The sequence below is a fragment of the Lactuca sativa genome, chromosome 7 (assembly GCF_002870075.4).
Source record: "Lactuca sativa cultivar Salinas chromosome 7, Lsat_Salinas_v11, whole genome shotgun sequence".
In the NCBI taxonomy this organism is placed as follows: domain Eukaryota; kingdom Viridiplantae; phylum Streptophyta; class Magnoliopsida; order Asterales; family Asteraceae; genus Lactuca; species Lactuca sativa.
Genome location: NC_056629.2, coordinates 41,208,526 through 41,280,614, shown reverse-complemented (window position 1 = coordinate 41,280,614; position 72,089 = coordinate 41,208,526). Strand labels below are relative to the sequence as shown.

Here is a 72,089-nt window from a genome sequence, read left to right as displayed (position 1 = left end):
AGTCACAAATTCTCAATTCCTTACACACCGTAGCAAAATGGAGTAGTAGAGCGAAGAAACCGAACTCTGGTGGAAGCAACCATGTAACGACCCAATTTTCACGTCCAAAAATTTCGTTATAAAACATTACTTAGAAAACATTAATAATTAAAGCATTTTCTGATTAAACCATTTCACATCGAAAACCAAATTGAAATCCACAACATTTAAACAACCAGAATATCAGAGTGTCAATCCCAGAATAAACTCATAACTGCGGAAACAAGAGTGTGTGTGATGAGTCGCTACCGCGCCTGCTCCTTCCCCTTGGCTGAAGAGGTACCTGAAACAACAACTGAAAAACGTAAGCACAAAGCTTAGTGAGTTCCCCCACTGTACCACATACCATAATAATCACGTAACATACATATATTGTCAGGCATATCTGGGTGCCCGACCTACCCCTTCGGTCCTCTCGACCGGATATTGTCTAGCATACCTGGGTGCTGGCCTCCCCCTTCGGTCCTCTCGACTGGATACTGCCTAGCATATCTGGGTGTTGGCCTCCCCTTCGGTCCTCTCGACCGGGTACTGGAGACTACTTCTCCCCTCTACTACTACCACATAACATGTACCACAATATCATAATCTATCTAGCATGACTGGGTATAACTACCCCTTCGGCCCTATCGAACGGTTATCTTGGGGACTATCTCCCCTACTGCCACTAACACATAGCATCATATCATACTAGCACATAAACATAGCACAGGTAGTAGTAACCCTAGATGAATATCACGGAGACAATCATCCACATATAACTCCTACTGGTGGGCCGGCATTGTGGCCATAGACCCACCGCTACTGGAAGGTAACTCACCTCGAAGTAGCTGCTGATCTGGTCGGGAACTGACTGCCTACTGCTGCTTCGGAAATCCTCCGGCTGCAATTCCCACAACATACTCAATCAATCACTGCTAACTGTCCTTTGGGTAAAATGACCATTTTACCCCTGATCATGTCATAAGTCAAAGTCAGAGTCAACTTTCAATTGACCCGACTCGCCGAGTCCCTAACCAATCGATTGTCCTGGAGCCCGTCCCTACTCGTCGAGTTAGGCGTTGAACCGACGATTTCTCCTTCTAAACTGAGGTTCAAGTCCTTCATCCTACTCGCCGAGTTGTATGAACAACTCGCCGAGTTCATCTTCATCCGTTGAACACTTATGCTGCAACTCGCCGAGTTGTATGAACAACTCGTCGAGTCTGTTCTTTATCTAAGGAGATTGCCTTGAACTCGTCGAGTCAGGGCAATGACTCGCCGAGTTCCTTCATGGATGAGTTCGGCTTCCAACTCACTGAGTCACACCCCGTGACTCACTACTCACACTCGACACAACGAAAAGGGGACAACTCGGAGACTCGCGAGCAGACTCGCCGAGTCGTCGCCATGCAATCACTATATACGCGATTTTGCTCGATTCCAGTCCATGCCATTCACAGATTTGGGTTCCTAGAGCATGAATAACACGTAAAGTTTCCAACTTTACATGTAGATACTCACCAATGAGGGATTTAGGGCTCAAAATGCCTCAAAAGGGTAGATCTAGGGTCTTCATGCAATATGGGTCCATAAAGGCAACGGATCTGAGCTCCTGGAGCTCAACCATGCCTAGATCTAAAGGCCAATCAACTTATTACGAATTATATTGCACATACAAGCTTGGGGAAGGGCTCAAGAAAGACTTAATGGAGTAATAAGCATAGAAATAGAGGGAAAACAGATTATACCTCAAAGGAATCACTGAGAGAACACTAAGATGCTTGGATTCCTTCCCTTCCTCTTGATCTACTCCACTTCCTTCTCAAATCCTTCAAGAACACACAAAAATGCTTCAAACTCTCAAGGAAATAAGCTTTGAACGAGGGTTGGGGGCTCTGAGGGTGAATGGGGGCTGGCTTGGGGAGGACATGAGGCTTAAATAGGGTGCAAACCCCTGAAACTTAGGGTTTCATCCAACAGCGGTGACTCGCCGAGTCGCCAACTTAAACATGTCCCGGGTCCCGACTCTACTCGGCGAGTCGGACCTATGACTCGCCGAGTCCAAGGCTAAAAAAAAGAGAATACTCAAATAAGATTTACGTACCAGGAACCAGGTGCTACAAGCCAGATCTATGCTTAACTTTGCAAATCTTCCTCCTTGCTTCTGGGCCGAAGTAGTGGCCACAACACACTTTGTGCAAAACTGAAGCATTGTGTGCAAGCGTCTCAACAAAACTCCATATGAGGGCCTTAACAATCACAAACCAAATGTCTGATTCTTCCACATCTTTAGGTGTAGATGTTTTGTGAGCAGCAACAAAGATCATCTTAACAAGTTTGCACCGAAGTCTGATGAAGGCATCTTTCTTGGATAATCAACAAACAAGGTAGCCTATACAGTTCTCATTAGACGCACAAGACTAATAGTTGAAAGCTTCGACGTCAAATTCGATGACTATTACGTCCCCAACACTGCTCCATCAATCGAAACCAAAGCAATCCTAGAAAGTCATATTCCTGCTTCTTCGGATCCATTAAACTTAGTTGAAGTAAACTATGATGATCTATTTGACCCCGTAGATACTGCTAAGTTATCCGAAGTTCTTGTGTCCCCAGAACCTCAACAGCAGCATGCTGAAGTCTCTGGTCCTGCTCTATCAAATGAATGATCACTCAATACTTCCACCTCACTGGTTGAGGGGGAAAATTCATCTTCGGATCAGGTGACAACGATCGAGGTTCCAGTACTTGAAGATGTAGCTCCTGTTTCTCTCCGTAGAGGATCTCAGCCCTCAAATGTCTCTTTGGACTAAGATGATGAAAATATAGAGAACATTGACATAAGAACTGACCCAAGGGTTATCATGTTGGATTAATGTCTAAGTCCATAACTATAATTGGTAAGACTTGACCCGACCCGGCATGGTCCATTTGGGTTGCATGGCATCATGCATTTGGATAGACTATAATGAGAGAAATAAGACACTTATGGTTATTAATATATTATAAATTCTAGTATATTAATAATAAGAATAATAAGATTATTTAATTAGTATTGATCAAGAATTAATATAGGATTAATTAAGTGATCAAAAGAAGACTAATTAAATATATGGGTTGATTGTGTAAATCATCCATACTTGTATAGTGGGCTAATGCTCCATGGATAATCAAGTTGGGCTAAAATCCATAGGATGGTCCATGGATGCTCCATGGTGTATTTGAACCCATGGATCCAAGGAAATGGAAATTCATGACAATTAGGGTTTACCCTAATTGTAACGCTATATAAAGATCTTATTCTTGACAAAAATCGGACACAAGAGTGTGTAAAAAGAAGGGCTAGCCGATTTTCATGAAGTGTAGAATTCTCTCAAGTTATTCCAAGTGTATTTTGGTGTTGTGTGAACCATTTGAGGTGTCACACTTGGGGCACTAGGCACTCAAGATTCATGAAGACATTCTACAATCAAAGAGGTATGTATTATATCTTGTTATATTCAATGTTTTGTATGCTAGATTAGGATAATACCTTGGATGTTCATATTTGCATGTATAATAGAGAAAACATAGATCCAAGGTATTTAGGGTTGCATGTACACTTAGGAGTGTTAGAATGCTCAAAAGCCAACAGTGGTATCAGAGCCTAGGCTTGTTTTCTTGTTATACTTGCAAAACTGCTTAAAAAATCGAAATTGTTGCTGTCTGATCATCAGACTCGGCGAGTCCATCAGGAGACTCGACGAGTCCATGCCTAAAAAGTGATCAAATCGATCCAACTCGCCGAGTTGGTTCATGCACTCGACGAGTTGGACCCCCAGACAGCATAAATTCGACTTTTTGGCTGGAATTGGACTAGGAACATTACCCTAAGATGTTTTTGAACTTATAAACTTGTTTTTGATGTGGTAATGTTCATGATAATCCAATTTCAAAGATAATTGTCAATAGATTCATGTTTTGTATTAGTTTAAGGTTTAGACTAATTACATGAAAAAGTTTGATTTGAATTATCTTGTTCTTATGAGTTGGTTAGATTAATAGAAAAGTTGAGTGAAATAGTTGTTTTTCAATCCAAATTAATCTAAGAGTTGATTCTAAAATGTGTTTTTGTAACTTGTCCTCAAGTTATATGAAAAGTCATATTTAAGTTTCATAAAACTCATAATAGTTGGCAAAGGTTATAAAAATGAAGAGTCTAGTTCTAATTAAATGGGTTTATGACTTCATAACTTGTCCTCAAGTTATGGAGGACCAAGAGTCTCTTTATTAAATAATAAATAAATAAAAAAAAGTGTAACCTTAATTAATTCCATAAATTATAAAATAAAGAAAAGTTAATTCTTTTATTAGTTTAAAGTCTTCCATAACATGTCCTCAAGTTATGGAACTTGAAGAGTTTTTGGATTAAAACTACTTTAAACACATAAGTTATGGAATTAATTAGTTTTGAATAGTTTCAAAACTTGCCCTCAAGTTTTGGAATTTGTAAAGTTTTCTCTTATGAATACTTTAATTCCAAGTTAGCCCTTAGAATTTTAAGAGTTAAAATTCAACCCTTATACTTTATAATATTATAAGTTAATAATATATATATATATATATATATATATATATATATATATATATATATATATATATATATATATGTATAAGAGTAAAGTCAGTCTTACCGCTAGTACGCCTCATTCACGAAGCCGGTCTATAAGGTGGGTATAAGGTTGTTGCCTATAAAATGGAAACTTAATGGGTGTCCACTCTCACCCACCGCTTGCTTGACTGGTGGAGGGTCGTTAGCCGAACGGTTTTGACAGGACTATAATTCTCCCTTCATTAAAAGTATTAATGATAAATACTAAGTAACTAAACTCTTAATAATACCCAATCTTAGTTACTTAGGAAAATGTGAATAAGGTGCTAATCCATGAAATTACACTTTGCACTTTGTTTAAGTCGGTTAGTGGAGCGTGTGTGGTTAACCGGCACACTAACTCGTATTTAACAAGGTAGGCAAAGGGTAACTTAATGTTTATCATAGTATCAGTGGAGCGTGTGTGGTTAACCGGCACATCGATTGAGGGGTAAACACTTAAGGGTACCAAGTAATTTGCATGGTTACTTCACACCTTGTTTTGTGATCCTCGGCATCCCAGTCACAAAACCTGAAGGGCACACTCGAGATTGAAACATGCCATTGAACAGTTCAATGAATCTCAAAGATCTAGGAGTTTCAAAACCAATTAAAACCTAATAATACATTTCGTTTATCTTGGTGGAAATTGGTGAATCGTCATTCACCTACCTTCAAATATTTTATAGCTTGGATTACGGCATACCTCTTCTAAGTTATAAAATAGTTTGTTGGGTCCTAGCCTTAATATTTCATATTGGGTGTCATATTAAGGACTTAAGATCAACTATCTTGAATATCTCCCAAAAGATGTCTGGTTTAGACATTTATGATCTTCCCAAATCTCTTGAAACAAGCTTTCCTAATGAAGATGATGTCCCATGGATATCATACTTCTTCACCTCTTCAAATTATTCTCCCCAACCCACAAGTTCATGAAAAGTTTAAGGTCACTCAAGCCTAATTGGCAAGGCAAGGTCTAGGTATGGTCACGTCTTGGAGATGTAGTCACATATTAACAAGCCGGGAGAGTTGGGTGTCAAAGTCTTGAGAAAGTTGGTGGTTCAATCACTTTCTAAGTCACATAGTGAGTTCCTTTGGGACACCTATGAAACAGACTATGACAAGACCCTTAATGATCTTATCTATTTGTTAAGATCAACTTCCTTAAAACTTCATGGACATTGACAATAGTGACACAGGAAATCCAAGAAAGCATTCTCTTCCCAATGGAAAGGGATCGGCCATAGTCAACTCGGTTGACCAAGTGGTAAAGAGAAAAGCTAAGTCTGTGATAGTCCCGTGTACCATTATCAAAGGGTCCATATTGCCAAAGAAAGGGGCATTGGTTGCGAAGCTGCCAAATTTACCTAAGGATGTTAAAGTCAATAAGTTTGACTCTACTTCAGGTAAAGTCCACTATCTAACTCTGTTAAGTATCTATTATGAGATTCTTGATACATGATGTGACTGGGTCACATGTTGATGTTTTAAGAATCAAAGAAAAGTGAAGAAACTTAAAGAAAGAATATGCTGAATCTGATGGCGTAGATGGATTTCTATCGCATAGTTTGAAGATCGGATTCTTGAGCTACTTCTTAGGAGTTATGAGATACTGCTTAGGAATAGATAACAATAAGTTTTCATATGGATTGTAAGGATAAGTTTTTCCGCAAAGTTTTAAAATAAAAGAAAATTTTTGATTTTATTTATTTTAAAATATCCTTACAATGGCATTTGAGGAAAAATTGTTGCTTATAAGATTCCATTAATAGCAAGAGTGGAAATATGAAATTGATTCTTTCATTTGTGGTAATGTCTAAATTTACCAAATAAGGAAAGATTCTCATCACCCAAGTTTCAATTGGACCGGAACTTGGAATCATGCAAGTTGTATAGCATGATGAATGAGAACTTTCAAGTATTGGAAAAATTAAGACTAATTACTCGGTCACATGGATGTGTGATTCAAGTAAAGGACTAAGGGATCGAGTACACATTCTTGTGCACTGATTAAGTCCACCACAAAAGGTTGATAAGACTATTCGTCATGGTTTACTAAAGCTCAGTAAATATGATTATACTTACAAGCTTAAGTGTAACTCTGAGACATTGGAAAAGGTTCCAATGTATGGCAGAGCGAATAGGAAGAATCAAATTAGGCAGAAGGATAAAAGTTTCTCAAATCTGAAAAGATGGGAGAGTACTTTAGTATCAGTTTTTGTGATCATCTTAATGATTAAGAAACCATATCACAATTAGTTCTCTAAGGAAATCTTAGTGCATTCTTATGACTAAGAAGAGGAACTTGAATTGTTGATGTGGTTAAATCAAGAAGATGAGTCATACTTCGTTCCAATACAAGTCTTAGAGTCATACTCCAAGATTATAACTTGAGTGACATGTCTTAAAGAAGGTTTAAAACACTTGTCAAATGTAAGAGTAAAAGTTTTCTACTCTTGTACATTTGAAACTGGTAAGTTGTGATGTTTTGGATAAAACAAAGACCAACTTAGGCCAATTTTGTGAAGTGTTTGTCTTGATTAGAATCCACACTATCTCTTGAATAACTGACAAGAAAGTCTTATATGTCAAGAGGACAATGGGAGTCTTAAAGGTCTTGAAAGTCTCAAGAACTAATCAAGAATAAAACCTGAAGTTCTTCACTAGCACACGACTTGAGTTTTATAACCTATCGTGTTGACATAGTCTATGCCCATTCCAGTTAAAGTTGACTTTGCATATGAGTTCTTAGAGTTCTCAATGTGTTGCACAACAACTTGGAAGCAATGGCAGGCCCTTGAGCTGCCAGGTGGCAAGAAGTTAAGATTGAGTTCAATCCATATGAGTTTGGATTTGTCATTATCCCTGTCTTGTGACTATGGTTTTGACAATTCACATGGATAAGAACACATACACCAGTAAATCTAAGTGTCATAGGGTCTCACTTTCACTAAGTATATTTTAGCTAGATAGAAATTGTGATATTTGCATTCTCAAAGTCGTTAGTGGAGCGTGTGTGGTTTACCGGCACACTAACCTGGACTTGTGAGAAGTGGCAAAAAGGTCTAACCATTATGATTACGACATCCCTCTTCATAATTGTTTAGACACACAAGTGTGCTATCTAAGGGAAGGTGTATGATTTTGATAAAGTTTTATCAAAACAATCTAGTATCAGAAATCTGAACTTTGGTAAGAAAGTCAATGAAGTATTGATTTCTAGAAGTCTAGCTGATTTCTGAGTACATGTCAAAGCTAGTGGGAGCATAAGTGTTATGCTAATAATCATCATGTTAGTGGGAGCATGATAATTATTATAAGTATTGCAAGTTAGCAATGTTAATTATAGAAAACAAAAGTTTCAATTGGGAAAGAGTTGTTTTGCTATAACTAAGGGAGAGGAAATTATACTTCATGTCAAATCTATAAGCTTAGATCGTGAGGTTTTAATCATTTAGTCAAGGAAATATATATGAATTTCATGTTGGAATGGATCAACATAAGGAAATTCTGTATATGGGTCCATTATTTGCGTTCTAAAATTCGATTATGATTACGACATCCCTTTTCATAATCTGAATTATGAGAACTTGGCAAATAGAAGTGGAAATATTATAGCAAAAGACCGGTTTAGTCTTTATGTGAGACATCATGAATGGAGTCCCATATGCTTCGGATATAGGATCGATTACATGTGCTATATTCATCCTTTCTAAAATTTTCCAAATGCCTGGGGCATTAAGAAGGGAAAAGGTTTAGAATTGGATATGACTAAAAGGATTAAACAATTGTCGAGGACAATCTAAGGTTTACCAAAGATTGGTTGCTCAAGGACAGTTGGAAGTATAGTGATAATTCTGGAAGGACCATATTGACATAATCTGTAAGGAGGCAACTCTTGTTTAGAAGTGATAGTCAAAATGGAATCTGGAAATGTTTCAAAGTTAGAATTTTCAATCTGTGTAAGATTAAGGAAACTTAATGCAAGAAGGATGTTTCCAAGGAGTTGATCTCCTTTGGAATGCTCTGTAATGTTTGGTGTCAAGTCTTTATGATTTTGTGCATAATCATTACAAGAGGATCAATGCATATAAGTTTAGAATCCAATAGATTTCAGTCAATGACATGAATTTGGAATTCTTGTATTTGCAGTAAGGATTTGGGAGTGTGAAAAGAGAATCATTGAAGTTATGTTCAATGGATCTAGTTCACAAAGTAAAGATCATAGGCAAACATAGTATGCATACTTGGTGTATGGCATGACTAGTGTTTAGAAAACATAGTGTACATGCTTGGAGTATGGGACAACTATTGTTTTAAATTCGAGAATAAAGTGGATAGCTGAAACAGTATACAATGAATAATGTGTAATCATATGGTGATAAATAAAAGGTGTTTTCTTTATGTTCATAGGTTTTGATACCATATTGGATTCAATTATTATTGTGTTTCACTTTGCATGTTTTGACTTCCCGAATAAACTGGGTTATTCTTCCGGAATGACTAAGTTATTCAAACCATCCACAGTCGGTCATATGTTGGAAGTAGATATGAATTAAGACTGTCATGGGTTGGCTTGTAGAGGTCTAAGGTGTTGGACAAAGGGCTACAACACTCATGAGTGCTCATAAGTTCTGAGTATTGGATTCAACCCGCGCTCATTGGAATCACTTCATGGATTTTATCACGAGTGATCATGAGACGATAATATCTTATATTCTTCAAATCTAGAGATATGAGTTGTTACTATGAGTTGATAGTACATTGATTGCACGAAAACGCATTTGGTAACTCGGTGCTATAAAACGTGCCTTTGTGTATGATTCAACAAGTAGTAGAACAAGCCATATGAGTCGAAGTTTATCCATTCCTTTTACCTTCGGGATAAAAGCGATATCTGTGGGCCCCTCGATGATTTGATGATGACAAATGGAAGTGCTCGGCCGGGCCAGGACTGATTTGATTTGTTCAATTAGTCAGTCGTCATAAATCGGAAATCGGGAAACAACAAATGGATAGAGAGAATGGTTATAATCCATGTCTCAGTCCATATGATATCTAGAATGGAGGAATATATGATCCCTTATCTAATGGACAAGTCACTGACAAAGGTCAGAGTTCATCTACAAGGTCAGAGTTCGACAGAAGCTTTTGAGAGCTACGATTTCCAGTCGGTTCCTGAAGTCATACGCAATAATAGTTTTAGACTTATCCAAGTGGGAGACTGTTGGATTAATGTCTAAGTCCATAACTATAATTGTTAAGACTTGACCCGACCCGGCATGGTCCATTTGGGTTGCATGGCATCATGCATTTGGATAGACTATAATGAGAGAAATAAGACACTTATGGTTATTAATATATTATATGTTCTAGTATATTAATAATAAGAATAATAAGATTATTTAATTATTATTGATCAAGAATTAATCTAGGATTAATTAAGTGATCAAAAGAAGACTAATTAAATATATGGGTTGATTGTGTAAATCATCCATACTTGTATAGTGGGCTAATGCTCCATGGATAATCAAGTTGGGCTAAAATCCATAGGATGGTCCATGGATGCTCCATGGTGTATTTGAACCCATGGATCCAAGGAAATGGAAAGTCATGACAATTAGGGTTTACCCTAATTGTAACGCTATATAAAGATCTTATTCTTGACAAAAGTCGGACACAAGAGTGTGTAAAAAGAAGGGCTAGCCGATTTTCATGAAGTGTAGAATTCTCTCAAGTTATTCCAAGTGTATTTTGGTGTTGTGTGAACCATTTGAGGTGTCACACTTGGGGCACTAGGCACTCAAGCTTCATGAAGACATTCTACAATCAAAGAGGTATGTATTCTATCTTGTTATATTCAATTTTTTGTATGCTAGATTAGGATAATACCTTGGATGTTCATATTTGCATGTATAATAGAGAAAACATAGATCCAAGGTATTTAGGGTTGCATGTACACTTAGGAGTGTTAGAATGCTCAAAACCCAACATATCACACTCTCATCAACAATCCAGGGGGAACCATCTCAGGTTCAAGAGGAACTCTAATCCGCAATCCAGGGGGAACCTCTTTTTATTGCTCAAGAATATGTTGATCAAGCTCCAACAGTCCAAGATAATTCTGCGGACTGTTCTCAAGTCCAGGGAGAACTGCAGTCTCCAACCGCAGAGTCTTCTGATATTGAACACATTCCTTCTACCACAACCGCTGACCATCTGCAACCCCGTCTACACATATGGACAAAGGACCACCCACCGGATCAAATCATCAGAAACCCATCAGCAGGCATCCAAACTCGATCTTCAAAATATTTATCTGATCACTGTCACTATGTAGCGTTTATGTCGTCGGTCGAGCCCCGGACGATCAAATAAGCTTTAATAGAGCCCGACTGGATAGCAGCAATGGAAGAAGAGCTGGCAGAATTTGAAAGAAACAAGGTGTGGCAACTCATTCCAAAGCTACAAGGTCATACTATTGTTGGTACTAGATGGGTGTACAAGAATAAGTTGGATGAATCCGGTGCGGTTATCAGGAACAAGGCAAGACTAATTTCCAAGGCGTATAATCAGCTTAAAGGTGTTGATTATCATGAAACATACACCCCTATATCCAGAATGGAGGCCATACGCATTTTCTTAGCGTATGCAGCTCACAAAAACATCAGAGTACATAAAATGGATGTAAAGAGTGCCTTCCTAAATGGTGAATTAAAAGAGGAGGTTTACCTTCAACAACCTCCGGGCTTCGAATTTCATGAACTCCCGGATCGCAGCTACAAGCTTGAGAAAGCAGTTTATGGTCTATAGCAAGAACCAAAGGCGTGGTATGAGACTCTATCATAGTTTCTTGTCACTTCTGGATATAAAAGAGGAGTGATTGATCTCACTTTATTTAGAAAAGCAAACGGTAATCACCTTATGCTTGTACAAATATGTATGGATGATATCATCGTCGGATCTACAGATCAAGGGATGGTGGATGAATTTGCAAGGCTCAAGACCAACAAATTTCAAATGAGCACGGACAAAGAGATTAACTTATTTCTAGGACTTCAAATAAAACAGGTCCCTCAAGGGATATTCATCCATCAAAAGAAATACACCTCGGAATTGCTGAAGAAATACTCAATGGACAACTGTTCCTCAGCTAAGGTTCCTATGACCTTTGGATATAAGATATTTGTTGATCCTTCCGGAGAATTAGTAGACCACAAAAGTTATAGAGGAATAATTGGCTCGTTGATGTACATCACTGCAAGTAGACCAAATATTGTCTTTGCAACAGGCGTATGCGCAAGGTACCAGGCTGATCCGAGAGTAACACATCTGACCGCAACTAAGCAAATTCTCAGATACTTAAAGGGCAGCAAAGCTCTTGGCCTCTGGTATTCCACAAGAAACGACTTTAGCCTTCAAGCATTCACTGATGCGGATCATGCTGGATGTAGATTGAATAAAAAAAAGTACTTAAGGTGGATATCAATTTCTGGGTGGAAGACTCGTTAGCTGGTCATCAAGGAAACAAAGTTGTGTCTCACTGTCTACCACAAAATCTGAATATGTGGCCGTAGCCAGCAGTTGTTCACATGTCTTGTGGATGAAAACACAATTTATGGACTACGGATACAGAATGCTGCGGATATTGATTTATTATGACTCAGAGAGTGCAATAGCGATCTCCCATCATCCTATTCATCACTCTAAGACGAAGCATATTGAACTACGGTATCACTTCATTAAAGACAACATTTTGAAAGGTAACATTGAACTAATTTTTGTTAACACTCATGAAGAGATTGTTGATATATTCACAAAAGCACTTGAGTCTACAAAACTCAATAGTTTCTTACAAATGCTAGGAATGATGAATCCGAACCCACAATTCTTTTTGAATTGATAGGTACTGCAGACCATACTTGATCAACATTGCGATCCTAGTTGAATATATCTATCATATATAGTTGTAGTATACTTTATGTACCACAATACATCTTATGTACCGCAATATATGTTATTTACCGCAATTCCATATGATACCTATATTTCCAAGGTCCTTATTGTTTGTTATTTCTGATTTTGTTCAAGTGTTCCTCTCAGATTCTTCTACTACAGTCATCTAACCATCTACCGCAATGATGAATCCATCCGCAATGATGTCTTAATCCGTAATGAGTCATCAATCTGCAATCACATTGATTGAACCTTCAACTACTTCATAAATTCGTGAAACATTGTGTGCCATTTAATGATCCTTCATTAAATAAGAAAACAATTCTCAAAAACATTCGTTATGTAGCACATTATCGTTTTAGTTCTTCTTTTCAAATAAAACTTTTGTCAGATGTATTTTAGGTGTGATGCCAAAATAAAATAGTTTCCCATAAACACTACTAGAAAAAAGGCCTTTTACGACGCTCATTGCGCGTCGTAAAATGCTCAGACGACGCGCAAATGCGTGTCAAGGAAGACCCTGTCATAAAGAGAGACGACGCGCATTTATGACGCTCATTTACGATGCGCGGTTATGACACGCAGCGCGTATCAAGGAAGGCCCTGTCATAAAGGAAGACGACACGCATTTGCGTGTCGTAACCTTACGACGCGCGTGTTTATGACACGCAATGCGTATCAAGGAAGCCCCTGTCAAGAAAGGCCATGTCATAAATGAAGATGACACACATTTTTGCGTATCATAATTTTAAATGTTCTAAAAAAAATATTTATATATTTATTAATTTTTAAATTAAATTTGCATTTAATGTCTCATAATATAAATAAAATATCATATACAAAAAATACAATCCATTGCATAAAATTTAATGTCATACAATTCTATTTTTTACAATATCTAAATTTGCATCTAATCTACTCTCTACATCAAATTCCAACTAAGTAAAGTTGCATCTTGCCTTTCATAATTCTTTAAGACTAATGCTCCAAACAGTTGTTATATGGATAAAAAGTTGTACATTGGCCCATCTCACTCAAGAATGACTTAGCCAAATTCAACTCCAAGTCTTTACTGCATCTTGCTGATAATGCTGCAAGATTTGAATCAAGTGGCTTCATATTCCTTTCTTCCACCAACTTTACCTGATGCACAAAATACACAGAAACAAAAAAACATTGTAGAGGAAGGGGTAATTTGGGAAAATGTGAGGGGTATCCTCTGCAAAACAAAACAAAAAATATCCTTTGCAAGATTTGCTCTTTAGTATCCTCTGCAAAACAAAATAAAAAATATATATCAAAAAATTAAATTTTTTATAGTTTTATATTATAATTATGCCTAGAGTATTGGATACCTGAAGAACCATTTGTTAGCTCTACAACACTTTTTGAATCTGAACCAAGCTTTCATCACTAACACTAACACCTTTTGTAGCCCCACATGAAACATCTTTTTCATCCGTTATAAGACAACGTACTGGAGATAATTCACACTCTACATAATCAAAAACACATGTTAGCATGAAAGAATCTTATAGAAGCCATAATATAAGCATGGAGATAATTCAAATTCTACAGAGAAAATCACCATTTTTGGTTGACTCTGTTCCAAGTTGCCCATGCTTGTTCCAACCAAAAGAGAAAGAAAGGCCATCTTCAATTAGAACAACAGTATGGCCTACCCCACTTCTTGCTTTCACAACTTTATACCTGAAAAATGATTTGAAATTTTTCAAAAATCGAATCACAAATACAGAAATAGACTAGAATGATGGAGCCAGTGATTTACACATGTGATATTATAAATAATTCTGATTACAAAGTCAAACACATGTAAAGAAAAGTCAAAAGTAATACCTAAATGGTGGAGCCAGTGATTTTTTCAATAGAAAATGCAGTTCCATACCATGGCTCTGTTAGCTCAGTATGTCCATCAAAGTTTGTTGACTCCCAAATGTTTCTGGAACCAGAAGGGCATACTGAGAAATCATATAAATTTAGCCAGCACTAACAAACTCATTGATAGATGATACGCTACCTTACATTGTTTGGTGTGATCTCACTTATTGCAGACTGAATAACTTCAGGGGAAAAAAGTGGAAGGTAAAGATGATCCAACTAGCCAATCTTTTGAAGGGTATAACTGCAATGTTGTTCAAAATCAAAATGATTATTCAAATAAGTAAAGCAAAAATATGATAAAAAGTGCAAATGCCTACATATTTGATGAAAATTTCACAACATAATCAATTAGAAGAATCTTGTCCTGATAATCAATTTGCTGGTGTTTTCATGAAACATATATTACAAATGATGTCAGTATCTAAATAAACATGAAAGAAATGAACACACACAGAGAGAAACAGAAGATTGGAAACACTGACCATGTCCAACATCAGTTAATTCAATAACCACTTTAAAGAAAGAGAACTCCACAATCCAGTCTGATTCACCAGCAGACAAGCTTGTTGCCCAACCCAATTTCTTCAAGACATAGAAGAGGGATCCTTCTCCTTCATGACCAATTAAGTGTCCAAGATACCTACTTGGCCCTTCCATGTAATGATCAATGCTAGGTGTCATTGGCCATGTAATTCTCAGCTTGTGACCACGTTTTACAGGAACAATTTTCACAATAACTTGATGAATAAATGCAACAAGACAATAAATGAAAGCAATTAAGCGTACAAATGAAAGCAATTATGCGTACCAAGATAATTATTCATGAATTTTGGGGCACGAAGAGGTCGACCCCTATGATTAGCAATATAAATCTTCCACCTATCAAGAACAGTAACTGAAGCATGCTCCATGTGTTGCAGCATCATGCAAAGTCCTCCTTGTTTCTCTACAGACCCCAAACTACCACCCCAATTCAAAACCCTAGCCACGTCATTCCCAGTTCCAACAGGTAGAAAGGCTATAGGAGGGGGTGAAACGTAACTTTGCTTCTCAATTGCATCCAATACCCACCCTGCTGTCCCATCTCCTCCACATACAAGAATTCTGGAATGAGGTACTCTTCTGAATAGATAAAGACCAACTTCTAGCCCTTCTGTTGAACTCAACTCAAATATCTACAAAAAGTTTCATCAAGATTTTAGAAATTTTAGTCAAAAGATAAATCAAGAACATAGTTAGCTAAAATATCAACCTAATTTGACAAATTCATATGAATTGTTGAACAGATAAAGTGATTGATGCACCTTGGAGAACATATTTAGCTCTAACATTGAGAATAAAAGTAGAAATTTTACCTGCAATGATTACCAAACTGTCATTCTCTTTAGTCGCAGCTCCTCCAGGAATGGATACGCTTTGGCGAGAACACTCAACCATGGATGAACATCAACTCCCCAATCATTCGGTACTAAATTGAAATCTGAAAACCTCGGTTTCCCCTTCAAGGTTTTGATTCGCTTCTTATTTAGATCCATACTAGAAAAACATAAATAGAATACAGTTGTTTACCAAAATAGAGTACGGGATAGCATCCCGTATTATATGGGGGGTGTATTAGATTAGGGCCATAATAGAGTACGGTTAAACACCATACTCTATCTCTACAATACTTCCACATATAATACACACTTTATTCCACATATAATACACATTATTAACCGTACTATATTCCAATCCTCTTTTCCACAATATTAACCGCACTCCATCAACATTAAACAAACCAACAAAATTACATTGTTAATGACGCATCCATTAGATTAATGAGGAAATAAAAATATAAAGTGAATCAACTATGTCATTCCAGTTCATGGGTGTCAATGATTTCCGGTGGAATGCTCTTTTGAAAGAAAAAGAAAAAGAAAAAGAACGCATCAAGATTCACCAAAATATGAACAAATTGCAAATGTTGTTTCAAGTTGATACAAAATTACTAACCTCAAGAGCCCATCTAATCAATGTAGGTAACATTGCTAGCATGTTTGTTCATATCATGCCAATCACATTACTCCTGTTAAATATCATGCCATACAACATAAATAAAACTAAAAAAGAAAAACAATAATAGTAATAAGGTGAAAGTTATGATAAAAGAGTTTGGTGACAGATTTACCAAGCAGGGTATATGTATACTTCAATATGCATTTGCAGAAAACCCATATGAGATGCGATTTCCTCATAGTGGCTGTGGTGGTAAATCCATCAGTAGAAAACCCAACACTCTGAGCATGGTTACCTCCAACCTTCTAAAAAGTAATAGGAATTTTCAGGAAAGGCTATTAGAGTAACATTAAACCAAACACATTTAGTAAGATACTAAGTTTATACATATATACAAAGAAGTGGGAAAAAACCATATGAATAGTCATGCTCAAAGATCAAATTTACATGGAGGGTATAATTGGTAACAGTAGCCTGTTGTGCAAGGTTTTAGGTAAGGAACAAACAAGCAACAATAACAAAAGATGTCATACATGGTGGAATAATGACACTAACTTGTTGCTGATGTTGGGGAATGGCCTATATTGTGTTAACTATGACTTTGATTCCGTTAAGCATGTGAGTCCACAATATTAAAAAATAATAATAATAATAAAATAATCATGTGGATATAAATAAAATGTGAATATTGAACACATACATCTCAAAACAATACTTTATATTCATAATAGTTGTATATATAGGCAAAACTAATGTTGACAAACTTCCCCTGAAGATGTCATACATGATATAACACCAAATATAAGCATGCTAGCAGTGATCTCAAAATGATATATGCTAAAGGCTAAATTCATATACAAAATGAAAAGATTATGGTGTGTAAGTATCATACTACTTTTTTAGTATGATAAACAACATAAAGCATTCATTTTCAAGATACATGGATGCTAAAACAGAATCACCTTTAAATGTAAAGTTGCACAACAATGCAAGGATTTGGGAATAGTAAACTACTAAACAGTCGTATATTTGCAAAAGTACCTTGAAAAATCATCAAAACACAATGTTTCATACCCGGTAGCTTCAACATAGGTGAATCATTGTCAATTAACCAATATTTCGGCATTCTAGAATCAATCTCTGCTGATTGCACTTGAAATTGTCACCTTAGCCTAATTGAATAAGAAAACAAGAGGAAAATAATAAGAACATGAGCAATCATCAGAAAATTACCTCCTCAAAAGATATCGTTCTTTTATAATTTATATACTCCATCGCCTAATTTGAAATTTAAAGACTTCCTATATCCATTCAGTTGATCATTATTGAAAAGGTAAGTATTAGATTCTGAATCTAGGTAAAAAAATATGAATAATCTGAATCGGACATTACATCGAACACATTATGTGCAATTACAAAACACAAGAAAATTATACAAAATAGGAGAGAATGAAAGGATATAGCCATATCAGATAATGATTCACAATAAAGATTTCAAAACGGACTAAAATTACAAGAAGAAGGCCAATTGAAACACTAGAAAAGTATCGATAGAGGTACATATTAAAAAGAAGATGAAATATCTAGGAACATTCATACCTTCTTGAAAAAACTAGCAAGGGAATAGGAGGAGTCATTGGCTCGAAGATGATGATAGTCTCATGGTCATGGTGACGAGATGATGAGTGAACGCTAAGAGAAGTGGTGAAGTCGTGCAAATGAAAATATGAGTGCTCTGGAGGTAAAAAAAATAGAACATATTTGACGATCATTTAAAAAAATAGGCGGAAAAAAAAAACAAAAATATAAAATTGTATTAGAGTACGGTCAAAATACACAACCGTACTTTATCTTGTGTATCGTATTTGCGATTTTCTAGTAGTGATAGTTCGCTGGAAATTTTCAATTAATGATTCAACTCATTTCAATAAGATTCGAAGCTAAAATCTTCATATTTCAGAACTAGAATTCAACGAAATTCACTGCCGAGATTTCTCCAAAAACTTCAATCAATCATGGAACTGATTTCGGTTCAAGACTAACAGACAAAAACTTTAATCAATCGTGGAGGCAGTTTTAGGAGTTTGACATTATGGGAGGTGGGAGCGTATTCGCAGGGGAAGGTGGAGGGATAACAATCATTCCGAAGCTTGATCAGTACTGGGAGAGGGGATGCATCAGGTGCAAGATACGCACACATCACGCATCAAGACCTAGGGCTTGTAAGTACAACAAAAAATCATGAGAAACCTTCATCGCCGGAAACAAATATTGTAGATGGAAGAGAAAGTTGAGATGGAAGTATTGAAACCCACATCAGGAGCTGGCAATTGAAGCTCCTGATGTGTTCAAAAGACAGGATCAGAGATTTGGTGATATTGCGATTTTGTTGTAGGAGAAAAGAGGATTGATGATGATATTAGGGTTTTTTTTGTGTATTAGAGTGAGTGAGAGAGAGAGAGACTAAGAGAGAGAGAGAGAGAAAAGAACGATGGAAATAAGGTAGAGGATAACAATGGCGGCCTTTCAAACTTTTGGGATTTTCGTTTCCCCCCAGCTGCAAAAGAAGAGAAAGCGCCTTTCATTCAAAAAATATAAAGCGACATTTCTAGACGACGCCCATTTTTAAGTAAGTGCCCTCCGTGTTTTTAATTTTTTTTGTTGGACATTAATTTTAGGGCGCGCACAAAAGCATGTCGTTTATCATTCAAATTTTAGAAGAGATGACATTATTTTAAGGGTACACGCTTTTGCGTATCGTAAATCACCGCGTGTCATTGTTTGCGCGTCATTAAAGGGCTGTTTTCTAGTAGTGAAAAGAAATCTTTTTAAGAAATCTTTTTCTTTAAATTGTCTTTTCCCCTTACCCCAAAATGTCAAATCCGTTACAAATTCCACCTTTATTCAATGGACTATCGCCCCTCACCACACGTTCTTCATACGTGGGACTTTGGGCCTGACATTTCATTAAATGCCACATTTTTGGAAAATAAATAAATAAATAAAAACTTTTCGTTAATGCTTTTGTGGCTGATAATGATTTTCTTAATTAAATGAAAAAGTTTTTTTTTTAATTTTAATCGCTTTCTTTAGGGTAAAAACAACATTTTTTTAAGATCCGCCCCCATATAAAGCCTCTTTTCTTCCCCAAGAAAGCTTTATGCCTTCTGAACCCTCTAACACAAACTTCATCTTCTTCACCCTCTTGCGCTTCAAAAATTTTCTGCAAGTTCTTCAAATTTTTCAAAAATGGTGAAATCAGGCATCTCAAGGAAACAATCGAAGGTATCAACATCTATTCAACCAACTGGTTCCGACTCTGCAATAAGGAACCAATCGCCTTCAATTGAATCTAGCAATTTTAGGGCAATATTTGATGATCATTCTGCTTACAATGACCCTATCCGTCTCATGATCAAGTTCATCTCCAATCATCCAATATTTGGACCATTCAACTCATTCACTGATGTTGTTCCCATCTCGACATTGTTCAAATGTGCTTTTTCAGCATATCGACCCCTCAATAATCTTCAAGAAGTTCATCTGAACTTGGTGGATGATTCTTTAGTCATCTTGAACAAAGACATGTTTCTCACTGCAATCAATATGTTGGTGCATCCCTCTACAAAATTCATCTCACCAAGTGTGACAGACATCATCTCTACACTTTACTAGATGGGATACCAGAAGACGTTCAAGGGAATTAGCGAGTTCAAGAAGAATCTCCCAGCGGTATGGCAGTTTGTGTGCCATTTTGTGATTTGTAGTTATTAGGGAGAACCGGAGGCACTGACAATATGGGCCTCAAATTACTCAAGTTAGTATGGAGCATCTTCACGGGAAATGATGTCAACTACGGTCAAATCCTATGGGATGATTTTCTCCAATACATCCCTAAGGAGACTCCAAAGGAAAAATCAACCAAGCTCACTTTTGCAAGGTTCTGGTCTCTCTGCATCTCCGATCTTCATCATGCCGCCAAGATCAGCATGGGGAATGACATCAACTTCTTCATCACCCACGACCTTAAAAAGCACGTACCTTCTAAAGACCAATCTATTTTTGGACCTATTAGACGCTTACCCATTCACATTTTGACTACTGTTGGACTTGAGACCAAAGAAGTCACATATCATATAGAGGCTACGAAAGGTATTGATCCATACCTTTCTACCCTGCCTCTACCTAGTCAAAACATTTTAGCCTCTACAACACCCAATCAACCAGAGCGTTCCGTAGCTCCATCTTCTACAGTTTATCCAATCTTCCCGTAGCCAAAAGGCTCAAACAGTTGGTTAGATCCAAGAAAGGCCCCCGCAACAAGGCAAGGAAAGATGCAACACCCAAAAAGGGTGAAACATCCATGAAAAGTAAAGCATCCAAGAAAGCTGAACCCTCTAAGAAACGAAAACTAAGACATGTTGTGTCTTCAGATGATGAATCCAATCCTTTTCCTGTAGTGAATATAGATGATGAGTCTGATAGTGACTCAATACCAATTCTTGTTCTCAAGAGAAGAAAAACAAAATCCACCTCTAGCCAAATGCATGACCAGACATATACCATAGTCTCTCAAAAGGCTTCGGTAGTCCTTGGGGTTGTCGCAGACACATTTGTTTCGATCCTTCATGACTACTTAGGCACATCAAGTGTGTATGTTTCATCCAAACGTGGAGACTCACCCCCAACTAAATCCCAAGAGGATTTAATTGGCTCTTCTCGCCCTAAGGTCTCGTGGGCTTCCAAACTTCATTTCTTTGAGGAACAGGAGTTGCGCTCCATTCTAGACCTTGTAATCCAAACACTCGATACACCTTCCCAACCACAGGGCAATTCTTTAGCCCATGCCAGAACGGAGCCGAGGCCAAACTTGACTACGAGTCAAGGAGACTGAGGAAGCTCCGAAAATCCTACTCTGCTTACATCTAATACATGTGCTTTAGGCACGGTAAGCACAAATGTGCAAGGATCTGTGAACCCGAGGGACACCTCGGTGGGTTTTCAAGGAATTGACGGTAATGAATCTGATAACTCTTGGGGACATTACAAACTAACAAATGTTTCCGAAGCCAAGAAGTATGCCGCTTTCCGTAGGGCATTTAAAGTAAGGAAAGATCAACAAACCAAGCAACTTCAACAAAAGCAACATGAGATTCTAATTGTGGCCAAGTATTGGGTTGATGCAATTAACAATGCAAACACCGTAACCACAATTTTAAAAATTCAGGATTAGATGTGCGCAATGGCTGAGACAATCCCGAATACTCAGTCCATTCCTGATGGTGCAGGTCCATCTCAGCCCACTCCAACTGAAACTGTTAGAGAATTACAAAATGACAGAACCAAGATTAAAGTTAGTTCTGGGCCAACCTTCGGTTTTGACAACATCTACATAAATGAGGTAAACCAACCTGATCCCCCTGATGATTTCATGATATTTGATGAAGAAGAAGAATCAAGTGGTTCTCAACACTCAACCTCTAAGTTTAAGGAGAAGAAGAAGAAAAAGAAGTTAGCCGTCTCAAGAAAAGAATTCTTGAGGTTACAAGACAATGTGGATCAAATCTTAGCTGCTGTGAAATCTTCTCAACCATAATCAGAGGACTTGTCTGGACCGCAGTCCCTCATTGACCGCGTCGAACGACTTGAAGCTAGAGAATTCCTTGCTACAGATAGAATCTCTCTTAAAGTAGAAATGGTTATTCGAGCCCTAGATACCAACCAAAAAGCTGATCATCAGCAGTTTTTGGCAACTGCAGAGCGACTCATCTCAGAGGTATCTGCAATCAAGTCCGAACTTCAATCGATAATTGTGGATCAAACAACTCAATCCAGGAAGCTTGTCGAAGAAACTCATAATGCGTATGAGTCCACCATTTCAGTCCTGCAGTTAACCATCAACAACTTATGCCGTTCTTTATCATCCAACTTTCATTGCCAGGAAATTCTCCAACTCACCAAGGAGATCCATAAATTGCTTTTCAACACTGCAATTCCAAAAAATCAACAACTTGCTGATGCACTCAAAGCGCAATTCAACGAAGTGTGTGCTAAGATTGATGGTCTTCAGCAATGGCTTGAGTAAGTGCCAAATGCTCATTCCTCAAGAGGGGGAAGTGAAAATCGTGACTCGGATTGCATCTCTCATCAACATTCTCATCCGCACCAACATCTAAACTCTCCCATCCAAACAAATCTTAGTCATCAACATCCCATCATTCTAGAAAAAGTTCCTACTCCACAACCTTCACCGCAACCATCTCCACAAAAAAAACACCTGTTCCCTCTCCTCAAAAGAGTCCAATCCATCAGTCACCACTGCAACAAAAAACAATTCGAGAATCTCATCCGTCTCCCAAGCGACCAGTGACTCCTCCCCATTTCAAAAACTTAGCCTCTCATATGATATCCGAACACTCCTTTGACTCACCCGCAACCAAGCAGAAGAAAGCTGACTGGAAATCAACTAAATTTGCTTAGCTGATCTGGAGGGAAAACGGCTTTGACATCACAATGGATGAATCCCTCTTCAACTCTTGGGTCAATCCACACAGAAGATTACTTGATGATGATTACAAGCCTTACCTCACATACGCAGAACCCCCTCATGACGGTTATTGGGACATTCCCATCTCTCCCAACGCAAATACTTCATAGTATTCGAATCTTTTGACCACAGTCTTTCTGATGATAAGAGGTTGTCCTTAGAATTTGAAAGACTCAACAAATTCTATGCCAAGCATGGGTCTACAATTGAGAAAATCTGGTCGAATGACAGGCCCAGTGCAGTCAAGAACTTCAAGCCTTGAAAATTCATGAAAGCAGATTTCATCCAGTACACTCTCACCAGAAGAAATCAGTACTATGTACGAACCCAAGTTGGATTTCCCTATATGAACCCGAAGGAAGTCTTTCTGATAGCAAGGGTGTTTCAGAACAAGTCAGAGAAGAATCCCAAGATGAAAATTGATTTGAAAGGGCCAACACGTTTCTGAGAGAAACTATTTGTGATTTTGCAAAAATTGATGCAAACATTCACACTGCACTTGCTCAGAAGTTTAACCTTCTACCTCTTGATCCGACCCCAATGTTGACTGAAGGTTTTCAAGAAAGATTTCTTGGAGCAACAAACTTCCTAGATCTTGGAGTCATTTTCAAATGCAAAAATGATGAAATTAAATATTTCATTCCTATGACTGTCATGCATCGTCTCACTCTGAAGCAACTTGAACTAACTCAAACCGCAGTTCATAAGTCAAAACACACAACTGCTGAAGTCAAGTTTGAGATTTCAAGAAGGATCACCTGGCTTGAAAAAGTAAGAAAGTTCTGGTGGATTCTCATCAAGTTCCTAAAGCTTGAAAAATAAAGGGAAGTTGAAGAGGTCACTTAGGGGGAAATTGTTGAAACATAGAAGTGACACTCTTAAACTTAATCCAAATCTCAGCCTCTCCCTTATCCGCAACCACTCTCTCATGTGCAGTCAAGTATCACAACCACAACCATCGTCATCAACACTTAGTCTTAGTCTTTTATCTGTTTTTCTAAATGTACTCTCTTTTATCCGATGTGCCTTGCATGACAACTTTAAACAGATAGGACCTTTGTAATCTTTGAGACTCTATAAAAAGGAGTTCCCTTTTCTGATTGAATATCATCTACGCATCTTGAATCTCATATTTCTTGAAATTCATAACTTACTCTCTTATCTCCTTCTTACTCTCTACACTCTACTAAACATAGTCTGAAATATAACATATCTAAATCTCTCATTCGGAGCAAGTCAATCTTGACATAATCACTAAGTTTGATCTCACCTACTAACCTGGTCTGATTGCATTCCTTGTTAAGAATCAACTTAAGTGTATACTTGATATAATACTTGCTGTTATTTCTATTTCCTTATATTTCCGCATCTAATCATCTAACTATCTAACTCTAACTTTTATTATTGTTGAGCTTTATGATCCTTTGAGTTAAATTTTAAATTCCGCAATATAAACTTGTTCTAACGTTTGTTCAAGTGTGTTTCTCAAGTTTTTCTCTCAATAAAACCGAATTTTATATAGTAAATCTTAAAATATTGTGAATCCTTGATCAATTTATATGTTTATGAAAAATAAGATAAAAAAATATAGATGTTCTTGAACCCTTCACCCTCCTCATTCTTTGTGGTTATCCCCTTCAACCCTTTCATCTCCGCCTTCATCTCCTTTACATTTCAGTGTTCTTGAATCTTTAGGTAGTTTACTACTTCATTGTTTTTTATCATATTTGAAAATTGGTCAAAGTAAATATTTTGGTACCTTTTAGCATTTGTAGTGTTGAGTTAATAGTAGAGTCAAATAAAAAAAGATTGACACGAGCCATTCTACGATTCAATTTCAAGTAACCATTCTTTCAATTTCAACTTTTAAGTTGTATTTGTTTATAAATTATAATTTTACTATATTCTAGGTAATAGTTACATTTTAATTTCATTTTTAAAGTAGCGGAACGGTATTAGGTGTTGTCCTTCTTTCTTAACCTCAAAAATTCAAATCTTGTCTACGACATATGTGAAATTAGTAGTAGATTAACTTTTTTGTTAAAAAAAAGATAATAACTATGGGGTTGTTTGTGTTTTGGCTACAAATCTGCGAAATGACTTTTTGTCTGTGCGGTGCAAACCACGGGCAGACATCTAACCTTGCAGTGTGTTTGTTTTTTCTATATGCACAGATCTAAAAACGTTTGAACGAGGTCTTCACCAGACTTGAATTTTAACTTTGATAGTTGGCCGGTAAACTGCTAGGGGAAGATTTTCAACTACGTCAAAAAGATGCAGTTATAAAGCTTGTATATGTTGCATTATTGGTTTGTACAGTTTGAATTTTTTTTTTAAGTTTTTTGAAATGGGATTATAAACCTTAAGAGACACATTATAAGACCAAACAATTCAAGTCTGTGATCACAATAAAGAAGCAAATCAGGAAGAAGGTAAACCCATTATTATTAGGTGTTGTACATATTTTAATATGATACTGTATTATCATCTAGATTTTCGTCTAACTAATTTGTTATAGAGGAAACTAAGCTATCATTCTGAATGGAAGTTGTCAATGTAGAGACGGAAGCAGTAGATAGCATTGGATATACTGTCAAATTTCTACTTGACTGTAAAGAAAAAGGAGAGGTTCTTGGCACAAAGAACGACCCAATCAATTTACTTTGTTCCTAGTGAATTCCGAGTTTTCAGCCCAAGTTCTTTAAATTCTTAGTTGGTCTCTATTGGACCTCTTCATGGACAAAACGAACATTTGCAAGAATTTGAAGTTTAAAGAGGAATTTATTTACATTGCTTCTTGCATCTTTTAGGTATTGTGCCAGAGCAAATGTTGAGAGAATGTGCAGAGAAGGTGATTCGTTCAATAGAAAGAATCAAGGCATGTTATGCAGGGTCAATGACTTACGACGATTGGCATGATAGAAAACCAAATCCCTTTTTGTGTTCTTGAAATCATCTTTGAATGTACTTTTGTTGCATCTGGACGAATGGTACCATTTACCACTCATATGGAAAGTACTTCTAGATTTCTACAATGTCTTTCATGAAGAGTAAGTAGTATGCAATGTCAACCTAGCTAGTTTCCAATCCTGATCACATTTTGGACTTTGTACACAAATATTACCAGTATGTGGTCTGTGGAACCGATGTCATCATCATACTTTGGATCAAGTACAAAAGGCCACTCAGCCATGGAATTGGAGAGGGTAGGGATGAAGTTCAAGCCTTATGAAGATCAAAATTGGCCGACAGCCTACTCTGAGGATGCCAAGAGTGTTTATATACGATTCAACTGAAATGATTCGTGTTAATAAACATGTTACATCATATGTGCATGCCATGGATATACTAATCGATACCCCACAGGATGTTGACCTGTTGGTAAAATCAAAATTCCTTATCAATTGTGTGGGTTCAAAGGAGAATGTTGCAAATATGATAAACAACTTAACCAAAAAATTCCTGCTCCAGAATTCTTTTACGAACAACAGTGAGAAAAAATGGATGCCTACTACAATAGTTAATGGCTAATACTGTTGCTGGATTAAAGCGTAAATATTTCAGTATTCCATGGAATATCATTGCTCTTTTTGCTGCATTCGTCTTGTTTTCTATACCGTGTACAGGCCATTTTTCTTATCAAGGCAGCATATTCCACCAATATAAATAAGTAACGAATAGATTTTTATTGTTTTTTTTCATCTTGAGTTGTATATGCTTTTACTTGGATGCATTTCTTTCCTATTCCTCTCTTTAATTAAGACTATGATATTCAACATGCATGTATGGTTTCATATTTGTTAGTCTCGCTAAATTGTTTGTATTTTAGCATCAAACTTATGTTGCTTCATTTGAGAAAAAACGCATTGGTATGGGGAAACCTCTTATGTAGTATTTGGGCAGGTCCATTGGTTTTATATGCTTAGAGGAGATGACTACTAATGCCCGATTGTCAATTGTACCGTATAAGATGCCAAACACACATAAAATTTTATAAAACTAAACTGCAATAATCTTTTTATCTAAAGTATATCATAATAAACAAACAAAAAGCTTGTAAAAGTCACCTGAAATATTGTTTTCATGCATTCTTTAATCAAATATTATTTTGTTAGATAGATTTTTTAACATGACTGTGATAGTTAACACTAGATGGAAGCAGATTTTCAGTACTGGAGTATCTTAATTAGGGTTGTGGCCAAAGAAACATATTTAATGTCTTTATGATTTAATAAATATATCTAACAAAATAGTATTCCATTAAAGGACTAAACCTGATCAAAGTTTCCGTCTGCAAACCGTGAGCTTGAAGAAGTTTGAACTTAAGAAGGATGAAACAGAAACTAAAAAACCAAAAAATGTGAAGTTTATCATTTTGACTTTTATGGTGATTTTATATTCATAACAAATCAAACTATTCAAAGACGATCTAGCTACACACAGTAGCACCAACTGAAAACATATAGCAATTCCGAATATTCAAAAATCACCATATAACAGATGATGCTAAAAATATTGGTACAGGTCCTTGAAAACACACACAATCACACACACGTAATGTAGATTTTGAGTTTTACTACCTGAACCTTTTTCATTGATCTCACAATTAACATTTAAATAAGAAACAAACAAACTTGATCCTAAAGAAAAGGTACCTATCCTACTTCTATGTGAACTTCCTAAAAGCTAGGAAGAACAAGCCTATGACCTGGTAAACCCTAATACAACTTCTAAAATACTAGATTAAACGAGTGAGTTACAATATGCTAAACTATTGTAAACCCATGAACTGATCCACAACTTCGATCCATGACCCGAGTGATCCGTGAACACAATCACCTCCTTAATCGGTTGTTCACACCGTTCACTCACAGCAATGTTTAATCTTTCGAACCATCTTGATTTACGACTTCTCCCGGATACCCGATGTCCACCTCAGTTACAACTTTTCCGGGACACCCGACCTTCACCTCGGTCATGTCCAAAGTCCTCCATACATGGCTGTTGTTTATCACCACACATAATCCTTTTTCACCTAACTCTTCTGTGAAACGAGAGCCTTCTTCCACCGATCAAGAAAACAAAGCAACCCGCTTTTCTCGTCTTCTTTCACTTGCAAAAATGAAACAAACCCAATGTCACCTGCTTGACGGAACTTTTGTGTTCGTTTTCTCATGCATCTCCGGTGAATCTCTTCATTTTCTGGTGACATACCCACAACCTACCGCCAGAATCACCACCTTGTCGGACACCACCAAAACTAAAGACAACCGGCAAAGAAACCCACCAACCGAAACACCTTCTCCGCCATTAACCATTGACAAGCACCAACACCTTCACGACCTCTGCTGTCTCAAACCTCCTTATGCGAAAAGTCCTTCTGTTTTCTACTCCCCACAACAAAAAGGTCACTGCCAACCACCCGACTTCCGCTATGATGGCAACCATGCACCCGAAGGCTCCTCCCCTCCGAAAGTCGACTCTCAAATCGGCCCTCTTCAACCTTCACTCTGATACCAATTATTGGTACATGTCCTTGAAAACACACATAATCACACACACGTAATGTAGATTTTGAGTTTTACTACCCGAACATTTTTCATTGATCTCACAATTAACATTTAAATAAGAAACAAACAAACTTGATCCTAAAGAAAAGGTACCTATCCTACTTCTACGTGAACTTTCTAAAAGCTAGGAAGAACAAGCCTATGACATGGTAAACCCTAATAAAACTTCTAAAATATTAGAATAAACGAGTGAGTTACAATATGCTAAACTATTGTAAACCCATGAACTGATCCACAACTTCGATCCACGACCCGAGTGATCCGTGAACACAATGATTAACCCAACAAAAAATGCACTTCCTTGAAAAGGATATACTAGTAAGTATGGAATGAAATAATATAGAATGATGAGAATTTTGACACATAGGATCACACATGGTGCAAAACGAACATCAAAGATATCCTACTATGATTCCAATTAAATGACTTATTAAACGAAAATGGATCTTTCTATAAATAATCTACATACATTTGTGTACACACAAACATACAAACATATGTAAGTATATAGAGACCCTAACATTTAACGTACGTATTATGCGTAACCTTTTTAACTCGCACCAAAAGACTATCAAATGGTCCTCCATTCGCATAAAACATGTCGATGCGCGACATGTGATGCAATAGGCACAAAAGGACATCAAATCTCATAAAAGATTGGATATTAATGATCAGTTGCCCCTATGTTAAGCAAAAAGGTAAATGACAATTAAACTTTTAAATAATAAGTTGAGAAATCCAAATCCAAATCCACACCACAAATACAATGGTGGTTCTTAACATCTTGAAAATATTCTACATATGGGAATTCTACAATCCATCATAAAAGCATAAACAAAATAGCTAAGATCTCATCAATCATTTAAGAGATTAACTTTCAAACAAACATGAGGGAAGTACCACCTTTTTGCATAACAAAACCTGCCAGGTCGAGTTTCACCAGATTTACTGAATTTGTAACAAAGATATTTATTGATCTTGCATAGTGTCTCAGGATCAGCCCACGACTACCACAACTCCGGTTTAATAGCAGCAACTGCAGAATCACAATAATTGCTAACAAAAAACGCATATTCTCGTATTGTTCACCCATTTCATTTCACCAAAATCTAGTTTCACAACCTCCTTGTTCAAAGCTTCCGAAGAGCGATCAATGATACAAAGATTTTCAACTGAATTTACAAATTCTGGAGTTTTCATATCTGGCTCTGGAAAATTCTTGGTTATGAGGAACGTAAATTTGGGGTTGGGAAGGAGTCGTAATTCAAATAAACAACAACCGGTGTGTAGTGTATATATCTTCCCATTGAATGCATGTAAATCAAAGATGGGGAGAGTCGAGGAGACATGATTCCATCCCCGTTTACCTTCTATGTAAAAGGATATTTTACTGGTGGAACCAAATAAAATAAGGAACACCCACCTAGATATTGAAGGTGAAAAGACAAGAATACCTTTGTCTGGATGATCATCGCCATATAAACGACATGCAGGGAAATGAAGTTGATGTCGTGTGATGGGATTCACAAGCCAGAAGTCGTGGCATGCATTCTTGAACAACATCAAGTAACCACAAGTTAATCCAAAATCATTAACACAAGAAGGAAGGGGAATGTTGGTTTCATAGTTTCTTTTTTCAAAATCCCGCATGCAGCAGTAATTTTTCTCTTTGTCACCATCTTTTTTGTCATCTTCAAGAGAGATAACTATCAACAAGGGTGGTCTGGACTCCATAAAAATGTTCGTGTTAGATAGTGCGAATGACCTCCATGTCTTGCAGACTTTGCTAAATGAACAAAAATAAAAAACTCGCAGTTGCATCATAATTAAAAAAAAGCACATCCTGGTGAAGTTTTGACCAGGGTGACACACCACCATTGTCAGAGGTCTTGACCCTCTTTGTCTGAGTTGATGATGCATCGTTCTGGTTTCTATTCATACTAAGTGTGTTTTCAATTCCTAAGTTTGCAAAAGGAAAATAAATACCACATAAGATACAAGAGTTGTAGAAAATGTGGTAAGAAAAAGAGAGCATGCAAACAAGAATGAACAGACAGAATAGTCTTTTACATACATTTAAAATTTCAGGAGCCCAGTAAGTGGCATAGTAACTCACTGAGATCCCAATGAGAACAAATTGGTTGAAGTTGTTTTGGCCTTTTGGGGTTTTAGAACAAATGCATGATAAATAAAATGGTGAAACTATTAATGAGATGGTATATATATATATATATATATATATATATATATATATATATATATATATATATATATACAATACAAGGAGTGATTAATTTTTTGATTAAATGAGAAAAAAGGCACCAAGTATTTTGTTGGTTCAAATAGCCAAGCTATTAGTCTTTAAACAAGGTGCTTGAGCTTGTGCTTATTTCCTGAAAACACAGATATATAAAGTGCTTAAACTACTAAAAAAAGTACCTTCATTTTAACCCAACTCCTAATCTTCTAATTTATATTTGAACTACAATATGAAGGAACAAATTCGAGTGATGAGAAATGGTTGTTATCAAGAAGTAACCCTAAATGGAAACTCCCGTTTTCAAGTGACGATCCAAAGTGTTAAATGCGAACACACTGAAGATACTTAATCATAGAGATTAGAGATCATAGTAGTGTTAATTAACTAAATTAAACTGATGAGAACACACTGAATCAATTAAGGGCAAAAACTCAAATCAGGCCCGATTAGGTCAAACACAAAAATATCAAATTTGTTAACTGGTATCTAGAACAACTTAAACCTGATTTTGCATTAGATTCTGTAGGATGAACTTTAAAGCAATTTAGGGTAAGAAATTTTAGTTAAGATAACTTGACAAGCAAAGAAAAGTAGAAAACCACTTAGGTAGAATAGCGAAAGAGGAAAAATACCTGCAATGAGCGAATGATGAAGCTACTACGTTGACTGTATTTTTCTTAAAAACATATTTTAGAGAGTGAGACAGAGTATAAGGATTGAGGGTTAATATCGGAAAGAGGGTTAATATCTTACACATTTTGTCCCTTTGGTTTGTCCAAATTCATATCCTAGTGTTGATTTTATTATATGGAAGATACTCTATGTATTTAGTGCATCGGTAGTCTTGATCCATATCAAGAGACATTAGGGATGACCATTAGAACCGCCAGAACCGGAACTGGAACCGGAACTGGAACCGGAACCGGAATTGGTAACATGGTCCGGGTACCGGTTCTTTATTATTATGAAAACCGGTCCCGGTTTTAAAAACCGGAATCGGCTTGACATTTTTTTCGTTTTTTAAAATACGCATAACTCACTCATATTAAGTCCGAATTATTTGATTTTTTCCAACATGTAATTTGGAGTTTGTTGTTCATTTTTTACTGTACAAACATAAGTTTTGGTAATATATTGAATCAGACACATGCCCCGAAAGAAAGAATATCAATGAACATTTTTTTTGAATCTGTCATATTTTTTTAAATGAACATAACTCATTCATATGACGTCGAAATTACTTAATTTTTTTCCAGCATATAATTTGGTGTTTGTAGATCATTTTAGACTATAAAAACACATATTTTGGTTAGATATTGAATCAGTTATAGACCTCAGAAGACAACATATCAATGTTGCGTATTTTCTGTTTCAGCATTTATTTTTTGAAATCTGTCCCGCTTTTAAAATGCGCATAACTCACTCATATGAAATCGAAATTACTTGATTCTTTTTTCATCATGTAATTTAGTGTTTGTACTTCAATTTAGAATGTAAAAAGTCATAATTTGGTTAAATATCGAATCATTTACAAGTTCCAGAAGATAACATATCATCTATAATATTTTGAACCGGTTCTATTTTGAAATATAACCGAAAAACCGGGACCGGAACTGGAACCAGTGCTAGAACCGGCGGTCCGGTTCCCGGTTCTTATAATATACGAAAACCGGTTCCGGTTCCGAACCGGTCCGGTTCTAAAGCTCATCTCTAAACCCTTTTCCTTTTTACCTAGTTACAAAACAAAATTACATAAATGGCCCATATAGATTATGAAAAGTCATAATTTTAATCCATTCTAACTTTTTTCTTGATACAAATGTTCCCCATGGTTTTAAAATATTTCATGGTTGGTCCTTATTCATATGAAATGACTTTTCTACCCCTTTTAACCTCTTTTAGATTTTTTATATAACATCTAATTAATTATAATTAAAAAATAAAAATAAGGTTGGGTCCACCTGACCCTACTTCCGTTATCTCTTCTCTTTCACGATTAATAATATTTCATCATTGCAATTAATTTTATTATTAATTCATCATTGCAATTAATTTTATTATTAATTTTCATCACACTTGCGTCTTCATAATACTAACCCAAGAGAAATATCACTTTCAGTACTAGCGTGACCGGTTCAGGCCAATGCACTAAGTCAAACACGACTCTCATTTGTAACATTGCCTATTGTTAATTTGTTCCATTCACTACTTTGATGATGCAAGTACAAGTACATGTGTTGTCGTTTGAGAGTGGTACTTATTGTTATCTTTTCCGACCTTAGATATTTCCTCCTCAAATCGGATGTTTGTATTGACGTCCTCCAACTGTCAACACCACTCCACTCCTCGTATTAGTGGACCATATGCTGAATGATTGTCTAGAAAAACCAGTCGACTTGAATCTTGACTTAAGCACCTTACCTGTAAGTACTCTTTCAACCAATTAATCCATCACACAATCCGGATATAAATCATATAATAAACATCTAACTCTAGGTTGCTCCCTTTTCCACACTAAGTATGTTTCCTCAATTATTAATTTGTTATTAGTTTACATACTAAGGGAAATTTACTTCATAATATTATTTATAATTTTCTTTATTTAATTATTACATAATGCATTACTACATAAGTGTACCTAATACATTATCATAATATTTAAGCATATCACATCACTATATTAACATGCATATTACATCACCATACTACCATATCACATCACTATATAATCATGCATATTACACCACCATACTATTAAAGAATATTTCATCACTATATAAACATTCATATTACATCACCATACCATTAAAGCATATCCAATCTCTAGCATGCATTGTTATATCATCATTGACAACTTGTTTCCAAAAAACATAAGATTTATATATCATCACACAACAAAACGAAATCACACTTTTCACACTAGCATAAACGTATCCACTCAATTCATACAAAACATCATACAAAATAGTCTATCATGCAATACATCCTAAACACTCCTTCCATAGTAGGATATAAACATTTTTCAATACATATGTCATTCACAATCAAGGAACGTGCTTCAAATATAACCTAAGGATTAATTCACACATTCTAGGATAAGAGGTATCTACAATAATGTACTACATTGGCAATATAAGATGGCTCACCTTAAGTCCAAGTTTTGCGAAGCAACGAATAGAGGAAAGACACTCATTAAGAAGAAATTAAACACCCTATAAGTTTGCATAAAAGCCTCATAAAAAAGAGTTCAAAACATAAAGTAAATGATTCTGTGCAGAAAACACACATGGGTGGGATAGGGTCGCGCTAAGGTTTGGCAACAAATCGTGAATTTAAAGAAGATAAACCACGTGGATGGTATAGACTCGCGCTGCGGTTTGGCAGTTACAAAAATGGTTTACAATCATTTTACCTTTTATGACAGATCAAGTCCAATCAAAACCTCATTTGAGAAGATTTCAAGCCTTAAAAACTATAAATAAGTGTTTATAATGGTTGAAACACATTATGGACCAATCAAACACTCTACACCATGGATTTTTCTCCATCTATGGATACTTCTTGAGTGTACATCATATATATATATATATATATATATATATATATATATATACAATAACTCAATAAGAACACTAGATACCTTCTGTTATAACACACAATTGATACGTTCAACTATGGTTTTAACACACGCTCTCCGAGTGAGAGTTGAATCGAGAAGAAGAGAAGAAGGAACAAAATAATATTTTTCCAAAATTACCCTTTTGGCATTGTATAAATACTCAAAAACAATAGAAAACCATTCCTAAATTGAATGTCATTATTCTACTAGTTATCTGATTAAAATTGAAATGCAATTCAAATAATTCAAATGCTTCTAGTTATCTATATCCAATCCTAATTCAATTCTTTCCTATCAAAAAAATCCTTTTCCCATAATGATGCCATCATTACTCGTCCCGGTCACCTTGTCTAACCCGGATTAGCAGGCTCGGTCCCGAGGACTCAAATGCTCGGAACGAGTCAAAATAAAATGACATTATCACTATTATAAGTTATTTATTTTTAAATAAATAAATAAACATATATATATATATACACACACGCACACACACACACACACACACACATATATATATATATATATATATATATATATATATATATATAGAGAGAGAGAGAGAGAGAGATAGTTAAGTTCATATGTGGATGTACATCTATTGTGCGGACGTAAGAACAATGATATTCTGTGAGAATGACTAAGAGAATTTGTTGGTTGGTAATGTGAATACGTTCAACCTCACATAATAAATATCATTATCACGTAGTTTCAATAATTAAATCGTCTATAATGGTACTATGGACTTTAGAGAAACTTGATCCTTGTGTGTGTTTTGGTTTGTGTTTTTGCGCCTGTTGAAGAAGAAGAGCTCTTTGGAGGAGGATTAGATTTCTTGGAGCTTGAAGATCCAAAACTCTCTTCGCCTTTTGTAACGCCTGTAGATTAGGGTTAGTCAATTTAGAGACGATAAACATCAAAAATGACTTTTTGATGGAAGATTATCTAGAAGGATTAATCTTAACCAAGTTGTAGTATATGTCACAAGGTTTCCGTGCATATAAAGAACGCCAAAATCTGAGTTATAACGAAGAAGTTATGACCTGTCGAAGTTTCACAACAGAACCGGCACGACCCAGCGCGACGTAGATAGTGAATTTAAGGTAGATAGATATCTATCCTTAGTGATATAAATGAGAATTGAAGATCTCATCGATATTAGTGCAACTACGGAAAGACAGACGAAAACGGAGTTCAGATAAAGGAGTTAACGGAGTTTTCCTGTCCCGGCCTACTAAAGATAATATATAAGTAATATACTTATAATATATTAAAAATAAACTCAAAATTAGCCAATGGAGTCTAAACGAGAGTTGTAGAGCATAATCTCACCTTCGCGGCGATATAAAGAACGTCGAAAACGGAGTTCGTATGCGAAAGTTATGAATTTCTGAAGTTTGGGGCGCGAAACCCCAAAACTGTCAGAGACCACGACGTGGCAAGCAGTGCCACGACGTGGCAAGTGTTCTGACACCTCCGGAAGGCCCCCAGATGCAACTTGGGATGACGCATGCAGTGACGACCAAGCCCACGACGTGGAACAAGGTTGCCACGACGTGGCAAGGGCCAAATTTTCCCTATAAATAGATTTGAAGGGCCAGACGTTTAGGGTTGCTATTTTCTCTCTTCTCTCTCCCGTTTTGCATCGATTTGCATGCCAGAAATACCCCGAAGCCCCGATATTGTTCTCGAGCCCCGAGACAAGCCCCGATATCCCGAAGATCCTGAGAAGTGCGGTTCCCGAGACGAAGCTCTGCCCGCGAGAAGTTCGATTTTTTAAGAGATCTTCCAGATCTGCTGAGGATTACTACTTCTGCAAGTCGTAGTGTTGTCCGATCATCTTCTGATCAAGTGAGTGTATACAACTTTTCATAAACACGATAATAATACAAGTATGGTTTGAGTGTATTAAGTATATTGTTGTTTATATGTGTGAGTGTGTGGTTACTTTCTTCTAACGCATAAGTATGAAGTATTTGCTACGAAATACGTGCTATGTGTTTATATATTGTTGTTTATTTGAGGTATTGGTGGAATGGAGGAACTATATAGATTTTTAATGAGTTAAACTATATATGTATTTTATATCTACAAATATGTTGGGTAGGACATGGGTAGATGAGATCCGTGAGTATGGATCAGATCAAGAGGTTAGTTTTTAGATCCGTGAGTAGGGATCAGATCAAGAGGTTAGTTTTAGATCCGTGAGTATGGATCAGGTAAAGAGATAAACTTGCTATTAGTCCGGGAGTATGGATTAAGACTAAGTTAATTGTCCTTAGTCCGGGAGTATGGATTGGGTACATTTATAGATCTGGGAGTATGGATCAGATATGGATTAAGATTAAGTTAATTGTCCCTAGTCCGGGAGTATGGATTGGGCATGGTTATAGATCCGGGAGTATGGATCAGATCAGGATTAAGGTATAATTAATTGTCCCTATTCCGGGAGTATGGATTGGGTACAATTATTGATCCGGGAGTATGGATCAGACCAGGAGGTTAGTTTTAGATCCGTGAGTATGGATCAGGTAGTTTTAGATCCGTAAGTATGGATCGGGTGAAAAGGTTAGTTTTAGATCCGTGAGTATGGATCGGGTGAGGAGGATGGTTTTAGATCCGTGAGTAAGGATCAGGTAAAGAGGTAAATTTTAGATACGAGAGTTTAGATCGTGTCGTTGTGAGGATCGATGGGGTGGGATAAGAGTTGCCTTTATACGGTGAAATTGTACAAGTTTGAATGTTCTATATTTATAAATATATGATATAACATTGTGGGATGAAAACCCTATATGCTCACCAGGCTCCCAAGCCTGACCCACTCAGTTTTCTTTGTATAATAGGTATCAATACGAAGACATATTTCACAGAGAGATTTAAAGGAGATATAAATCAATTGTGTAATTTAAATGTAAGTTCTGTTTATGCTTATATGTCTGTATCGGAACATGACATCCCGAGGTTTTATCATTAAATGAAAAATACATTCCCTTTGAGAAATGTTTTGATAAGTTATTATCATGTCTTGTTTTGGGAACAAATTACGCAACCGTTATCTTTAAAAGATTACTCTGATTTTATAAAACAAAGCATAAACAAAATCGGTCTTTTCTGGCCGTGAAAATGGGGATGTCAGAGTTGGTATCAGAGCATTAGTTTAAGCGAACTAGGAATTTGTAGGAAATTTCTAGACTTAAACTTAGAATGCTAAGTAATGATTGTGAGGAGTGTGTCTAAAATATGTTAGGTAGTACACCTAAATTGACACAAGCACTAGTTCATTTTAGGAATGATGCCTAAAATGCTTTTATGTGCTAAATGTTTTGTGTGATAGCTATATTGGTGCTATTATTTGTTCGGATCTATGGTCTGTTGCCGACCGGATCTGGAAACCTTATGTGTATAGGATTCTAAGCGTACGTCTACGATATTAGAACTAGCATGTAAACGTTTCAGAGCGATAAAGATGATTTGAATATCTATCGTGAATAAGGATCTAATTTCACCTTATTGGGTGTGTAGATCAAAAATGGTGAGAACAAGAAGTGGGGTTGGAAATGCTGATGAAAACAGGAATCAACCACCTGTGGTTGAGCAAGCACCTGTTGTAGCAGCACCACCAGAGCCGATGACAATGGTTGGGGTGCAAGCGATGATACAGATGATGTTGGATCGCCAAATGGAGGAGACAAGGCGATTACTCTAACAGAATCGTGAGGAAGTGTCACTTCAAGTGGAAGAGCCTGAAGTGAATGGAAGGCATTCAGAGGGAGGTAACTACAGTGGGATGGTTGGACGAGCAGAACCCCCAGTAGTAGAAAGGAATGACCCAGAGAGGGAAAGAAACAGGGATGGGCGTATGTATAAAAATTTCTTGGGCGCCAAACCGCCAAGTCTTTATGGAAGCCCAAAGCCTGTTGAGATTATGGACTGGATCTCCGAAATGGAGATGGTGTTTGAGAGTTGCGACTGTAGCAACAAACAGAAGACTGTCTTTGCAGTTAGACAACTGAAGACCAGAGTCTTGAGCTGGTGGAAGTTACTGGCAGATATGATGCCTCGAGGGGAAGCCCTGAAGATGTCTTGGGAATCATTCCTGGAGCAGTTAAAGATGCAATACTGCTCAGAGATAGATCTGATTGATCTGAACAATGAGTTCCAGAACCTGAAGAAAGGTAAATTGAGCATTGATGATTATGCTACTGCGTTTACCGAAAAGATGAAGTTATTTCCATATTTGTGCCATCTGAACTCTCAAAAATTGAGAGGTTCGCAAATGGACTGCCTGCCGACTTTGGCCCAACGGTCAAGATGGCAACTACTTTGAAAACAGCAGTCCGAGCAGCTAAAAATGTGGAGACCCAGTTAAAGGAAAGGGGTCTAGAGAGAAACGAGGTGGGCGAGAAAAGAAAGATGAAAGGATCTTCAAGGTCCGATGAGAAGAGAAAATTTTCGAAGTCTGATTCGAAGAAGCTCGAAGAAGGAGCACAATGGTGTGACAAGTGCAAAAGGAAGCACATTGAGGAATGCTCTAAAGAAATGACCTGCTTTAAATGCGGGAAGACTGGTCATTACGCCAGCAAATGCCTAACCAAAAGAGAAGTCTGCTTTAAGTGTGGCGAAGAAGGGCACTTGAAGCAAAACTGCCCAAGAAGAGAAGAGGCTATAAGGCCAAATGCACCACCAAAGCCAAAAGCATTCCACATGATCCTTGATGAAGCAGATGGCAATGCAAGGAATCAGGAATGAGGATTTTATATCCAAATATCAAGTTATAAAGTAGCGATATGAAAAGTAACATGTGGTGTAGCCTATTAGAGGCATAGTATAGGGTGAACTTGAACTTTTGTGTAATCGTTTCAAGGGATTAATATAAACCCTATTTTTGCTAACTGATGTGTTGAATGATTGTCTGGTTTTCTTGTATGGTGACTTGGTTGACTACGGGACAATACTTGGGACGAGTACGAGTAGGTGTGAAAGGTAGTAGATGCATATACTACCGGAAGCATAGGACTCACACTTGGATCATGGAAAGTCACAAGGTTACCAAGAAGCTAGTGATTGATTCCATTTTATTTTGGTATGTCATTACCATTGTTTCGGTAATGACTAGTAAGATGGTTCTTGTTCCGACCCTAGTGATCATATTTAAATTTGAGTTCGACTACGAGGAGTATGTTACGTGGTCTAGAGGACCAAGTTAGATGTAACATCTTACTTAAGTCAGAAGGTTGAAGTTAATGCGATTGATAGTGTCGCGCTCGTTGTTAAAAGAAGTTTGCAGGTAGAAGTGCTACATGCTGAAATGTGATTATATCACATTAGAATATGAAGGAAGGTATATTCCATTTTGGAATTTAACTCTAAGAGACCTGAGTCTAAGCATTGCATCATTCGATGAGAGATCAGTAGAGCACGACCCATCGACTTGTTACAATAGATAAACGAAAGTATTTATCCTGAGAAGAAGAAGGAGTCCATAATAAGGACTTATTTTGTAACTTGGAAATTATGATTGAAAGTACAGCATAGTACGATAAGAAGATGCAATATTGGGCATCGTCTACGGTCAAGAAAACCATAGAGTTAAATACTCTTTCGAGGAAAACATAGAAGTTACGGTTATTTCTTAGGATGGAGAGATAGCGTATGGAGTCAATATACGAATCTTGTTTCGTTGATGATTTCGGGACGTAATCATCCTAAGGGGGGAGATAATTGTAACGCCCGTAGATTAGAGCTAGTCAATTTAGAGACGATAAGCATCAAAAATGATTTTTTGATGGAAGATTATCTAGAAGGATTAATCTTAACCAAGTTGTAGTATATGTCACAAGGTTTCCGTGCATATAAAGAACGCCAAAATCCGAGTTATAACGAAGAAGTTATGACCTGTCGAAGTTTCACGACAGAACCGGCACGACCCAACGCGACCCAGCGCGACGTAGATAGTGAATTTAAGGTAGATAGATATCTATCCTTAGTGATATAAATGAGAATTGAAGATCTCATCGATAGTAGTGCAACGACGGAAAGACAGACGAAAACAGAGTTCAGATAAAGGAGTTATGAGTTTATAACGGAGTTTTCCTGTCCCGGCCTACTAAAGATAATATATAAGTAATATACTTATAATATATTAAAAATAAACTCAAAATTAGCCAATGGAGTCTAAACGAGAGTTGTAGAGCATAATCTCACCTTCGCGGCGATATAAAGAACGTCGAAAACGGAGTTCGTATGCGAAAGTTATGAATTTCTGAAGTTCGGGGCGCGAAACCCCAAAACTGTCAGAGACCACGACGTAGCAAGCAGTGCCACGACGTGGCAAGTGTCCTGACACCTCCGGAAGGCCCTCAGATGCAACTTGGGATGACGCATGCAGTGACGACCAAGCCCACGACGTGGAACAAGGTTGCCACGACGTGGCAAGGGCCAAATTTGCCCTATAAATAGATTTGAAGGGCCAGACGTTTAGGGTTGCTATTTTCTCTCTTCTCTCTCCCGTTTTGCATCGATTTGCGTGCCAGAAATACCCCGAAGCCCCGATATTGTTCTCGAGCCCCGAGATCCCGAAGATCCCGAGAAGTAGGGTTCCCGAGCCGAAGCTCTGCCCGCGAGAAGTTCGATTTTTGAAGAGATCTTCCAGATCTGCTGAGGATTACTACTTCTGCAAGTCGTAGTGCTGTCCGATCATCCTCTGATCAAGTGAGTGTATACAACTTTTCATAAACACTATAATAATACAAGTATGGTTTGAGTGTATTAAGTATATTGTTGTTTATATGTGTGAGTGTGTGGTTACTTTCTTCTAACACATAAGTATGAAGTATTTGCTACGAAATACGTGCTATGTGTTTATATATTGTTGTTTATTTGAGGTATTGGTGGAATGGAGGAACTATATAGATTTTTAATGAGTTAAACTATATATGTATTTTATATCTACAAATATGTTGGGTAGGACATGGGTAGATGAGATCCGTGAGTATGGATCAGATCAAGAGGTTAGTTTTTAGATCCGTGAGTAGGGATCAGATCAAGAGGTTAGTTTTAGATCCGTGAGTATGGATCAGGTAAAGAGATAAACTTGCTATTAGTCCGGGAGTATGGATTAAGACTAAGTTAATTGTCCTTAGTCCGGGAGTATGGAGTGGGTACAGTTATAGATCCGGGAGTATGGATCAGATATGGATTAAGATTAAGTTAATTGTCCCTGGTCCGGGGGTATGGATTGGGCACGGTTATAGATCCGGGAGTATGGATCAGATCAGGATTAAGGTATAATTAATTGTCCCTATTCCGGGAGTATGGATTGGGTACAATTATTGATCCGGGAGTATGGATCAGATCAGGAGGTTAGTTTTAGATCCGTGAGTATGGATCAGGTAGTTTTAGATCCGTAAGTATGGATAAGGTGAAAAGGTTAGTTTTAGATCCGTGAGTATGGATCGGGTGAGGAGGATAGTTTTAGATGCGTGAGTAAGGATCAGGTAAAGAAGTAAATTTTAGATATGAGAGTTTAGATCGTGTCGTTGTGAGGATCGATGGGGTGGGATAAGAGTTGCCTTTATACGGTGAAATTGTACAAGTTTGAATGTTCTATATTTATAAATATATGATATAACATTGTGGGATGAAAACCCTATATGCTCACCAGGCTCCCAAGCCTGACCCACTCAGTTTTCTTTGTATAACAGGTATCAATACGAAGACATATTTCACAGAGAGATTTAAAGGAGATATAAATCAATTGTGTAATTTAAATGTAAGTTCTGTTTATGCTTATATGTCTGTATCGGAACATGACATCCCGAGGTTTTATCATTAAATGAAAAATACATTCCCTTTGAGAAATATTTTGATAAGCTATTATCATGTCTTGTTTTGGGAACAAATTCCGCAACCGTTATCTTTAAAAGATTACGCTGATTTTATAAAACAAAGCATAAACAAAATCGGTCTTTTCTGGCCGTGAAAATGGGGATGTCACACCTTTTCAAGCCTTTGAAGGTATTAAAGCTTCAAACTTTATGACTCCTTAGCTTAGATCTAGAATTGGGGTTATCTTTCGTATGTTTTGGTCCCTTGTTTTGGTTCTTGTGAGTTTCCGCCAGAACTTGTATTGGTCATTCTTGGTATTTCTGGAGTTGAAGAATCATAAAAATGGTGACTTGATGGGTTAAGCTCAACCTACATGAGTTAACGGTCCTAATATGAAGTTAGAGTGTTAGAAATGCATGTTGCATGTCTTTGATCCACGCAAAGGTATCAAGTTGATAAATTTATCATTTAAGACGTTTCCTTTGAGCAAGATCTGTGTTTTGGACTTTTGGACTTAAGCATCAAGTGCTTAATATGAGTTTTAGCATTTTGAGAAGTACACGGGGCATATAAAGGCGTACGCTCAGCATAGCATGTTTGAGTCATGAGTTTCCCTTATGCAGTAAAAGCTTGTACGTAAGGCGTACTCACTAGAACCCATCTTGGGCCATTTTTGGAGCGTAGATCTTTTGGGCCATTAGTGGGCCTTGAGCCATAGCTTGTTGGCCCTTGAGTAGGAAGGGTAAAAGGGTCTTTTAACCTTTGTGATTGGAATTGTGTTTTGGACTTTCATTTATTACCCTAAGTAGTGATTAGGGTTGGTTTGAATGTGTTCAGTGTGAGGACTAATGGTAGCAGCAACCAGAGAATGTGATTTGCGCATCTTCTAATTGAGGTGTGTTTATTCACTGTATTAGTGGGTCGAACTCACCAACGCCCACCAATTAGATTTTGTTGTAGAATGGTAGTGATCTTCGAGACACTTATTAATATGATTGTATATGTTTGTTGTCTTTGTGACTCGTACTAGTATGAATATTTGTTTACTTGTAAGGGCTGAAATTGACTCATATCAGTTGAAAGATACCGAAGGATTCAAAAGTGATTCAGTTAGTCGGAAGGGACTCAGGGGTGAAATAGACTCATTGTATGTTATGTATGATATGTACGCATGATATATGGTATTTGCTATTTGGGGAACTCACTAACTTTGTGTTTACAATTTAAGTTTATGTTTCAAGTACTTCTAGTTCGAGAGAGAAGGGTCCGGCCTGATTGCAACGCATCCACCCATATTTCCACAATTTCGATAAATTTCTGATTTGTACTCTGATATCTATTTTTACACTAGCATACTTCGATGGTTTTTGAGTTATTTGATCATATATACATACACACACACACACACACACATATATATATATATATATGTGTGTGTGTGTGTGTATATATATATATATATATATATATACATCTGTGTGTGTGTTGGGCCCAAAAGGAATTGACCGTGTGCAAGTGCCCATTTTGCCCCCTCAATGCGTATCATTTTAACTTTTTAACTTTGACAGTTGGCGGGTAAACTTCTAGTGGATGATTTTCAACTACGTCAAAAAAGATGCAGTTATAAAGCTTGTACATGTTGCCTTATTGGTTTGTACTGTTTGAAAATTATAAAGTATTTTGAAATGGGATTACAAACCTCAAGAGACATATTATAAGATCAAACAATTGAAGTGTATGATCACAATAAAGAAGTAATTCAGGAAGAAGGTAACCCCATTATTATTAGGTGTTGTACATATTTTAATATGTTACTGTATTATCAACTAAATTTTTGTCTAACTAATTCGTTACAGAAGAAACTAAGCTATCATTTTGAATGGAAGTTGTCAATGTGGAGATGGAAGCAGTAGATATCATTGGATATACTGCCAAATTTCTACTTGACTGTAGAGAAAAAGGAGAGGTTCTTCGCACAAAGAACTGTTAGAATATTGTCTTCGATTTTCGTCCTTGAGAGGTTCCTGTAAAGAAGGATTAGATGCAAACGATGTGGCTGAGGCTCGAATTGGACTCGATTCCCTTAAACAGATTCGCTGTCTATTCCTAGGGTACAACAACCTAAATAGTATTGTGTACTGTTGGATATCACCACTTCCCTGAAAGAATCGCCAGAAGTAGGAATGCAGAGAAGAAAGAAGAAGAGTAATTTCATTCGTGTGTCTGAATGAGAAGGCAAGGTCTTTTGTTTATAGTTGAATTACTAATTAATTGAGCGTTTAATGAAAATAAATGTCATTAATTACGCAATTAATGCATCCGTTACAGAATTCAAAAATAGGGACCAAAACTGTCAAGTTTAGCAAAAAAAGGGAAATAAATGTCATTAATTATGCAATTAATTGCATCTGTTACTGAATTCAAAAATAGGGACCAAAATTGTCAGGTTTAGAAAAAATAAGTGTAGCGCGTGCACGAGTTTTCGAAGATGCATTCGTGTCCATGCACGGGTTCGGTGTTTTTTGGTCTACGGAACCAAGATTTGCACCCCCCACCCCCTTGCGCGCGGGTAGGTATTGTAGCATAACCATAGACACAAGCTTGTAAGTCTTCCATGCAATGAATCTTATAAACCTTGTTGAGTTTGGTCTCTCTACCAATGTGGGACTAATTCCCACATTCCTCTCTTTTTCTAAACTTATTCTCAAATACCCATCAATAATAAGCCTCGAGATAATACACATCATAAATCACAAAGTCATAATGCATGATATCACATAACTCAGAATAAGAATACATGACCCTCCGGTCACACAATGTTACCACTCAGGTAAGTATACTGAGAAGACTCACCTCGTAAGTAAGCAAGTAAGCCTCGTACCCCTCGAACAGTCTAATCTCCGCCTACATGCCATAATCATCTCTAATTAACACTTATAACCACAACTCTAAATAATTTAAGCTCACCCTCAATCTAACTCTAGGAAAGGGTAAAAGACCAATTTACCCTTCCATGGTCTCCATAATCAATGTCTTGACCAACCCTAAAGTCAACAAAAGTCAACACTCGAGTCAACAGTCCATGTTGACCCAACTCGTCAAGTGCATCTATGCGACTCGTCGAGCTCCCTCGTTTTCCTCAGAATGTCTTCAAAATCCAAATTAACTCGTCGAGTTGTCTCATCAACTCGCAGAGTTACAACATGTCCAGACCTATTGGGGAAAACTAAAAGACCCCAACTTTCGTATTTCTAAAAGACCCAAACTTTCATACTTCACAATATTATTACTCCAAAACATGTTACTTGCATATTCATAAAAGCAATATTTTTCATTGATAAAGAGGTTACAAACTACTAGATACAAACCGACTATTACAAAGTGTTATATATTACATAACTACCCAGGATATTGTAATTTATACAAACATAAGCTGAAGTACAAAAGTAATAATACGAACTATTCTAAATCTTCGAACAATATATGATCATACTGATTACTTATCTCCTGCAATTGTTAAACATTGATAGGGTAAGCGGTGACGCTTAGTGAGTTCAATAATAGATACAATATAACGTTATGCCATATATATACTTCTTTATAGCAGAAGCGAAGAAAAACTAGGAACAAAAAAGGCATATGTGAATCATTTGTTAAGCTTTCCATATCAATCAATGACTTGATTCAAAGATATACAATCAATGAGACTTAACAATTTCCATACTTGATATATATATATATATATATATATATATATATATATATATATATATATCAATAAAACTTTGGCCCAAATGGCACAGAAGACAAAAGATTTCTGATTAACATCTTGTTAGATTTCAGGCTTATAGTCCTGTCTAACCATTTGCCAATGCTATAGAATATAAGTCATTCTCTTACGGAGACATGCTCTACATGGCCAGAGGCTGCGTACCGGTACCAATGTGAATCTAAGTCCTTTCACTGATCACATGGTCGAAGGTTTACTTTTGCTATAAAAATAGCGAATAAAATAACCCGAAATAATAACACTGAAAAGCACATAGCACATATAACACATAACATACAATTGTTCTTATATATTGAACTCACCTTGGAATAACCGGGGGTTAAAATAGTAATTTGAGCAGCACTTCAGCTCTAAATACGACTTTCGGCGACCAAACCGGGGATTTCTTTTGAAAACCGGCCTTATTCGGGCAGAGTTTCGGCTTGAAAATATGAATTTCTCGGGAACTTCGGAGTGTCGGAACTTGCTTCGGGTGTCGGGAATGATACCGGGGCTTCGGAGGGTTAAAACTGGGCTAAAAGGATGAAAGGGGGTGTAAAAGAGCAATATTTGTAAACTAAAACCGGAGACCTTTGCATCCCTTATATAGGTTGCGAAGCACCTTACTACGCGGGGCGTAATTCCTCGGTACGCTGGGCGTACGCAAGGTGTCGCAAGATCGGTTCCCGGTTCGGACGTGGCATGCAAGCGAAGCTCGGAGACGTGGCTGATTCTGGATCGCACATATGCGAGGTACGCTTGGCGTACAATGCGAAGTACGCTGGGCGTACTCTTCGGATAATGTCTCTATTTTTCATTTATTTTTATTTAATAACTTCAAAAATGCATATCTTTTGCGTACGAGCTCCATTTTTGACGTTATTTATATGCACGCGTAGGTGAGAATATACTCTACAACTTTCGTTTAGATTTCGTCGGCTAATTTTGAATTAATTTTTTTTATTATATTTTTAACGGGGCGGGAAATGAAAAGTCCGTTAAAAATTCATAACTTTTTCATCCGATGTCCATTTTCGTCAGTCTTTTTACGATTGTACAAGTAATGACGAGACCTTCGATTCTCGTTTAGGTTGTTTTGGCTAAATATCGTTCGATCTTTATTTCGATTTTTAGCTGTCTACTGCTAATCCGAAACGTAGAAAAATCATAACTTCCTCATACGAAGTCAGATTCAAACGGTCTTTATATGAAAGTTGATTATTTTTACGAGTTTTAGAAATTTCATTTAGATTACTAAGGCTAAAAAGTAGTTTACGGGAAACTCACTTTTTACGCGACATAGTGTGTGTCAGTTTTATTGCGGATCTTCGATTGGTCATAACTTCTTCGTTATAACTCAGATTTCAACAAGGTTTTCTCCTAAACTTTTCTAACGAGATTCTTTACAACTTTAAATAATAAAATTTTACTTATTTCAAATTTTATATTTTCACTGAATTTCAATATTTACCTTTTGATTGGAATCTCATAAGACTTCTAATATTTTTCGAGTGATTCTAAACATAGTTTTACTTTATTTCTAGTAAAAACTATCTGTTAGAACTCAATACTCAATATAACATAATATTTCTTAATATTATTTCTTACAAAAACACGATTTCAAAACGTGTATGTTACAAAAACCGTAATCGACTCGTCGAGTCAGCTCACCGACTCGTCGAGTCCCTTCAGACCCTTTCCTCGTTTAGATGTTTTTAGGCAGAAATGATGTCTCATACTCTGGATCTAACCTTCTAATTCTCACTTATCACGTAAAGTTGCAAGCTTTACGTTCATGCATGGCATATAGGGCTCAAAATGCCATAACAAGCTCCATAAGGGGTTTCATGCATAGAGACTTGTCTAAAGTTTGATAAAGCATGGATCTTTGGGCTCATGGGACCTCAATATGCCCAGATCTAGAGTCTTAACTCCATGAAAAGCTCATAACACTCTAGAACTCCAAGAAGGATGGGAAAAAGGCTCTAAATGCCCTAAAAACAAGATCTGACCAACTAATGAGTAAGATGGTGACTCTTTACCTTCAAACAGGAGCTAAGTATGAATGAACACCAGATCCAAAAGCTTCTTCTCGTCCAAAGTCTTTTGCTCTTCAACTCTCCTCCAAGAATGCACTAAAACTCGCAATATTATCCTCTCTTTCTCACACACAAGGTTATAGCTCGATTAGGGTTTCACATAGTGTAATAGGGTGACAACGGTGGCGGAAATGAGGGCTTAAGGTCATTTAAATAGGACACAAACCCTAAAAATTATGATTTTCTCGCTCAGCTCCTACTCGTCGAGTTGGGGTCCTCCGACTCGTCGAGTACACTTTAAAATACGGCCGCCATAATATTCTCTACTCAGCGAGTTGGGGCATCCAACTCGTCGAGTTGCTCTGACAAAATGAATAAAATAAATTAAATATCATACCTGGGACTCAGGATGTTACATCAAGACCATTGAATTGATATAGCAGGTGCGCAGTCGGTTCCAAATCGTGCAAAGCCGACAGATGAGTTATGTTGACTGGCGTCGATCGGACCATGAGTTACAGCTGGGGGATTTTGTGCTTCTGAAGGTGTCACTTTGGAAAGGTGTCATCCGGTTTTGGAATTTGGGCAAGCTAGGTCCCCGGTTTATTGGACCCTTCAGGATTATCGCCCGGGTAGGCAAGGTAGCATACTGAATGGATTTTTCTGATGAGCTCAGTCAGATCCCCAACACTTTCCATGTCTCTCAGCTTCATAAGTGTTTAGCCGATGTTTCTGTAGTGGTTCTTTTGGATGATATTCAGGTCGATGAGCTTTTGAACTATATTGAAAGACCGATTGTGATTCTTGACTAAAAGACAAAGACTCTACGCAACAATGTGGTGAACCTAGTAAAGGTGCAATGGTAGCACCGGAAGGGTTCTGAGTGGAAGTGGGAGCTGGAGGATGAGATGAGAGAGCATTACCACGATTTGTTCGAGGCATAGGACTTTGAGGACAAAGTCTGATTCTAGTGGGGGAGAGTTGTAACATCCAAATCTTTGTGGTACTTAATTTCAAGAATTTTACCCTATTTGGAAGTGGTCACAACGTGTGTTATGCCTAGTTACGTTGTGAGTTGTCTTTGAACAAGTTGACTCGCATTTACTAGTCTCACAATGTGAGCCATTATTGGTCAGAATGTGAGCCCAGTCTGATGACCAAAACCTTATTATTTAATTGAGTGATAGGGCTAGGGTTTCCCGTCCTTAGCCTCCCTCACTCTCTAGCTTCTAGAAACCCTACTCACAACACTTGTTGAGATCCTTAGCCATTTTTGTGCATTTTCTAACTTGGAGAAGAACGTAAAAAGGGTAAAAGAAGTTTCCTAGTGGTAGTGTTTGCAAAGTAGCATCATCATCATCTCTTCTTTCTATTAGACCTTTGTAAGTGCTAAAGGTTTAAACTTTATTTCATATTATGGATAGATCCTGGTTTTTGTCCCTTTTCTTCATGTTTAAGCAAGCTTGAGTGAAGTAAACCCATAACTTTAGCACCATTATGGATTCTAAGGATTCCTTGAACATGATATTGCCTAGATCTGGATGTTGGAGAAGTATTGGAGTCATGCATGAGATTTTGGTACCATATATTCCATTTTTTTTCCTAAAATGGATTAGGGACATGCATGATGCATGCATGTCCATAAAGTAAACATTTTTATGGACCTTTAGGGTCCCTTTAAGCTTCTAGAAAAGTTGGGTTTGATGTCTTAATAGATTAAGGACTTAAAACCTTGGTTTTTGGCTTCAGACTTAAGTTACGACGTAAGAGATAAGGTCTCACGACGTGACAACAAAAAAAGCTCATAGATCGCTAAGTATTTGAGACTCACGACGTGACATAGTGATGCTCACGTCGTGAAGCCAGTCCAGTAGAAAAGTTGCAACTGAGTTGACTAATTTTGGAGCGAGTTGCTGAAATTGGACTTGGTGGACTCTCTCAACGTGACCAATGGCTAGTCACAACCAGAGACCCGATATTAGGCTTTTTGACCAATAAATTTGACTTTATGGGTTGACTTTTTTACCTAGCTTGACTTTGGGGACGGGTCCTAGCCATGAAGGGGGAAGATGTTCATTTACTCCAAGGAGAGTATGCTAAGGACCCCTTATTATGGAATATTACCTTAAATGCTAATTAGGGTTGTTTGGATATGTTTAGTGTGAGGAGCTTTTGTAGCAGCAGATCCCGTGTAAGTTTTATTCGGATATTGATTGAGGTGAGACTTCTCACTATTTTTATGGGTCGAAGGCCCCAATGCCGACCCATTGGATTGTGTTATGTAGGAATGCTAGTTATCTTTGTGAATCTTGCATGTTTGTATGGTTGGGTTGAAATAGACCCCAGGTCTAGGCCCATGATTATATGTTGGGTTGAAAGAAACCCCAAGTCTAGGCCCATTATTTAATGTTGGATTGGAATAAACCCCAGGGACAGGCCCACATATTTGTATGGTATGTGGTACTTTGAGGAACTCACTAAGCTTTATGCTTACAATTTATGTTTTTGATTTTAGGTACTTCCGGTACAAAAGGGAAGGGCCAACATGATGGCATAACATCCCCCTTATGTTTCCGTACTTTGATTTCTTTGACTCTAATGTTTTTGATATTTTGTATCATGCTTGACTTTGAGAAATATGATGTACGAAATTAATAATTTTAAAAATATAAAATTTTATCACTGTTTTGGGTCGTTACATAAACGTAACAAGCATTAACCCAATAAGCAAGTGATAAAAGTGAAGTGTTCTTCAACTTATTCAAACCTTCAAAGTACAGATAAAGTGTTCCAAAATTAGGTCCAAGAGTTGCTAAAAGTGAGCCACCAACTGATATTGACATATTTAGTTATAAAATCCATGCATTATCTTAATACTTTATGTTGATTTTATCTCATTTAATGAAAAAAAGATGTTTAATTAGTTTTAAAATTTCATTTTCAGCAATAAAGAGATGCTCGGAAGGAAAATGAAATGGAATTGGCGATTGGAAGCTTGGATTTTGAGGAAAGAAAGATGTTGCTGGACAACTTGACCCCTCGTCAGTGTATTGTACATATATGATGAACCGTAACTCCAATTAACGAGATTCAAAATGTTCTGAAAGCTAGACACAATTTCGGACGACTTTAATGTTTTGAGAAAATGTTGATTGTAAACGGACTCGACGAGTAGGTCAGAATGTTCCAGATTCGAAGATGCTTGCCGTATACGCAAATTATCGAAAAAACTCGTCGATTTGGTCTTAAAAACTCGACGAGTTGGGTTGATTTTTGGTAACTATAAATAGATAACATATATTCCCGAAACCCTAACACTTTTTGGAGGCTAGCTGTGATTAGTGAAGATGAGAAGGGTTCTTGGAGATTCAGTTTTTGAGATTTCAACCTAAGAGACAATTTAGAAGAGATCAAAGGCAATTAATTATTCTTCTTTTCTTAATCTTTGTTTTTAACCATGTTTGAATCATTAGATTTTGAGTTTAGTCTATTACTTGCTATAGATATGAGCTAAAAGCTTTATACTTCTGTTTGGATGAGATAATCTTATTAACATGGTTTGATTGAGTTGTTGGATTAATATTGATTTGGTTATTCATCTTGTTAAGCTTGTTAAACATCCTTATGTATTGATGATAAATATTTTATGTTAATAAGTAAGTTATTGAGTTGCATGCACATCTTCTTGATTTCTTGAATCATATAGTTTTGTTAACACAAGATTGTATGCCTAGGAATGGTGAACATGAAACTAGGATTAACTAAAAAATATGTAAATCGTGTATGAGCATGTGGGATGAACAACCATATATGAGTTGATTGAATTGAACAAATTTGATTAGCTATTATTACAAGTCTTACTTGATACGAACTGAACACTAGGAAACTTGTTAGTTTAATCAACTGGCTACTGTTTGAATTAACTTGTCTACTAAAGGATTGGTAATAGTGAACATTAACCCAATCACATTAGGAATCGGTAACCACTGACATATTGATCCATTGCCCTTGCCACAAAATCAACCATAGGAATAAGTGAATCAAATCTGAACAGAAGTCTCTTTTATCATTGAATCTAGTTGTCCTTTCTTATTCTTCTTAGTTGTTAATTTTCTTTGTTGGAGTGTTAATTGATTATTTAAGTTTCTAGTCTTGCAAAACTAGATAAACCTCCTCTTCTATTACTTGTTTATCTAGATAATATTAGCATTTATTTTAATTGTTTACTGTTCCATGTGTTTGATACCCTACTTGCTTGAACTATATTGCTAATCGATAGGTACACTGCCTTTCGTGTGTTAATTTTGTGTTTGAAGTAGTAGAATTAAAACTAGTTTGTTTAACACACATCACCAACCTTCCTCAAATAATAGCTATATGCAAAATACTGACATTACCCCCGCACAGGCCATGCTGGGCGCATGCACCTATGCGGGTAGGCCCCATGTTGATTTGGCATGTGTCATTTTATTTTTTCTGCTTGCACTACATTAGCCCACTAGCCCGATTCTTCTCTAGCAGATTATAGCCCATGAATCTTCAAGATTTCTTCAAATTCGGCTAAATTCACCTCCTTTTAATCATCCATAGTTTGAATATCCGCTCAATCAATCAAATCCATAAGCTCAAATATTGCTTCCTTATTCTTTTAATCCAAGGACCATATTTCTTCAATCTTCCATTAATCAACTAGCCCATTATTTGTATCATCTCCAAAAGAGTCACGAAGCCCATGATTCCGCTATCCTCAAGTCGAATTTGATTCCCACAATCCCTGAACATCTCCGCTGCATGCTAGTCTTTTAAAAAATATTAAATTATACCCAGAGACTAGAAAGTTTCCAATATAGACAAATGAAATAAAATATGCTAAATACACTATAAAAAGATATAAATAAAATGAACATATTAGCCAAGAAGTGCTTTGATTCCTATTTTTGGAACATGTACCTGTTAGGTACACGTCGAGTTTTATTTTGGAACCACAATATTTTTGTAAAAGTATATATATATATATATATATATATATATATATATATATATATATATATATATATATATATATATATATATGTGTGTGTGTGTGTTGAAATTTGAAAATAATTTTAATAAAAGCATCTTTAATGGTAACTTATTGAAAAAAAGTTTTTTACTATTTCAATAACCTTTAAGCATCTCCAACAGTAGTTTTTTTTTTGAAAACTTTTTAATATTTGAAATTTTTATGTTACATTTTAGGCTTTTCGTGAAGAAAGATTGCGAAGCGGGAATTCTATTCAATTTTGGAATGAAATTTAGGTCGGTCAAGAACGTCCACATTAAAGTCACTTTAATAGGATGTATCGTCTTGATGGTAATCCAAATTGTAAGGTAGGGGAGAGGTGGAATGATGGTTAATGGATGTAGCAATGGAGGGTAATCCAGATTGTAAGGTAGTCTGAGAGGTGGAATGATGGTCAATGGATGTAGCAATGGAGGTGGCCAATACGTGGTGGATGTGAGAAAGAACAACTTAAATTGTTGCTGACTTTGCTGCATTGTGTGGATATTAACGTATCCCCTGATCGATTATGATGTGGGTTGGATGCTTTGGGTGAGTTCGTGGTAAATCAAACCAGATGACACATAGATAATGTTTTACTATTGTTTCATTCTCAAGCTACTAAAGTATTACCTAAAAGAGTAAGGATTTTTGGTTGCTGTCTTACTCTTGATCGACTGCCTACTTGGTTCAATCTTTCAAAAAAATGTTGGAATTGAGTAGTATATTGTGTCCGTCTTGCGGGGTTGGGGTGAATTGATAAAACATCTCTTTTTTCTCTGTAACTAGTTGTGTCGGTTTGCTCTTGGTAGCAAAGTGGTGTGATTTAACCTTCCATATGTATACATCGATCACATAGGGGATGTCATAGGTGGCAAAGGTTGGTGATATCAAAACATATACGATTGGAAGTGGTTGAGTTAGCTACATGTTAGATGTTATGGATGTATAGGAATTGATGGTTTTTAATGGAGTAAAACTAGCATATGTTAAGATATGAAAATTTAAACATCTTCAACATCTTAGCTACCTTTTAGAGTTTGTCCATATAGGTCCATACATTAAATAATGTTTTATCCTATATTCTATTTTTATTTAGATCTTAGATGTCTTTTATTTTTCATTAGTCGATCTATTTAACGAAATAAAAAAAATAAAAAAGAAATAAAAAATATATATATTTTAGAAATGATTATATCATTTAAAAGTAATTGTTAAAATTTCAGAATTGATATATGATGTAGGAACACCAACACCCATGAATGGTAACGTACTTCCACTACTAGCTATAAAATTGGTGCAATAGCTACAGCACAATCCGAAGCTATTCCGTAGCTATAAGCGGATAGCTACGGAATTGCTACGGAAAATTGGCTGTAGCATAATGACCCGTGGCTAAATTATAGCTACGGATTAGCTACAGAATCGTTACGGAAAAGCTACGGAATATTTCATAGCTACTATAGCTACGGAATAGCTACATAATTAAATAGTTACGGATTTCCTAAGGAATAGTTACGACACTAGATAGCTACGGATCCAAATAGCTACGGAATAGCTACATAAATAAATAGCTACGGAATAGCTACGGAACTAAATAGCTACGGAAATCCGTAGCCATTCCGTAGCTAACTTCGTTTTATTTATTAAAAAAATTAAAAAATTATAAACTTCCAATTTTTTATTAAATACCATATTCAATTCAAATTTGTCCCAAATACCATATAAAATACACCAAAAATATGAAAAATTGTAACAACGAATGTAATCAAGATCATTGTATATAGCTGATGATCACAGGCTCCAACCTAGAATAAACCAATTGTAATTATTAAAAATAATAACAAGAAGAAGAAACTTAAATGTTAATAAAGGTAAAAATTGCACACATTTGTATTAAACAACATTGAATAGATAACTTACATCATGGGAGGATGTCAAAAGGGCTAAGTGTATAAAGAGCACCAAGAAACACCTGCAAACAAGTAATAAGATTCAGCAATTCCTTCAAAACTTAGCACCTAAATGCATGTAATCATAATAAACAAGTAAATGAAGAATGTTGCTATTTCTTAACTGCAACTAAAGCAATCTGCTAAGATAAGCAACAGGTCTGTCAGGATCCACCATTGCTTGAAGCAATCTCTTGACAAATAAAGGCAACTAAAGCACTTGCTGTCACAAGAAAGTCACAATCATCAGATTTCTTCAGAATTGCTTCAAGAAGAAAAAAAACTTAGGGAAAAGACGAAACTACCCCCTTCAATGTCTGGTGCCAACAGTCAAGTAACCTACCAGAATGAAACTGCAAGCACCACCAGCAAAAAGGCAATTGTACTGCCTAACATTCTTGAGAACATCATGGATCCTTGCATCCTGTTGTTGGGATAATGTTGCTTCCAGGGTCAATTTGATAATTGGATTGGAGCACATAGGTCACTCTCAAGGCTGAAATGCAGCAACGTGTTTCCAATACTCCAAAATACAACCACCTTTAGAAGGGTAAGATATGATACATAGTTGCTTAATTCGAAACACACTTATAATGTATAACTAATGAAAGACTCGACAGATGTTTGAACACCATTTTTAGTTAAACTGATCATGGAAGCAACTACACCAAATGCCTATTATAAACCATGTTAACAAAAAAAACATGAAAATAGATTTAAGGAAAACTTAGAACATACCTGTGAGTCTCGACACACGGAGAACAAACGACGTTGATCGGTGGTGGATTCTCCGGTGGCGACTACTCCCTCGGACGACGACTGGCATTTACTCGCTCTTGAAGTAACAAGTACCTCCCTTACCCTGAATCTGGAAATCGCTATTTTTCTGTTAGCTCATTTTTTGTTGAATTCATTTGTGACTTGGAGAACTTGTGATTTGAATTCGAAGAACGATTTTAAGTTGTTTTGAGTTTGCTTTCTGTTGTTTAAGATCAAATGTACAGTTAGATGCTGAAACTCTCAATTTCGACTTAGAGCCCTATTTTAAAATCGTGAATTGTTGTATGATTAGGAAATTGAAGTCGCGAGTTACGATTAGGGTTCGCTAGCCACATTAAACTTTATCATAAGTATTTCAACTGGAATAATTGGGGAATAATTTGTAAGATGAATTCGATTGAGTCGAATGATAAAAATATATATTACAGAAAAAATGAATTTTACCAATTGAGCAGGTTTGGGCGGTGATTGAGCATGGTTAGTCGTCGATTGAGCAGGTTTGAACCTTTGACTGAGCCTACTGACTGAACAAAACGATGACATGAGCGATTGAAGCTTCAATTGAAGAAAACGATTGAAGCCTGCTATGGTATTTATGGTTAATCGGTAACGACATAAGGGGAGTGATTCAAGCGGCGCTGGCGGAGGAGCAGGGCTGAAGAACGGCGGCAGTGGCGGAAGGTTGTGTCGCTGGCGGAACCGGTGGACGCAAAAGAGAACGCCGATCACGAAGATGAGCAGAGGTAAGCGGGAACCAAAAAAAAAATTGTGAGGATCGAACTCGGGACACGGACATAAGTATGGAGCAATACATTGGATATTAAACCATTCGGCCGGGCATGGCACATCCGATTATAAGAGCTCCATAAAATCATTTATACAATACTAATCTCCTTTCATTTCCTTTATTATCATTATTTTCATAATTATTATTATTATTATTATTATCTCCATAATTATTATTATTATTATTATTATTATTATTATCATAATTATTATTATTATTATAAACATACTATAACATCCCCAATTTCGAGCCCAAAATTTCATATTTGATTGAACAATTCATAAAACAAATTATAGAAAACATCTTCAAGTTCCCCCATCATACCACATACCATATAATAAACATACTGTCAGGCAGTTCTGGGGTGCCTGATCTACCCATGTCAATCAATTATGGGGTGCTCGACTTACCCTGTCGGTTTATCTCAACCAAACCTGGGGACTAGTCTCTTAACTACCACTATCACATAATAACATGTTATAATCATACTGCTAGGCATGCATGGGTACTGACTACCCCTTCAATATCTTTCAACCGGTATGATGGTGATGATGATGGTGATGGTGTGATGGTGATGATGATGGTGATGGTGTGATGGTGATGGTGATGGTGATGGTGATGGTGATGGTGATGGTGATGGTGATGGTTATGGTGATGGTGGTGGTGGTGGCGGTGATGGTGATGGTGATGGTGATGGTGATGATGGTGATGGTGATGATGATGGTGATGGTGTGATGGTGATGGTGATGGTGATGGTGATGGTGATGGTGGTGGTGGTGGTGGTGGTGATGGTGATGTTGATGGCAATGGCGATGGCGATGGTGATGTTGATGGTGATGGTGATGGTGATGATGATGATGGTGATGGTGATGGTGATGGTGATGGTGGGATGGTGATGATGATGATGATGGTGATGATGATGATGATGATGGTGAATCAAAAATAAGAAAAATCTGTAGCAAATCCGTAGCTAATTAGCTACGGAATTCTAACGGAAAGCATATTCCGTAGCTAATCTGTAGATAATTACCTACGGATTAGCTACGGAATATGCTTTCCGTTAGAATTCCGTAGCTAATTAGCTATGGATTTGCTACGGAATTTTCTTATTTTTCATTTTTTCGAGCACCAAACTTCGTTTTTTTCGCTCCGTTTTTTTTCACACCTCTATTATACATGATTATCCATATTTTCACCAATTTATAGCTATTAATATCATTTATAAAGTCGTGTGCACATACGGTATCCATTGCTCGTTTAGTGGTTTAACACTATAATGCTTATGAATACGTTCATATACATCTCACAAACACGTATATATACACATATACACGTACACATATACCACAACTCATTCATGTATATATATATATATATATATATATATATATATATATATATATATATATATATATATATATATATATACAAACATAATCCATTAGAAGTTGGTGAAAAGTATAGGCATTACAATGTTAAACTGTGAAACGAGTACATGATCCCGAAAGGGCACACGACTTTATGAACGATATTAATAGCTATAGGTTGGTGAAAATATAGATAATCATGTATAGTAGAGGTGTGAAAAAAAACGAAGCGAAAAAAACAATGTTTTGTGCCCGAAAAATCAAAAATAAGAAAAATCTGTAGCTAATCCGTAGCTACTTAGCTACGGATTAGCTACGAAATTCTAACGGAAAGCATACTCCGTAGCTAATCCGTAGGTAAATAGTATATGTAGGTATCCCGTAGCCATTCCGTAGCTAATTAGCTACGGAATAGCTACGGATTAGCATCTGTAGCTATTCCGTAGCTAATCCGTTGCTAATTAGCTACGGAATAGTTAGTAGCTATTCCGTTACTAAATTAGGGCATCCCATTCTGTAGCTGATCGGTAGCAATTCCGTAGCTAATTAGCTACGGAAATTTTCCGTAGCTATTTTCCGTAGGAAAACCCCATGTTTTCTAGTAGTGTTCAAAACCATAGACGGGAATAACAACAAACTTTGAAATTTAAGCAATGTGGGTTGCGACTGAAGGCGTAAGTAACAATAGAATTGAGCTTTTAAGACCCGCTGATTAACTTCATTTCACTATGAACAGAAACAAACACATGCATGAAGGAAATGAAAGCTATTACAGACCCAATTAACACCACAACCATGTTTGCACATGAGTAACACAAACACCCATCAAACTCACGCCATCTGAACTGGACCCCCAACCCACCAGTCAAAAGAACTTTAACTAGGCTAACTAACACAATGTTTGAGAATGTGAAACACATGTTGTAGAAAGTGGAGAATGTGAAACACACGTTGTAGATATTAATATTGATGAAGATGGCTCTAACAGAAGGAACACAATGATTCGTAAGTAAGGAATGGGGAATGAGGAATGAGTTTAATTGAAGGTTATTTGTCCAATAAAGAAAGGGAACAAAATGTCCAAAAGTTTGAATTACTTTTGCTATTGGTTTTGTACTTTTTATCCTATTTAATGCACAGCAAGTAAGGAATATTTTTCATTAAAGGTATTTTAACTATTTGAAAAACACTCCAATATACTTAGTTTTTAATAATTCACAGGAATAGGTTAACTAACGGTTTTAATTTGCCAAATAAAATAATGTATCGAAGTAGGCCAGATTGTTTTTTGGTTAAACAAAGAGTACTTTCGATGAGTAATTAAGGTTTTGATTTCTAGAATGGAATATGTTTAGAAGAGTAATCCAAGGCTTTAGCTTAAAATAAATCAAAAATAAATAAATAAATAAAAACTATGATTAGTTTTACGCTTAATGTTAGGTATATAACAAACTCATATTAACTTTATGTGTGTAGCCACGGCCTACATTTACTGTATGACACGTTACAAAATCAAATAGTTATATTGATCTATGGTTCCCGTGAGTGAACCACATAACAAACCACATCCATCAGATTTTGCCACATGAAATCACAACCATTTAAATTACCTATTTAAAATTATAAAATAGTTTTAAATTTTAAATTTCAGATTTTAACATACCGTGTGTTGGCAGTTTTATTACAGTACTGGAGAAGCTTTCAGTTGATGTTACTTCTTTAATTCCCAAGTCTTAAAATTTCCACACAGCTGAAGAACCGGTATTACTAGAGTTAAAGTACTGGTCACAATAAAGAAGCAATTCACGAAGAAGGTAACCCCATTATTATGAGGTGTTGTATCTTATTAATGTGTTTTTCTTTAACCACATTCACTCTATATATTTTCATGTAAATTTTCGTCTAACAGATCCATGATCCACTACAGTGGAAATTAAGCTAGCTGTCTGAATGGAAAAAGCCGATATTGAGTTAGAAGGAAAAGATATCATTGGGCATACTGTCAAATTTCTAGTTGATTGTAAAGAAAATGGAGAGATTTTGGACAATCAAGTTCCACCATCAATTTACATTGTTCCTAGTGCGTTCCGAGATCTCAGCCCAAGTTCTTTTAATCCTAGGGTGGTCTCTATTGGACCTCTTCATAAACAAGATGAAAATTTGAAAGGATTTGAAGTTCAAAAAAAGAGTTATTTACACAATTTGTTGCAACGCTGTGTTCCAAAGCAAACTTTGCAAGATGAACATAGTGTTGCAATTAAGCAAATGCTGCAAGAATGTGCAGAGAAGGTGACTCGTTCAATACAAAGAATCAAGGCCTCTTATGGAGGATTGACAACCTGTAGCGATTTTGAGCTTGCTGAGATGATGGTAATAGATGGTTGTTTCATACTTGAGTTTGGTGCGCGTCTTTTAGAGTTATCATCTAAGAGTAACAAATTGATTACTCAATCGATAATGTTTGACTTGATGCTGATAGAAAACCAAATCCCGTTTTTTGTTCTTGAAAACATCTTTGAGTGTACTCTTTTGAAATCCATACCAAATGCCTCTCTTACCACATATATCCAAGAAATTCTAAAATATTATTCCTACATCTTTGTAGGAAATCTTGTAGCACCCAATGTCAGCTCAGATTCCACTCATGATCATCTTCTTGGCTTATTACACAAAAATTACCAGCCTTCGAAACCGATACAAGCAATGTTTTTACCAGATCCAAAAGGCCACTCGGCCATGGATTTGTATAGGGCAGGGATAAACTTCAAGCCTAATGAAGATCAAGATTGGGGACTGGCCATGAAACTAGAAGTGCCCTCACCTTTGTTTTCATGGATTCCAATTTTTATGGCAATTCCCCAAATTCCATGGCTCCAATGGCCTACTCTGAAGATGCCCATAATGCGTATAAATGATTCGACTGAATTGATTTTAAGGAACCTCATTATATATGAGCAGTTTTCTAATGTTGGGAAATATATTACATCATATGTCTGTGCCATGGATTTGCTAATCGATACTCCACAGGATGTTGCTCGTTTGGTAAAATCTAAAGTTCTTATCAATCATTTAGGTTCGAATGACCATGCTGCAAATATGATAAACAACATTTGCAAAGAAGTTCTGCTCTTAGAATTTGTTTACCATGAACAATGGAAAGATTTAGATGCCTACTACAATAGATACTGGCCCTATACTATTTCAGGGTTGAGGCGTACGTATTTCAAGAATCCCTGGAATATCATTGCTCTAATTGCTGCATTCGTCCTGTTTGCTCTTACCGTGGTTCAGACCATCTTTACTGTCAACCCCAAATAATCCAACAATTACATTTTAAGTGCTTTTTCATCTTTTGGTTGTTCACGCTTTTACTTGTACCTATTTATTTTTCTGTAATAAGTCTCCCATATTCAACATGCATAAGTTTGATATATGTATGACATTACGCTGCTGACTTTCATTACTTTATTTTGAAACTGTCTGGTTAAACATTCCGGACTTCAATATATGAACCTTTACGGATGCAAAAAAATATTCAATTGCTACAAAACAATCTTAATGTGATTTGTACCTTAGGCTAAATAAGTGGGCTTTCCTAATGGGGTAAAACCAAGAGAAACTCAACAAATCTCCCCCCCTTTTTTCCTATGAGAAGACTTTGCCATCTTGACGATCATACAATATATCATCAACTTCTCACTTGCTAAAGCCATACTCAACATATGAGAACCATTATCATCATCATTGGTATGAACTCTCACAAGCTCAAGCAACTTGTCTTCAAGAGCATCTCTAATTCTATGATACCTAACTTTGATATGCTTTGTTCTTTAACATAGAATTATTAGCAAGGTGAATGGCACTTTGATTTTCTCATAGAACCATGTAGCATTTTTTCATAAAGCCAAGCTCTTGCATAAATCTTTTCAGCCACAAAAACACGCTTTTGTTGTTGTTATATACTCAGCCTCAATTGTGCACAAACAACATACATTTGCAATCTTGATTGCCATGACACAACTCCCATACAAAGGTCATCAAATATCCAAAAATGGATTTCATGTTGTTCTTATTTCTTGACGCATCTGAAAATGTATAACCCACAAACATAGGCGTTCCATTTCCAAATGTTATACCGAATTTGGAAATAACCCAATTATATATATATATATATATATATATATATATATATATATATATATATATATATATATATATATATATATATTGAAATCCACTTAACTACTTATGAATGCTTCTTACCTGGATTTGATAGAAACCGACTAACAACACCAATTGCATGGGCAATATGAGGCCTTGTATATACCATGGAAAATATCAAACTTCCAATGATTGATGAATATGGTACTATATCCATCTCTTCGATCTCTTTCTTAGTAGAAGGGGAATCTCTATCAGTTAGCTTAAAATTGATAGTTAAAGGTGAACTAACCACTTTATCTTTGCCCATGTTGAACCTAGAAAGCAAATTCTCAGAGTATTGCACATGTGATATATGCACTTCATTGATGCTTTCACTATAGTAATCTTAATGCCAAGAATTTGTTTTGCTGGCCCTAAGTACATCTTAGGAAAAGATTTTCTCAACTCTTTCTTCGGCTGGATAATACTCATCGCATCCTTGCCACCAATCAACATGTCATCAATATAAAGCAATAAAATGATGAAATCATCATCACCAAACCACTAGCATAAAATGCAGTGTTCTAAAGTAGTCTTGTGGTAACCTTGCTCACCCATGACTAACTTAAATTTCTTTTACACTATCTTGGTGCTTACTTCAACCCATAAATACTTGTATGATATTTACAAACATACTCTTCTTTTTCCTTAACCAGAAAACCTTTAGGTTACTCCATATTAATTTGCTTGTCTAATTCACTATGCAGGAAAGTTATCCTGACATCAATCTACTCAACTTCAAGATCAATGCTAGCAGCTAAACCAATAATAATCTTAATGGAACCCATCTTCACGACTAGATAGAAAATCTAATCAAAATTTAAACAATTTCTTTTACTGAACCCTTTTATCACCAATCTAGCCTTGTACATAAGTTATGAGGTATGTTCTTCAATATTCACTTTTTAAACCCACTTGTTCTTCATAGATCTCTTGTATTTAGGAAACTTCACCAACTTAGAGGTATTTTTTCATGCAATGAATTCCTTTCATCTTGCATAGCTTCAACCCACTTTCTTTTATGTTCATCTTCCATGTCGCGGTGTTCATCTAGATGGACCAGTTTGATCTAATCCAATCTAATGAAACCAAATTGACTTCGATTTAAAACCTAGAACTGAATAGTCAAAACTAATTTCAAATCCAATCTGATCTGATGTAACACCTACAAAAATCAAGCCAATTTAAAAAAATTTCAACCATTCAAAACCATTAAGTTATTAAAAAGTGTTTTCAAAATAGTTTAAACATCACAGTATCCCAGAAATCATAAGTCCAAAATGCGAGGATGTGTACGATCACGCCTTCACCTTTCCAATGCATCAGAAGCACCTGAAACAACAAATTGAGACTGTAAGCACAAAGCTTAGTGAGTTCCCCTAAAGTACCAACACACAAACAATAGCACATATACAAATAACAACATGTATTGGGTCTACAGTTAAAAGACTAGATTACCCCTGAGCCCAAAACATAAGTCTGGTTTGCCCGCTGGGCCCATAGCTTATGTCTAGCTTACTCCCGGTCTACACTACGAGTTAGGCATTCCCTACTCGGCCCTCAACTCATATATGGAATGCCCATGAGCCCTCAGTATGAGTCAGGCATGCCCTTCCTGGCCCTCATCTCATATATGGATTTCTCCAATACCCTCAAGCCCTCAGTACGAGTCTGGCATACCACCCGGTCCTCAGCTCGTATCTGGAATGCTAATGATGTTGGATTAGTGTCTAAGTCCATAACTATTTTGGTATGTACTTGACCCGATGGTGCATGGTCCTTTTGGGTTGCCTTCACCAAAGCAACTTGATTGGAGAAATAAATAGAGAGAGAGGTTATTATGATTTATTAATATGTTATAAGAATAATATATTAAAGGAAAAATCATATTTGTTTAATTAATATTGGTCAATAATTAATTAAGAATTAATTTTGTGATCAAGTGTAATTAATTAAACTAGAGGGGCTGAATTGTAATTATGTGATAGTTACAAAATAAGGTAAGGATTATCTTATATATATATATATATATATATATATATATATATATATATATATATATATATATATATATATATATATATATATAGGGTGAACGAATTTAAGGTGATAATGCCTTAGAATTCGACTAGGATAAGGTTTCTAAGACTTATCTTATGGTTGCTTGGTGGACAAGCAACTAGATAAGGATAAGGACTAAAACCCTAATCTTTACACCTATATAAACCCTCTAAGGCTTATGAATTCGGCCAACCCTTCCCAATAGGTCCTAAGGACGAATTCTAACCTCCCTCCTCTCTCTTTATACCTTCTCCATTTGCTCTTGGTGTTTGTAAGCCATTAGAGGAGTGACACTTGTGACTCTCAGCTTTCCAAGGTCAATTCAAGGAGGAATTGGATTGTTATTGCTATATAACAATCAAGGTATGTTCTTAAACCTAATTACATGTGAATTCTGATTTCCATATGCTAGAATTAGGGTTTATAGTCTTGGATTCAAAGTATGTACAATAGAGAAACCTAGATCCAAGCTTTAGGGTTTGTATGAGCACATAGGATGTCTTATGACCAAAACCCATCAGTGGTATCAGAGCCATGATTGGTTTCTATTGTATTGATGCTTGATGTAACTGAAAATCGTGTTTTGGCCTCACTGTTCGACCTGACTCGGCGAGTCAGCCCTACTCGGCGAGTTCCAGAGGGTGACTCGGCGAGTCGGTGCGTCAGATAGTGCTTATCTCGGGATTTCTTGCTGTTTTTGCATTGGGATAATTACCTTATCATGTTAGATTAATATTAATCCGATTATATGATATATTTGACTATATTTTTAATCTAATTGAAGATATTTATCAATTAATAAGATAATTGTTTCCTTATAAGATAATTGATTAATTATTTTAAGTAAATTGATAAATTATTTTGCAAGAAATCATCAAATATGGATAATTATGTGATTAAATGTTAATTTGAATTATTTGTTATTTGATCCTTGTTGTTGTGAAAAGTTTCATATTTTTCCCTTTAGGTTTTATAGTTTAAATTTGAACCCAAAAGTTTTGTAGTTTTGAAATTTAAATAGTTAAAACACTAATGTTTTGAAAAAGGTTTCAAAACTTGCCCTCAAGTTTTGGAATTTAAATTTTGATTAAATAGTTTAATTTTGATGTATATTTAAATTCTAAAACCTAATGTGTTGAAATGTTTCAAAACTTGCCCTCAAGTTTTGGAATTTAAAAGTTGATTAAAAGTTTAATTAGGAATGTTAAATTCTAAAACTCAAGTATAGTTTTGAAAAAGTTCAAATCACACCCTTATGGTTTTATTAACTAATTAAGGTGTTTAATTAAAGAGGTTTAATAAATCCATAAAAGTTTAGGTTTACAATTTAAGTGAATTAAAAGTATAATTGTTAAATTGAACCACCTAATATTTTAAAAGTGTAAAATACACCCTATACTATATATAACATTAAAGGTCTAACATTATATATATGTATGAGTAAAAGTCAGTCTTACCGTTAGTAGGCCTCATTCACGAAGCTGGTCTATAAGGGGTGTTTAAGGAAATTGCCTATAAAATGGCGATTGAATGGGTATCCACTCTTACCCACCGCACTCTTGACTAGTGGAGGGTCGTTAGCCGAACGGGTAGGATAGGACGAAACCTTCCATTATAAGTATAATGAAATATAAAAGTAACTAAATGTTTTCATAAAATTCCCAATCTTAGTTACTTATGCAAAAGTGAATTGATGCAATTCCATGAAATTACACTTTGTGCCCTTGCGAAGACGTTAGTGGAGCGTGTGTGGTTTACCGGCACACTAAATGGCTCTAAGCAAAGGTAGCAAAGGGTGACTCAATGTTTGTCATAGTTCAGTGGAGCGTGTGTGGTTTACCGGCACATAGAATAGGTGACTGTAACATGTGAGGGCACCATGTAAGTTTGCATGGTTATTCACACCCGCTTTGTGATCCTCGGCATCCCAGTCACAAACTAGAGGGGCATATCGAGATTTAAACATGCCATTGAAATGTTCAATGAATCTCAAAGGATCTAGGAGTTTTCATAGATTTAAAACTTAAATTTCTTTTTCGTTTTTCGTGGTGGAAATTAGTGAATCGTCATTCACTTACCTTCAAATATTCTGCAATTAGGGTTACGGCATCCCTCTCCCGAGTTGTAGAATATTGTGTTGGGTCCTAGCCTTAGTATTTCATTTGGGTGATTTACTAAGGACTCAATCAATCAACTAACTTGAATTTGTTTTTCTCCCGTTTTGTAGATGTCAAAGTTCGACAACTATGGTCTTCCCAAATTCCGTGGAACAAGTATTCCACATGAAGATGGTATTCCACGATTTAATCGAGGAACGAGAAATCATGCTTCACTTCCTCCTCCTCCTCCTATTGTTCTCCCTAACCCATAAGATCGAAGAATTGAAAGGTTCAATATCACTAAAGCCCTATTGGAAATGAAACATGAAGATGGTAAACCCATGTGTGCCCACGTTCTAGGGATGAAGTTGCACATTGATAGACTAAGAATGTTGGGATCCATTGTCTGTGAGGATATAGCTGTTGATTGGGTTCTTCAGTCACTTCCCAACTCGTATAGTGAGTTCGTAAGAGAGTAATATATGATGAACCGCAACGTGACCCTTATAGATCTCACCTATATGCTTATTGTTGCCGAATCAGCAATGGTTTGGCTCAATAGAAAAGCAAAGTTGATTGGTGAATCTGCCTTCAAGACCTCTACGGATATAGACAATGGCAACGAAAGACATGCTATGATTGAAAAGTTTGATCATAAGAGAAAGGCACTGTCTGAAGTAGTTCCATGTCACATTCCAAAAGAGTCAATTTGCTTTCATTGCCAAGAGAAAGGGTATTGGAGACGAAGCTGCCCCATTTATCTAAGAGATGGGAGAGTCAAAACGTATGGCTTTGCTTTAGGTAAAATCCATTGACTAACTCTTTTAAGCTTCTATTCTAGATTCTTAATACATAATGTGATAAGATTACAATTGATGTTTTGAAGGATCAAAGAAAAGAAAGGAAGCTTAAGGGAAGTAGTGAGCAAAATCTAACCGTGAAGGATTTCGATCGCATTTCTCGAAGATTAGATTCTTGAGCTACTACTTAGAGTTAGAATTAGATTGCTAAGAAAGATGTATTAGCATAAGTTTTTCAATGAATTGCATTGTAAGGACAAATTTTTCTGCAATAAAATAAATTTTGATTTTAAATTTTATTTATTTATCCTTGCAAAGGCATGTATGAAAAATTGATGTTAAAATGTTTCTATAATGGATTTGGTTCTTATTATGTTATTTATGGAAAGTCGAGAATTTACCAAATAGGGAGAGTTTCTCATCGCCCAAGTTTCAATTGGACAGAAATTTGGAATCACGCAACTTGGTTGCACGATGAATGAGAAATTTCATATTTGAAAATTAGACTAATTCGTTGACAAGGTGTCAAGTGAAGGACTAGGAGATCGAGTACACAAAGTTGTGTGTTGATCAAGTTCACCATAAAGAGTAACAAAGATATTCGTCATGATTTACTAAAGGCTTAGTAAATATGATTATACTTACAAGATTAAGTGTAATTCTGAATTGATTAAAGGATTTAGATCAATAGCAGAACGAATAAGAAGAATCAAGTAGGCAGAAAGATAAAAGTTTCTCCATTCTAAGAAGAAGGGAGAGTACCTTTTATGTTTTATGATAGGTCTTAATGATTAAGAACCACATCTCAATTGATCCTCTAAGTGAGTCTTAGTACAATTGTATGTTTAAGAAGAGGAATCAAGAATTGAAGAAATGGTTAAATCAAAAAGTCAATCATACTTCGTTCCAATAACAAGTCTTAAAGTTAAGATTGTGACATTGAGTGAAAAGTATTAAGAAGGTTTAAAACATTCATTAAATGTGGTAAATTGTGATGTCTTAGATAAGACAAAGACCAACTAGGACCAATTTATGAAGAGTTTTGATAAAAGCTACACTAACTCTTGAATATTTATTTATCAATAAATGTTTTGACAAGAGAATTTTATATGTCAAGGAGTCAGTGGGAGTCTTAATGGTCTTGAAAAGTTTCAAGAACAAATCAAATAAACCTTATCAATCATCGCTAGCACACGAGTTGAGGTTTACAACCTATCGTGTTGACATTATTTTGATTCTGTGCCAATCCAATCGAGTTAATTATGCATGTGAGTTCTATGAGTACTCATTTTGAACGCATAAAAGGCAAATCACCTTAATCAATGAAAGGTACATTGATAGGAAAGGGTGAGCTGCTTAACTACTTGGAAGACATGGTGGGCAGCTGTGCTACCATAAGGCAAGAAATCAAGATTAAGAAAGTTCGCTCCATATGAGTTTGAATTTGTCGTAAACTTGGTTTTAACAAATTCACATGGATAGGAACATATACACCGTTTAAATCTAAGTGTCATAAGATTTCCTCCTTCATGAAAATGATTGTGAGGAAATGCTTTCACTAAGAAAGATTTTAAGAAGATAGTGATTGTAAAATTGCATTCTCGAATTCGATTATGGTTACGGTATCCCTTTCCATAATTTGAATTGTGAGGTTTGGCAATTAGTCTTAATTGTTTAGACACACATATTAACTATCAAAGGCAAATGTGTATAAGTTCAAGAAACCTTGATAAAAGATTATCAAAGCACTAAGAATTAGAAACATGAACTTAAGAAATTCAATAAGCATTGTTTTCTGAAAGTTAAGATGTTTATGAATACATGTCGAAGCTAGTGTGTGACATCCCCATTTTCACGGCCAGAAAAGACCGATGTTGTTTATGCTTTATAAAAATCAGAGTACTTCATTTTATAAAAATGTTGCAGAATTTGTTCCCAGAAAAACATGGTAAATACGTTATTAAAACATTTTCGAAGAAACGTATTTATTTCATTTTAAAACATTTGGGATGTCATCGTTAATACAGAAACATAAGCATAAACAGAACTTACAATTATTTACACTAGTGATCTACATCTCTTTAAATCTCTCAGTGTAATGTCACTTCATATCAACACCTGTGATATAAATAAACTGAGTGGGTCAGGTTGGGAAACCTGGTGAGTACATAGGGTTTTCAACCCACAATAATATAATTATTATGTTTAAACAATCAAACAATCAACCCAATTACCCATCCCCATTATCTTCTTTATTCTTAAGGATCTACCCTAAGAATCAGCTATTTCTCATTCATTCATTCCTAAGGATCATCCTAAGGAAACAACATGAAGTCCATTGTTGCCAATGACACATTGGTCAAGCGCAGCTGCTAATATTGTCACTTAGGCTCAGCTGCCAGAATTAGGACATTTTCTATGAGGCGCTTCTGCCGGTATTGACCTTTAAACACTACTGTCATGGTCATAAGGCTCCCTATTAGGCGCAGCTGCCGATACTATCCTTGGAGCGCAGCTGCTAGGACGTTTACCGTAGATCTAAATCATCTACGGGTTGTGGCGCAGCTGCCAGTGCTCATCTATAGGGTACTAGGTCCACTGCTGCCAATGTATACCTATAGGGCACTAGGTCCGTACTACTAATGTTCCTCTATTTCAGCTTTTATCCATCATCATTCATCTACCCATGTTTTACCCAACATATCTTGTAGATATAAAATACTTTATACAGTTTACATCATTTAAAACATGTATAAAAATCTTTCACCAGCATAGACAGCAAGTATTTAGACAATATGCACACATAGCACGTAAATTTATAATAAAATACTTCATATCTATGTGTAAGATGAAAGTAACTATGCACTCACTTGAAAGGTGGTGAGTCGACACTCGGACAGCACTTCGTTACTCTTAAAACAATTATCCCTTGACGAAACCTAGTATCATTACCACTAGAGTTTAGTCTAACGCTTGACGAGACTAATTTAATAGTCTAGCTATTATTACTATTATATAAGCGTTAAATAACACTCAATATAACTCATAATAATAGCCTAAATAATTATTTTAAGGTTCTAACAATGTTACTATAATTAAATAAAATCTATATTAAATATACTATAGGCGTAGCTCACTTACAGCGGGTTTTTATTAAAAACCGGACTTCGCTGGAGCAGCGTTTCCGAGCCGAAAGCTTTTCTTCTCGGAGCCATCGGGCGCACCGGGGCTTTCTTCTCGTGATAGGGAGGTTCCCTAGACTTGGGAGGGGTTTAGGGAGGTTAGAGAGAAGTTAGAGAGAGAAAGAAAGGCTTATGGTGTGAAGAAAATATGAGGAGTTCACCCTTGTATTTATAGGAGTTTTATAGTAAAGTAGTCTCTAAGCTTCGTCCGTAACTTTTGCATACGAGCTCCATTTTTGTCTGTCTTTTTACCGTTGAGTTCCTATTAATGAGATCTTCAACTTTCATTTAGAACTCGTTGGCTAATTCTCATTCTATCTCGGATTTACAAAACTGTATCGAATTCGCCGCGCTCGAAAAGTAGGGACTAAGCTTCGTCCATAACTTTCGCATACGAGCTCCATTTTTGTCTGTCTTTTTACTGTTGAGTTCCTAGTAGTGAGATCTTCAACTCTCATTTAGACCTCGTTGGCTAATTCTCATTCTATCTCGGATTTATAAAACTGTATCGAATTCGCCGCGCTCGAAAAGTAGGGACTAAGCTTCGTCCATAACTTTTGCATACGAGCTCTATTATCGACGTTCTTTATATCCACGCGTTGGTATTTACGAGTACTACAACTTTCATTTAGATCCCGTCGGCTAAAAATCGACCGATCTAAAATTCAGATTTCGGGCTGTGCACTACTATGCTAAATCTTAGAAAAATCATAACTTCCTCATACGAAGTCAGATTTGGGCGTTCTTTTTATCGATGTTCTTAGTTTAACATATTCTACGACTTTAGTTTAGATCGCTAAGGCTAAATCTCGCTCTATCGTAAATTCACTATTTACGCTTCCTGGTATCGTGCCGGTTCCGTCGCGAAACTTCAACGGGTCATAACTTCTTCGTTATAACTCGGTTTTCGGCGTTCTTTATATGTACGAAAACCTTGTAACATACTCTAAAACTTGGTTAAGATTATTTATTCAAAATAATCTTTTGTCGAAAAGTCGTTTTCGACCCCTATTGCCTCTAATTTGACTAGCCCAGATTTGCGGGCATTACATAGTGGGAGCATAAGTGTTATGTTTTATAATAATCATCAAGATAGTGGGAGCATAAAAGTTATGATTATATGATTATTAAGGAAAGTATTGCAAGGTTAGCAATATTAATTATAGAAAACAAGAGTCATACTTTGCAAAGTCACAATAGTTGAAGAGTTGTTTTGTTATAATTAAGGGAGAGAATATTATGCTTCATTTCAAATCTAAAGGTTTAGGTTGAGAAATGTTAATAAAATTTAGTCAAAGGTACAAAGTGTGTTCTTAAAATTTCGATTATGATTACGGCATCCCTCTTCACTATTCGAATTTTGAGAACATAGCAAATAAAACATTATGCGTCGTGTCCCATACGCTTCGGGTATAGGATCGATTGCAAATGCTTTAATGTTTGACCATTCTAAAATTTTCCAAATGTCTAGCGCATTTAGAGGGAAAAAGGACAAGAATTGGTTTTGATTAAAATAATTAAACAACTATCAAAGGACAATCCAAGTTCGACGAGGATTAGTCGCTTGTGAGTAGTTGGAAGTATAGTATTGGAAAATATGGAAATGTTTCCATATTGGATGGACCATATCGACATCATTATGAATAGATAAGATTCTATTAAGAATGAGTTTTCATATG

General features: G+C 36.3%; 2 protein-coding genes, 1 long non-coding RNA gene and 1 other non-coding gene across 7 annotated transcripts; 1 reads left to right on the top strand and 3 right to left on the bottom strand.

Moving 5' to 3' along the window:
* Positions 1–13,456: 13,456 nt before the first annotated feature.
* Positions 13,457–18,255, bottom strand: LOC111880737 (uncharacterized). Of its 2 annotated transcripts, XR_008225119.1 has the most exons (10): positions 18,110–18,255; positions 16,683–17,682; positions 15,868–16,580; positions 14,995–15,687; positions 14,830–14,891; positions 14,649–14,753; positions 14,468–14,570; positions 14,199–14,320; positions 13,966–14,105; positions 13,457–13,881 (listed from the first exon to the last, which is right to left on the bottom strand). It is a non-coding gene; the product is annotated as an uncharacterized LOC111880737 (transcript). The 2 variants fall into 2 exon arrangements; XR_008225118.1 differs by having other exon boundaries at positions 15,868–17,682.
* An 11,088-nt stretch (positions 18,256–29,343) lies between these two features.
* On the bottom strand, positions 29,344–31,636 carry LOC122194982 (uncharacterized). The gene is made up of 2 exons (XM_042896408.2): positions 31,520–31,636; positions 29,344–30,586 (listed from the first exon to the last, which is right to left on the bottom strand). Exon 2 carries the CDS (start codon positions 30,545–30,547, stop codon positions 29,684–29,686), a length of 864 nt encoding a protein of 287 aa, XP_042752342.1. The 5' UTR covers positions 30,548–30,586; positions 31,520–31,636; the 3' UTR covers positions 29,344–29,683.
* Positions 31,637–54,842: 23,206 nt separating this feature from the next.
* On the bottom strand, positions 54,843–56,732 carry LOC111880617 (uncharacterized). Of its 3 annotated transcripts, XR_008225121.1 has the most exons (5): positions 56,356–56,731; positions 55,870–55,999; positions 55,257–55,671; positions 55,103–55,154; positions 54,843–54,987 (listed from the first exon to the last, which is right to left on the bottom strand). It is a non-coding gene; the product is annotated as an uncharacterized LOC111880617 (long non-coding RNA). The 3 variants fall into 3 exon arrangements; XR_008225122.1 differs by having other exon boundaries at positions 55,257–56,110; positions 56,356–56,732; XR_008225120.1 differs by having other exon boundaries at positions 55,257–55,999; positions 56,356–56,732.
* Positions 56,733–59,703: 2,971 nt separating this feature from the next.
* LOC111880740 (putative UPF0481 protein At3g02645) lies at positions 59,704–61,577 on the top strand. The gene is made up of 2 exons (XM_023877155.3): positions 59,704–59,879; positions 59,975–61,577. Exon 2 carries the CDS (start codon positions 60,016–60,018, stop codon positions 61,381–61,383), a length of 1,368 nt encoding a protein of 455 aa, XP_023732923.1. The 5' UTR covers positions 59,704–59,879; positions 59,975–60,015; the 3' UTR covers positions 61,384–61,577.
* The last annotated feature ends 10,512 nt before the right edge of the window (positions 61,578–72,089 follow it).

Bases quoted from the DNA above. Each gene is read 5' to 3' on its own strand.
- LOC122194982 (XM_042896408.2), bottom strand. From the start codon at position 30,547: ATGCATCATCAACTCAGACAAAGAGGGTCAAGACCTCTGACAATGGTG.
- LOC111880740 (XM_023877155.3), top strand. From the start codon at position 60,016: ATGGAAAAAGCCGATATTGAGTTAGAAGGAAAAGATATCATTGGGCAT.